General features: G+C 49.2%; 2 protein-coding genes and 1 long non-coding RNA gene across 6 annotated transcripts; 2 read left to right on the top strand and 1 right to left on the bottom strand.

Annotated features, from left to right (window-relative positions):
* Positions 1–21,053: 21,053 nt before the first annotated feature.
* CCR6 (C-C motif chemokine receptor 6) lies at positions 21,054–48,563 on the top strand. 4 transcript variants are annotated; one of them, XM_027600866.2, is made up of 4 exons: positions 21,054–21,277; positions 33,621–33,716; positions 45,843–45,952; positions 46,052–48,563. In XM_027600866.2, exons 3-4 carry the CDS (start codon positions 45,944–45,946, stop codon positions 47,168–47,170), a joined length of 1,128 nt encoding a protein of 375 aa, XP_027456667.1. In that variant the 5' UTR covers positions 21,054–21,277; positions 33,621–33,716; positions 45,843–45,943; the 3' UTR covers positions 47,171–48,563. The 4 variants fall into 4 exon arrangements, with proteins under 4 accessions (XP_027456667.1, XP_035584258.1, XP_027456666.1 ...); XM_035728365.1 differs by lacking the exon at positions 21,054–21,277 and adding an exon at positions 31,336–31,676 and having other exon boundaries at positions 45,843–45,931; XM_027600865.2 differs by lacking the exon at positions 21,054–21,277 and adding an exon at positions 31,336–31,676.
* An 11,032-nt stretch (positions 48,564–59,595) lies between these two features.
* GPR31 (G protein-coupled receptor 31) lies at positions 59,596–62,130 on the bottom strand. Its single transcript, XM_027600966.2, has one exon. It carries the CDS (start codon positions 62,001–62,003, stop codon positions 61,062–61,064), a length of 942 nt encoding a protein of 313 aa, XP_027456767.1. The 5' UTR covers positions 62,004–62,130; the 3' UTR covers positions 59,596–61,061.
* Positions 62,131–62,189: 59 nt separating this feature from the next.
* Positions 62,190–65,495, top strand: LOC113926296. The gene is made up of 4 exons (XR_003521273.1): positions 62,190–63,153; positions 64,784–64,939; positions 65,044–65,110; positions 65,270–65,495. It is a non-coding gene; the product is annotated as an uncharacterized LOC113926296 (long non-coding RNA).
* The last annotated feature ends 5,576 nt before the right edge of the window (positions 65,496–71,071 follow it).

The following is a 71,071-nucleotide window of genomic DNA, read 5'->3' as shown; positions in this document are numbered from 1 at the left end:
GACTCCGCTGTGCGTGATGTTCTCGGAGTCCTCCACGCCGGGGCGTCGCGTGCACTGGGGGGCCGGAGTCGGCGGGCGCGCGCTGTGCATCTCTCCCCAGTCCTGCGTTCGGCGCCGCGGTGTGGGTTGCTTGACCTTGGCCACTGTGGGAGAGTCACGCCTCAGGAACTGGCAAGTGCTATCAGTCAGGCCTTTTCATCTCCTGAAAAGCCGGCTGATAAACATTTAGTGGCCCACCACTGGTCTGGTCTTTGAATATTCCACTTCCTGATCGCGCTTTTGGCCACATTAGCAGAAAGCCCAGCACCTGTTGCTGCTCCTGTCTTTGCAGCCCTACTCAGAGCTGACTGGCCCCCATCTCCCAAGAATCCTGGGAGGATGTCCTTGAGGGGCTTGTCCTGCTTCCCAAGGCACCACTGAGAGAGAAATGAAGACTCTGACCCACCCCTGAGGCTGACTGCATAGGGGCATGTCTTCCATCGCTACTGCTTCTGTCCCATGGTGGTGGGGAGATGAATGGAGCCTTGCTACGGTTTGTCTAGAAACTGTGCAGGCCAGAGGGGTCTTCCCAAGGGAGCTGATGCCACCACTGAGTCAAGGGCATATTCTGCGCTTGCACACGCTCAGTGTTATTCCCTGGTGTGCTCAGCTCCCTGGTGGAGGCAAAGCCTCTGATCAATCTTGTTTGAGAGCTTTGAGTCGCGGTCACCTGTTGGTTCTCCTTTCTTCATGGTGTGTTTCCCCCAGGGCTCTTGATGTTCTTCTGGTCAGTGAACTTCAGTTGAGACCACCGGAATCATCAGAGAAGTTTTAGTAATGCTGAACCTAAAAAGAAAATATCTCTTTTCTTGTAGGGGTGCCTCTGGCCCTGATGTAGATTTACGCCCCTTTTTCCCGGAGCCTTACAGTTTTGCAAACTGAGTCAGAGAGCAGCCCTAGTCGAGCCAGCTACAAAAGTTCTCAGTACAACTTGCCACCATGGCCTACTTGTTCTATGCCTCCATGACTTCTGAGAACCAGGAAGACCCGTTCCAGAGCCTCTGTTTCTCCTGAGACTGGAAGAAGGCTCTCCGCCTCGGTGTGATCCCTGCATCTCCCATGGCACTCCCCACCATGAGTTCCTTGAAGATTTATTAATTTCTTTGTATTTCTAAGGAAACAGAGACAATTCAGTGTGATGCTCCTGAATTCAAACTCTGGGGCTGCTAATGATTTGCTTTGTTTTAGCCCAGGGAAAGCTAAATTATTTCTCTGGGTAAAGGCATGCACGTAATCAGCCACACGAGAAGGATGGATCTTCCACAGTTCAGGGCTGACAGGCGCTGTGTCTGGGTTTGTGGTCTGACTGTGCCGGGAACAGCGGCACCTCACAGATGAGCACCCACAGGCTCTTTCACTTCCAGCTCATCCCCCTGTTCCACGTGAGTGCCAGTCACATAACCATTCTGTACTTTCTCACCCTTTGGTGTAACAAAACAGTGTGCCGGGCACTTAGCAACGTGGGGCTGGTCTTAGGACGCGTTCTCATGCCTGTGGTTGGAGCACTTTGTAAGTCCAGATGGGTCTGTGCACAGAGGGGTGATTAGATGTGTCCCCACAAATTGAACTGCCGCACCTGGGAGACCAGCGTGAAGAGGTAAGGGCTGGAAGTTCCCTGAGCAGGCAGCTCCGTGACCCACCCTGGAGAAGGAGTTCCCTTGGCTCTGCCTCTGCTCAAGTACTTCTAGTCTTAGAGCTCACTGTGGCAGGCGAATTATTTGATAGTAACGAGTCCCTCTCATTTGTTAGAAAGTTCTCCTTTGAATGAACTGATATCTGCTGAAACTTCCCTTATGCTACTAATCTCCTCTTGCAGCACACTTCCTGATGTGTAACAAACCCTCAGAAAATGCTATAGGGGAACTGAGAACAAGGCTGCCTCTTGCCCAGGACAGTTTGATACAATCTTGAAAATAACTCTCACGTTGCTCCCCCATTGTTCTTGTTTGGGGGCTGAACATTACCCAGCTCCTAGGATTCCTTACAAAGGGGCTCGTGGTCCCAGGCTGCTTTCCTCAGTGCAGCTCACATCCCACCTAGGATGTGGTGCCCAGGCCTGGAAGAAACGACCCTTTGTCAGCATGGACACCACCTGAGGCAGATTGGTGGCCCCAGTGGCCTCAGAGAGTGGCCCTACACTCCTGTCCTTGGCAATGTGGTTTCATAGGCCTCCTGTGAGGAGGCAGACTCGTCTACCTGGCTAGCTGGTCTGCCTTCGCCTGAGACTGATCGGGTCAGGGGATGCGGCAAAGGGACGTTGTGCCGATTCTGAGTCTAGCCCCTGAGAGGTTTCTGTCAGAGAATTCCCCTATCCTGAGAGCAGGCTGGGGCTGCTTGGTGAGGATGAGAGAGCACACAGGGCAGAGATGGGCTGTCCCAGCTGAGGCCATGCTAGACCAACCAGCAGGGGTTGACCTAGGAAGACAGGTGCGTCAGTTGGTCCAGTCACCTTGGCTGTCTGGTCCCAGCTTACCTGTAGACTTATGAGCAATAGTAAAGGCTCGTGTCACATGCCACTGAGGTCTTAGGGTTCTTTCTTATGCAGGGTTATTTTGGCAATAGGTAACCTATACACCATACTACCAGTGCCATCCAAGACCGGGTTATCTATCAGAGTGACTTACATCAAACTTGTGATCAATTTACCTTCATCTCAGAATTTTTACATATACCAATATTGTGACCTGTGTTGCCCAACATGGTAACACATGGCCAACATGGTAACCACATATGACAGTGGAGTGTTTGGAATGTGCTTAACTGAACTGAGATGTGCTATAACTATCAAATGCACCTCCGATTTTGAAGACTTCATACAAAAATAAGGTAAAATATCTCTCAGTGATAAATTTTATATTGATTACGTGTTGAAATGATTACAGTTTGTGTATTGAGTTAAAAATGTTCTGAGGATTGGGGTGCCCGGGTGGCGCAGTCGATTGAGCCCCTGACTCTTGGCTTCGGCTCAGATTGTGATTCCAGGGTCATGACATTGACCCTGGCTAGGGCTCTGCACTCAGGGCCGTCTGCGTAAGATTCTCTCTCTCCCTCTGCCTCTGCCCCTCCCACTCGTGTTCTCTCTCTTTCTAAGATAAATAAATGGATCTTTAAAATATTTTGAAGATTAATTTCCTCAGTTTCTTTTGACCTTTTTAAGTGTGACTACTAGAAAATTAAAAATTATACATGTGACTCATGTTAGGCCTCACAACACCATTCAAGGTAGTCTCTTTGCAGCCTATATGTTTATCATTTTCTTTTCTCAGTATCTTAACTGCTTTCAATTCCAACCACGTCAAATAATATGGGCTCCTGAGCATTCTTTTTACTATTAGTTATCCATCACAAATTTTATAATTCAGCAAATTGGATAAGCATCTCCTATTTTCATCAAAGTCATCGATTTAAAATAGTTCTGATGAGCACAAGATCAATATCACAACCCCATAACATTTCCCTAATCAGTTTATTTCACACTGAGAAAATGATTTACCATGCCTGGCTCTACTGTGATTCAATCCATTAAGAATCTGCCTAAGAGCAGTGTGATTCAGCCTACCTTTTACCATTTTATCCAGAAGGATTCAGGAAGAATTTTTGTGAAGTGCTTTGCTACAATCATAATACATTTGTGGGAATCCAGATTTTCAGAACGGGAGGTAAAATTGAGATCTGCTGACAGGGAGGAGCTCCCCCACGCACCAGTGAACTGACACATCGAGAACGGAAACAAGGCATGAGTCAACCAAGATGATGACCTAGGAGGCTCCTGCGTGCCCCTCCCCCCACGGCCACACCAAATTTACAGGTACACATGGAGCAATTCCCTGTAAAAGAGATCCAGAAACTGGCAAAGCGACTCCTACACACGAGACACAGGAACAAATACCCACATCTAATTGTGTAAGAAAGGCTGAGACACACTCACATCTAATTGTGTAAGAAAGGCTGAGACACACTTTTGCCGTAAACTCTACCCGTGGCAGAGTGCCATACAATCTCAGGAGGGCACCGCAGTTCCTAGCTTCCCCCTGAGGAGCAAATGGTTTGGAGCTCATATCTAGAGTCCTACAACTCTTACGACTCCCACCAGAGGGTTGGGGCCCCAAACAACTAGCTCTGAAAGCCAATGGGACGTGTATCCACAAGACTCACAAGACTATGGCAAATAGAGAAGCAATTGTCAGTGGGCAAGCAAGCACTCACCTCGCTACCCCCCAAACTCAGCATAGAGAAAGCAGGCAAAATGACGTATCTCTCAGTCTCTCCCTGAAAGGGTTTTATCTGCATACTCGAAAAATCGCGATCCAGGGGCCACGTTTCTAACCTGGCCAGCATCCAGGTGCTGGCTGAAATAGTCCCCAGAGACCGGGAAGCTGGTAGACACCTTTCATCCCTTCTCCCTCCAGCCTGCTCCAGTAATAAAACCTAGGCACCAGTGTCTCCTTGGAAGGTGCTTGTACACGCATGCACCTCCTCAGCTTTTGCGGTTACAGCTGAAAGGACAGGACCCTGGATCACCTCTCCCCAGTAGCCAAAGGGGCTAGGGCTTATGATTCCCAGGACTGTTGCAAGCAAACAGTTCTTAATGGTCACAGGAGCAACATAGCCTCATCTGTCCCATGCCTCCTGCCAGTGGCTGTACACCCAGGCCCAGCACAGAGGGAGCAGGCAAAAGGGCCCATCTCCAAGCTTCTCCCTAGAAGGACCTTAACTAGGTACTTTCCCAGCTTAATTTATGCACCCAACATCAGCGCACCTAGGTAGATAAAGCAAGTATTAACAGAGCTGAAGGGAGAAATAGCAATACAATAAGAGGAGGGGGCCTCAGTACTCCACTTTCAACAATGGATAGAGCATCCAGACAAAAGATCAATAAAGAAATATGGGACTGCACTACTATTAGACTAGATGGGCCTAACAGATGTAACATCCCATCCAGCAGCTGCCGCAGACACACTCTCCTTGTGCACATGGAACATTCCTCAGGATAGATAATATGTTAGGCCCAAATATGTTGTTTATCCTTAATGAATTTCAGAAGACTGAAATCATATCAAACATCCTTTCTGATCACAAAGGTATGGAATGAGAAATCAATTACAAGAAGAAAACTGAAGTATATACAAATAAGTAGAAATTAAACAACATGGCCCTGAACAGCAAACGGTTCACAGAAGAAATCAAAAAGTATATTGAGATAAGTGAGAATGGATGCACAACATATCCAAACTTATGTGATGCAACAAAAGCAGTTCTAAGAGAGAAGTTTATAGTGATAAACACATACATTAATAAAAAGAAAGATCTCAAATAAACAACCAAATTTTACACTTCAGTGAACTTTACACCTCAGGGAACTTGAAAAAGCAGAACAAACTGGGCCAAAGTTAGTAGAGGGAAGGAAATAACAAAGATCAGAGCAGACATAGAGACTAAAAAGGCAATAGAAAAGATCAATGGAACTAAGAATTGATTTTTTGACACAATAGACAAAATAGACAAACTTTTAGCTAGACTTACCAGGAACAATAAAGGGAGGACTCAAATAAATAAAACTGGAAATAAAATAGGAGACATTACAACTGAACCATAGAAATATGAAGGATCGTTAAGGGCCGCTACAAACAATTACACACAAAAGATTTGATGACCTAGGTGAAATGGATAAATTCCTATAAACATACGACCTACCAAGCCTGAATCATGAAAAGATAGAAAGTCTGAACAGATCCATTACTAGTAAGGAGATTGAATGAGTAATTAAAACCTCCTAACAAACAAAAGCCTAGGACCAGACAACTTCACTGGTGAAATTCTAAGAAACATTTAGAGAAGAATTAATACCAATCCTCTCAAATTCTTCCAAAAAACAAAAGATATGGAAACATTTCCAAACTCATATTATGAGGCCAGCATTACTCCGATACCAAAGCCAGAGTCATTACAAGAAAAGAAAATTACAGGCCAATATCCCTGATGAACGTAGATGAAAAATCTTCAACTAAATATTAGCAAACTGAGTTCAACAATACATTAAAAGGGTTATACAGCGTGGTCCAGTTGGATTTATTCCAGGGATTCAAGGATGGCTCAACATCTGCAAATGAATTAATGTGATATATCACGTTAAGAAAGTGAAGGATAAAAATCATATCATCAACTCAACAGGTGCAGAAAAAGCATTTGACAAAATCCAACATCCTTTCATGATAACAACTCTCAACGAAGTGGGTATAGAGGGAACTTATCTCAAGATAAAAAAGGCCATATATGATGAACCCCCAGCTAACAATATACTCAATGGTGAAACACTGAAAGCTTTATCCCAAAGGTAAGAAATAAGACAAGGATGTCTACTCTAACCACTTTTAGTGACATAGTACTGCAAACCCTAATCAGAGCAATTAGTCAATAAAAAAAAAAATTAAAAGGCATCCGAATAAGAAGGAAGAAGTAAAATTGCCTCTATTTGCAGATGATGTGATATTATATAGAGACCCCGTAACACTTCACCAAAAACTGTTTGAACTAATAACAATTTCAGCACAGTTGCAGGATATGAAATCAATATACAAAAATTAGCTGCATTTCTATACACCAACAAGGAACTATCCCAGAAAAAGAAATTCAGAAAACAACCCCAATTACAATTGCATCAAAAAGAATCAAATTCTTAAGAATAAATTTAACCAAGGAAGTGAAAGATCTGTGAACTGAAAAGTATAAGACATTGATGAAAGAAATTGAAGAAGACATAAATAAATGGAAAGATATTCCATGCTCATGGACTGGAAGAGTTAGTATTGTTAAAATGTCCGTAGTACCCAAAGCCATCTATAGGTTCAATGCCATGCCTATCAAACTCCAATGACATTTTTCACAGAAATAAAACAAGCAGTGTAATATTTGTATAGAACCACAAAAGACTCTAAAGAGCCACGGCAGTCTGAGAAAGAACAAAACTGAAGTTATCACACTTCTTGATTTCAAACTATATTACAGAGCCACAAAAATCACAACAGTGTGGCATTAGCATAAAAACAGACACAGGGATCAATGGAATAGAATAGAGAGCCCAGAAATAACCCCAACATATGCGGTCAGCGAAGTTTCCACAAAGGAGCCAAGAATCTACAATAGGAAAAGAACAGCCTTTTCAATAAACAGTGCTGAGAAAACTGGACAGCTCCATACAAAAGAATGAAACTGGACCCCTGTCTTACTCCGTACACAACAATCGACTCAGAATGGATTAAAAACTTAAACACAGAACCTGAAACCATAAAACTCTTCGAAGAAAACACTTATCAGTCTTGGTGATGCTTTTTTGGATTTGACACCAAAATCAAAGGCAACAAAAGCAATAATAAACAAGTGGGACTACATCAAACCAAAAAGCTCTGCACAGCAAAGGAGACCATCAACAAAATGAAAGGCAACCGATGAATGGTGGAAAATATCTGCAAACCACATATCTGATAAGGAGTTAATATCTAAAATATGCAAGCAACTCATACAACTCAATAGCTGAAAAAAAACCCTCAAAACAAAAAAAACCACCCCAAAATAAACCCAATTGAAAAATGGGCAAAGGACCCAAATAGACATTTTTCCCAAAGAAGATACAGATGGCCAACAGGTATGTGAAGAAATGCTCAACATCACTCATCATAAGGGAAATGCAAAGCGAAACCTCAAAGAGATATCACCTCACACCTGTTAGGATGTCCACGGTCGAAAACAAGAGGATGTGGAGAACAGGAAACTTGTGCACTGTTGGCAGGAGTGGGAACTGGCGCACCCACTCTGGAAATCCGTTTGGAGGTTCCTCAAGTCATTAAATACAGGACTACCCTATATACATATAAAGTAGAATATTATTCATCCTTAAAAAAGAAAGAAATCCTGTCGTTTGCAACAACATGGATGAACCTGGAGGGCATTATAATGCTAAGTGAGACAAGCCAGACAGAGAAAGACAAATGCAGCAAGTATCACATACACGGAATCTAAAAAAAAAAAAGAGGCTGCACTCATAAAAACAGCAGACATGTGGTTGCCTGGGGTCAGGGGTTGGGGGGAAATAGGAGAGGTAGTTTTTACAAGTACCAATTTTCAGGTTTGAGATGAATAAGTTTTGACAATCCGATGCCTAACATGGTGACTGTAGTTGATAATACGACATTGTATAATTGAAATTCGCTGAGAGTGGAACTTGGACGTTCTCACCAAAAAACCTCAGACTGGTTATGTGAGGGGAGACCCCTGAGGGTATAGGTATATCGAATCATCACATTGCATGCTTTCGATATCCTGCCATTTTATCTGAGAAAATAGAGAAAGGAAGCTGCGTCTGGACGGCGTGCTCGGAGCGCTCGCCAGGCTCTTCTCTGAGTCTGTACGCAGCACGCGCTCCAACGCACGTCTGGGGCGTCCCGTGACCACGCGTCTCGAGGGCTTGTTTTCCATCCTTTCGTTTGGGAACTCAGGGCACGTGTCGTCTCCAGCTCCGTGAGCATCGTTCTCCGTGGTCCGATACTCTCGGGCTTGTGGGACATTTGTCATCTGAATTCTGTGGCCGTGCGTTCCCACTGCCCGGGCCGCGTCAGGTGTCAGAGGATGTCGGCCTCTGCCCGAAGCGCACGCAAACTAGGAGGAACCCGAAGGGATCATTGCTGAAACGTCTCGGTCAAGGGAACGCCACAGAGCCACGGGGGCCTCAAACCAGATATAAAGAGTTACCTGCGTGGAGGCAAGCGCAGTGAAAATAATCTCACTGGAAAGTTTGGTCAAGTTCAATACCTTCTCTGATACTCTCTCTTTGACTTTTCTCCTATGAAATATGTTCTTACTTGTAGAAGGACACGCGACAGATTTTCACTGGGCGCGCCCGCACCTGCGCCCTGCGCCCCGCCCCCCGCGCCTCCTCCGCGCACCAGGGTCCCGTGGGGGTCAGGCCAGGAGCAGCTGAGGAGCAACCCCCTGGCCCCGGGGCGTGGCTCGTGCCATTCCCTGGAATGTGTTCTCCCCATTCACCTTCTCAGGGAGGTGGCCGATCCCGTGTCGTCCCCCAGCGCTCCGCTCGAGTGCAGCCCCCCCTCCAGGAGCCTGGAGCCCGGCGCTCGGCAAGCCCCCTCGGCGCTCTCCTGTCTGGCGCCGGCGTGTCACAGGTGCGCAGCCTCGCGGTGACCACCGCGTGCCGGCACTGACTGTGACCTGCCACCTGGGCATCGTGCTCACCCCTCGAGTTGCGGGGTTCGGTAGTCAGTTCTGCTACTTCCTTCAAAACCTTCCCCCACATTTCCGTTTTTCTCTTCCGTTCACTCCAGGACCTGTACAGGGGAGGAAAGATTCTTTCTCCTGCAGCCCGCCGGGGTGCTCCGGCTGGGGCCCCGTACATGGGAGTGACCACTGACCACAGAGGGAGCAGCGAGACAAAAGCAGAGGATTTTAAGGCGGCATTGTGCTTCCGCGCAGGAGCACCGAGACCCCAGTCCCCCGAAGGCTGGTCAGAAGGCGGGCGGGTCTTCCGTCTGGGGCTGAACGCTGGGGGCGGGGCGGCACGTTGTGGGGAGATGACCTGGAAAGGATGGGGCCCAGGGCCGGGAGTCAGGTTCGTTATGCGGATAGGAGCCTGTGTCTTCTGCCCTATTGGAGCTGCGAAGTCCTCCTCCTCCCGGGATGGGAGAGGGGCACGGGTTTCTTTCCAGAAGGAGAACTTAGGCCATGTTTTAGAACTTGTTCCCGCCTCTGCTGGGTCTCGAGGGCTTTAGTTCAAAACAGTGCACAGGCCAAAGAGACATATCTGGGGGTGGTGTGTTCCACTGGCCTAGCCCACATAGTCAGACCACTGCAGGGGCTTACTTAACTCCTCCGCCTGCATCTGTCTCCCAACGCAACTGGCATCCCGCCTCCAGACCACAGACTTGACTATGGAGCAGTGCTCAACCTGCTCACCTGTGCATGACCCTCATGGGTTCCAAAGGCCCCTGGCTTTAAGGGTCAGAGTCTTCCCTCAGGCGGCTCTCACTGTCTTGGACCCACCTGATCTTGCTTCTGTCCGCGGGCCCGGGTGGTACTGACGGGCTGTTTGGCATGGGTGTATGGTTGTTGTCATGTGTGGGGAATTATTCTCAGACGATCACTACAACCCGAGGATGTTGACTTTTCATTCTTTCAGCTTTGCCTGATGATGTAAGTGGTGGGAGCTGTCTCCTGTGCTTGATCCTCTTCAGGTCCCCAGACCCCAGCCCTCCCTGATGCTGCTCAGGGACCGCTGAGGTTCGGGCGAGGCGGAGAGGCGAGGAGGGTGCTGCTGGTTTACAATTTTTACACCTCGGAGTGAGTTTTCTTACATGGGTGAGCACGACGTCCGACACATCACAGTCAGGCTGTAAAAAGCAGAGTCAAAACCTCTTTGTTCTTGTCTCCTCTCCTGGATAGTGCTCATCCTGCCTCCTCACCTCCCTAACCACCTGCGGTGTCCTCGCTCTGCGCCTTTGTTCACGTCCTTCATCCCCAGCCATGTCCTGACTCCACCCCACTTCCCTGCCCCGTCCTCCAGGGGAGAGTGCAGGAGTCTGGCTGCTGACACGGCCTCCTTGTGAGCCTGTCCCCTGCCCTCCTGCTCAGGACTCTGTCCCCGGCTATCTGTACACTTGATCACACCCCCCGGAAGGCTGTGGTTGGGTTTTGTTAGATTTTGTCCTTGTATTGGTTAGCAGTGAGTGGTCTTACACAGACAGAAGATGTAAAACGTGGAGTCTTAAGCAAAAGCTGGAATGGGGCTTTTCTCTCCTAGGCAGTCCTGCTGATACGTGGCCCTGGACGGGTGGTCCTCACGTGGCACAGGGCTCCCTGCGCCTCCATCCCCTGTCCCCAGGGCATGGCCCTCTGCTCACCAAGTAAAGGGGTTGACCAGACAGAGAAGAAGGGAGAAGGGGACACACCAGGGGACCCTTCAACTGCCCTAGAGCCAGAGCTCTGTCATGCTGCCACGCGGGATGCCACGCGGGATGCCACGCGGGATGCCACGTGAAATGCCACATGGGTGCTGCAGGATGCCACGTGAGATGCCACATGGGATGTTGCTGGATGCCACATAAGATGCCATGGGGGATGCCACCAAGGCTGGCGTGCAGACCTAAGTCTTTGTTCCCGTGGCTGTGTGTCCAGGCAGCACTGCCAGCACCGTAGAAGAAGCGGGGCCCAGAAACTGGGAGAGGTTGGTCTCTAGGCCAGCACTCGTCTCTGCAATCTGCACATATTCATGCCTAAACGTGGGCAGGGACCGCTCACACACTTCGGAACTCACCCATGGGGCCACGCGTCGGTCTGAAGACAACGCAAACCATCAGGGAGTTTCTGCTGCTTGTTCCAGGGGTCTTCCTGGCTCAAAGGCGATGCCCTCAGTTACCTGTCTTCCTTGAGCCCCATGTAAGCATGCTGTCTCTATTTTTCCTACAAAAGATGCAGTTTTAACCCGTTCAAAACTCAGAAAACGAGTGTGAAAATGGTTAGAGTCTTGTAGCATCAAAGGAGACAAAGCTGTTATGAGTCTGGCTCTGCCCTACAAACGGGTCAGCAGGGGCGGGACCCAGGAGAGCTGGGCGCTGGGCTGGGCACCTGCTACTTCGGGTCAGGGAAGAGGAAGCTGACCGGGGTGGGGGAGGAGCATCGACAGTGTGTGTGGTGCAGGGGGCCTCCCATCGCCGACGACAACCAACACACACTGGGTTTGTTTGGTTAAAACAAACACCCCCCCCCAGGAAGTGAATGAGGGACTTGCGGAGAAAAATAAGAGACAAAAGCATTTGTGAATGAGAAAAATAGGCTGTTTCCAGGCTGCTTAGAGAATACATGATCGATGACTTCTACCAGCAATAGATAAAAACACTAGTCACGGACAAAAGTCACTTCTGTGTCTTTCGTATATCTAAGGAAATGTCCTAGAGGCCAAAGGCCATGGTCCTGGAAAGCATCTTGATTCTAGAGAATAAATGAAAAGCAAAAGTCTGGACTTGGGAAGATCCTAATTAACCTGAAATCCTAATACATGTTATTGGTAAGTATTGGGCAAGTAAGTGAGAGAAAAATATTTGAGGAAAGTTTTGTTTGTTCGCAAGTTGCATCAGTGGTTGGAGAGAAACAATGTTCATGAGTTTACTCTTACAGACATCTTTTCATAAGTGCTAATATGTTAGTAAATATCTGAAGAAAGTTGAAGAGCCTGGAAAGGAAACTAGGGTCAAAACCTCCACAAACTGTGATTTTCTGGAGTTGTTCAGTGTACATCCTGTGCAACTATGAGCGGCAGCCCTGCTTACAGTTACTCACATGGAAGTTAACGTTCACGTGCCCAGGGGGGCTGTGGCTGTGGACACGTGGTGCAGGTGAAGACACATGGTCCCGAATACAAGTGGATTGAGGAGGTTGATTACGCGGGAGTGTGGATGGCAACCCAGAGTGGGGTATCAGAACCAAGCCAAGGGCAGAGGGCAGCTACCGAGGATGGCGGCAGTGGTGATGGGAGACTGGCTAGACGGAGGGAGGATTGGTCAAATGGGTTACTATCCTGACGATTTTAGAAGCCACGTTTCTCATGGTCAAAGAGGGAAGTTATAAATATGGAAAGAGAGAAGATTAGAATAAATCCTGCAGTGCCACATTAAAATTGGAGATGTTGGTGGGGAGCACTGGTTTCAACATATGTGGGTAGACACAGATACAAGTAGGGAGGTAAATGTGTGTGTGTGTGCGCTCGTGTGTGAGTATGTGTGTATGTGTGTGCGGACAGAAACGCACCCCTGGCTTTTCCACCCCGAGGGCCTGGGAGCAGACACCCCGGTAGCCAAGAACATGCTAGAGCCCAGGGACTCGTTTCTGCATCCCTTTCTCCACGGAACAGAGCCAGGCTTGGAGGAAGGGCAGCTTCCAGGGCTGGGGCTGGGGCAGGGCCCGCTGGGCTTACAGCAGGAGGCAGGAAGAGCTCCAACAGTTGAGAGGGTTGAGTGCTGTTGAGAGGACAGAGTGGCCAGCAACCAGCGGCTCCTCCTGCTGAAATCTGGAGCGACCTCACGTCAAAATAAATAATGATATTGACAGTAATAAAACAACAGTGGGCTAGTCAATAACCCACTGAATTAAATAGGAACCTGTGAGCCTGATTTGGCATCAGTGAATAGGGAAGAGAGGAAGCTTTTAGCAGAATGCAGGCATCTTGACGTGGGAGGGCTGGTGGCTGGACGCTCCTGGTAAGTGAGGCAGGAAGCGCCCAGGTGTGCTGCACCTGGCAGGTGGAAGCTGGATGAGGAAGGGACGCTTACAGAGTATCACAGCTTTTCCTCTTCAAGGACTTCCTCATTCCAAAGTGAGAAAGAACGACCTGACTGGAGTCGGCCAGATGCCCCTTCATCTTCCATCGCTTTAGCACCACCCCCAGGACGATCCCAGCCCTGCAGGATTCCAGCCCGGGGATGATCCCAGCCCCGCACGGTCCCAGCCCCGCACGATCCCAGCCCCGGGATGATCCCAGCCCCGCACAGTCCCAGCCCCACACGATCCCAGCCCCAGGACAATCCCAGCCCCGCACGATCCCAGCCCCGGGATGATCCCAGCCCCGCACGATCCCAGCCCCGGGATGATCCCAGCCCCGGGATGATCCCAGCCCCGGGATGATCCCAGCCCCGCACGGTCCCAGCCCCGCACGATCCCAGCCCCGGGATGATCCCAGCCCCGCACGATCCCAGCCCCGGGATGATCCCAGCCCCGGGATGATCCCAGCCCCAGGATGATCCCAGCCCCGCACGGTCCCAGCCCCGCACGATCCCAGCCCCGGGATGATCCCAGCCCCGCACGATCCCAGCCCCGGGATGATCCCAGCCCCGGGATGATCCCAGCCCCGGGATGATCCCAGCCCCGCACGATCCCAGCCCCGGGATGATCCCAGCCCCGGGATGATCCCAGCCCCGGGATGATCCCAGCCCCGCACGGTCCCAGCCCCGCACGATCCCAGCCCCGGGATGATCCCAGCCCCGCACGATCCCAGCCCCGGGATGATCCCAGCCCCAGGACAATCCCAGCCCCGCACGATCCCAGCCCCGGGATGATCCCAGCCCCGGGATGATCCCAGCCCCGCACGATCCCAGCCCCGGGATGATCCCAGCCCCGCACGATCCCAGCCCCGCACGATCCCAGCCCCGGGATGATCCCAGCCCCGGGATGATCCCAGCCCCGCACAGTCCCAGCCCCGCACGATCCCAGCCCCGGGATGATTCCAGCCCCGCACGATCCCAGCCCTGCACGATCCCAGCCCCGGGATGATCCCAGCCCCGCACGGTCCCAGCCCCGGGATGATCCCAGCCCTGCAGGATCCCAGCCCCGGGATGATCCCAGCCCCGCAAGGTCCCAGCCCCGCACGATCCCAGCCCCAGGACAATCCCAGCCCCGCACGATCCCAGCCCCGCACGATCCCAGCCCCAGGACAATCCCAGCCCCGCACGATCCCAGCCCCGGGATGATCCCAGCCCTGCAGGATCCCAGCCCCGGGATGATCCCAGCCCCGCACGGTCCCAGCCCCGCACGATCCCAGCCCCGGGATGATCCCAGCCCCGCAAGGTCCCAGCCCCGCAAGGTCCCAGCCCCGCACGATCCCAGCCCCAGGACAATCCCAGCCCCGCACGATCCCAGCCCCGCACGATCCCAGCCCCAGGACAATCCCAGCCCCGCACGATCCCAGCCCCAGGATGATCCCAGCCCCGCACGATCCCAGCCCCAGGACGATCCCAGCCCCGCACGATCCCAGCCCCGGGATGATCCCAGCCCCGCACGGTCCCAGCCCCGCACGATCCCAGCCCCAGGACAATCCCAGCCCCGCAAGGTCCCAGCCCCGCACGATCCCAGCCCCAGGACAATCCCAGCCCCGCACGATCCCAGCCCCGGGATGATCCCAGCCCTGCAGGATTCCAGCCCCGGGATGATCCCAGCCCCGCACGGTCCCAGCCCCGCACGATCCCAGCCCCGGGATGATCCCAGCCCCGGGACGGTCCCAGCCCTGCACCACCTGCTAGGACCCGGTGAGAAGAGCACAACATCACTTCTGTGATGTTTCTGCCAGAAAGGCATATCCCGCATCTAGTCATAAGGAAACCCAGCACAAACCCAAATTGAGGAACATCCTCCAATCTGCAGTGTCAGGTGTCAAGGTCATGAGACCTGAGAAAGTCTGATTTTGAAAGAGCCCTTGAGAACGAAGCATACCACGGGAGTGTACCCTGGCCCTTTCTGAATGGTTTTAGTGGGACAACGGCAGGGGCTCAGGGATGGGTCTGTGTGGATTATGAAGCTCCCGGTTCTGGCCTCAGTGTTCTCAGTCGATCCTCCTCTCCCTTCGCTGCAAGATCGCAGAGCAGCCGCACACAGTTTCTTTTACCTGTTCTGCCCACACAGAGCTTTAAGACACGGGGCTGGTGAGAAAGGCGGAACCTTAGCAAAAGCAAGAAATAGGAAGGTGGGTGTGTTTGGTGGTTGGACGGCGCGGACCGGGGAGGCGACATCGCGTTTTCATCACAATGTCCTTGTAGCATCAGACGTAGGGGGACAAAGTTACGTTTTCACTTACTTCTACGAATTAACCTTCTGTTTTATCTGACCCTGTGCTGGTTCCCAGGCGCTACCATAAACAGGTGACACCCCCGAAAAGCTGAATGCCCTCATATGACACGGTTAGAAATTTAATCTTGGGAGGCAGGAAGGTAACACTGGGGAATATAATAACAATGCTCAGCTTATTCAGAATTTAACTAAGACTTCACATTGGCCCCTTTCCTTAGGAGACATTGGGAGGGAAAAGGGGCGGGTGAAAGGTTGAGCCTTTTTGTTCTAATCACTGGAGATTTGCTTTTAGTTAATAATTATGTCAATCCAATATGTAATAATAGGTACCGGTAGGCAACAGTTCTAAATAATGAGATCTCAATGCACATGAAGGGAGGCCATGACCGTGAGGGTTAGAATGACTAGGCTGCATTATTCATGCTCACACCGAATCTCCAAATCCCTGGCGCACAGCCATGCATTCTGTCCTTGAAATGCAAGTGTTACTCATCACTAATGGTCCTTATTTAAAAATAATGGAGTCCTGTGACATTGCTGGGTTTGGCTGGAGGAGGCAGAAATCGGACCCACTTTATTCTTTCGGAATAAACGAATGTTGTGAGCAGCACTGGTCTCCAGAAACGCTAAGGAAGCTGACTGCCGCAGGCCTCGGTTGCTCGCTCTGCCAGAGGCCCATTTGGCATCCTTACAAGTGTGTATTTCAACAAGCCAAAATAAAATGTTTAACTGTAAATATTTTTTGTACATATTGAAAGACAATGTAGGTATCAAAACAATAAAAACATGTTTATCTCAGGGCAATGTTTACAAGTTTGTAAGTTCTTAGTTTGGGATTTTTGCTAGAAGCCGGCCCTGGGTTCGAGGTGGGACTAGCCCCTTTCCGTGGGCTCAGATAAGTAAATTAGTCCAGGTGGTGAAAAGTCAAGTAAGCCATCCCAGTGGAGAAGAACTCAAAATCACCTTCCAGCTTCACGCTCTGGTGTAGTGCGTGGGAAGCTTCTGGTGCAGCATGGGCCGTGGCAGGGCCATCTGGGGGATGCTTTGAGCCGCCACACCCCTGGGTGTGCCCTTGCTTTGCCGACGTCCTCAGGTTTCTAACAGTGCTCTTGGCCCCTGGCCGCAGTGATTTTGGTTTCAGTGCTGAATTCTGAAGACCATTTCTTTTCTTCATTCCCATAGAGCACTTCTAATACATGTCTCATGTAGGCAGCAAGGTTTTCCCTGAGGTTTGGGGATATTAGAGTACTGGCTACATCACAGAAAAGGCCAGGACAACCTCAGATCCAAATATTAGAAATTTCTGCCTCCAAATTCGTCATTTTATCAGAATAAGGTCTCCCAGACCCAGCCCAGATAAGCCTCTGGGCCTACATTTGATGTCTAAAAGCACCCATTAGCAAGCTTTCCATGTCAATAAGGGCAGACAACCCCAAGGTTGCTTATACTATTTACTCTACTAAGATCGAACAAGCAATTTCACGTAGCTCCTTTTGCTTAAGTGGCATTTTTTTACCTTTCTGAAATACATCTGCACTGTAAACAACCTGATGCGGTAATTATTACCATCATTGATACCACTACACTGCACACAGGTTTGCTTGCTAAATATCAGAGTATTGGCATGAATTAGATGCATAAGAAAAGTAAGTTAGGGTTAAAAAAAGTGCTGCTTTTATAGATGATAGCAAAATTCAATAATCAGTTGCCCTGAGAACTGACAGGGTCAAAATCAATAAAAAGTAAAACAAGATTTAAATGTTTTTGTGTTGAAGACCATCATAGATATTTTTTTTAAAGATTTTATTTATTTATTTGAGACAGAGAGAATGAGAGAGAGAGAGCACATGAGAGGGGGGAGGGTCAGAGGGAGAAGCAGACTCCCCGCTGAGCGGGGAGCCCGATGCGGGACTCGATCCAGGGACTCCAGGATCATGACCTGAGCCGAAGGCAGTCGCTTAACCAACTGAGCCACCCAGGCGCCCCATCATAGATATTTTTTAAAGATTTATTTATTTATTTGAGAGATAGAGCACGAGCAGAGGGGAGAGGGAGAAAGAATCTCAAGCCGACTCCGTGCTGAGCGAGGAGCCTGTTGTTGGGGCTCGATCTCGCACCCCGAGATCATGACCTGAGCTGAAACCAAGAGTCGGATACTTAACCAAATGCACCACCCAGGCTCCCCCATCATTGATTTTTAAAGGAGCCAAGAGTTTGGGTTAACCTTGCTGTTAAATCTGTACTTGACAGGACAGTTACACCAGGTCATGCTGTATTCTTTGGTACCAGTGTCAGAGACAAGACTGCGAGTCTGATAGACCCTGTGTCTGAAGCTACAGGGTGATCATTAGTTTCTTTTTCTCAGCTAGTCTACCTTTGGGCCATCACAGGAGTATTCTGGGGGGAGTGGTCTGTCCTTGGGCCATCATCGGAGATTCCGGGGGGAGTATTCTGGGTAGAGTGGGTAGAAGGCGGTATAATAGTGGCACACTCTCTGTCTTACTCAGTTGGCTAAAACCACAGCTCTGCTTGAATTAAACACTCCTCCTACTCCACTCTTGCACCCACATAACCAAATATGTCTAGAAAAAGAGAGCAAACAATGGTAGTCGCTGGTCTCACTTTAAATTTATGGCTGCTTGCCGATTGTGCCTGGCAGTAGAGAATTCTCTATCCCTTCCCCCAAATGGCTTCCTCATTCCTTGATCTCTCTGGTCAAGGCCTGACACCTCTACTTCCATCTTTACTCTCAGGGGAAGACACGGTTTCCTATTCATTGAGAACACAAGAACAATCAGAAAGGAACCTGCATAAGCACCTCTGCACCCCACTTGCACCTGCCTCCTGGCCTCTGCCCGCAGATGCTGCTTCATGGCCCACGACTGCAGGGTGGGAGGGCTGCCCCCCGCCCCAGTCTGGCCGCTCCCCACACTCTCTCCCGGCCACCTTGGTCTAGTCCATGATGGAGAGCAAGCACTTCTCCCTCTCTCTTGCACAGTCAACATTTCTTTCTTCGCTGGCCATTCCCACCAATATGCAAACCCATCCCTTATTGCTTGCATGTTCACAAAATATTTTTGACTCTAGTATCATCTTTAGCTACTGCCTATTTCTCTTTCCCTCATGCAAATTCTCTGAGATAAATGTTTGTATTCTCTCCTATCTTTAACTCTCTTACAGTCAGGTTTTTTTCTCGACACCACTCAACAAAAACCATGGCAAGACTGCAATGATTTGCATGCTGCTAAATGGTCTAGTGGTCCCTTTTTTCAGTTTTGTGTTGCTTGATCTGCCAGCAGCATTGACATGGTTGATTATTCTCTCCTTCTTGAAACATGTTTGCACTTGGCCTCCAAGTCTCAGACCCTGGGCCTCTTGTCTTGGCCACCTGCACCCACTCCCTTGGTGATCTCATAAGCTGATGAGCCCTAAAAGTACCCCTCTAGCCCAGCACTGTCTCTGAACTCCATATTCAAATAAACATCTGTGTACTGGATATATCACCACTGGGATAGTCTCCTTGTTATCTAACTTTTCAAGTCCCCAACCAACCTCCTGATCTTCTCCCTCACCCCCACCCTGCCTTTGCTTCGTGTTTCCCTGCCACGTTGACGAGCTCCATGTCTCCACTGTTGCAAACACCTTGGGTCATCTTTTGTGGTTTCTTGTCTATGCGGTCTGCCAGCGAATCCTGTTGGCTTTATCTCTGCACAGAACCACCGTCTCTTACTGTGGGGAAGAGGGTAGTCGTCCTCACTTCCCCTGGGTCTCCCTAATCTATTTTTAACAGGGCCGCCAGAGCGATCTCCTTACAATGTAAATCAGATGATACCACTCAGAACCTCCCACTAGCCTCCCATCTCACCCTGACAGGAAGGTAAAAGTCGCCACCATGGACTGCCGGGCTCCATGACCTGGATCCTACCACCGCTTTGCCTCTTTGACTCCAACTGCCCGTGCCCTCTCCCGGCTCCCTCCAGCCATACTGGCTTTGAACATTTCCGGTAAATGTCTGCATCAGGGACACTGCCCTCGCTGTTCCTTCACCCCGAAATGCTCCCTCCCCAGGTAAACACATGGCTCCCTCCCATCCCTCCCTCCGGGCTCTACTTGAGTGTTGCCTTATCCGTGAAACTTTTGCTGTTTATTCTACTTCCAATTGCCTCAGGGACCCTCATCTGACCTCCATGGCACTTATCACCATCTACCATACTATATATCTTTTTATTTATTTTGTTTATTGTCCAGCTCTCATGCCTGGAGTGTGAATCCCATGAGGTCAAGGACTTCGTCTGTTTTATTCACTGCCGTAACCCTTTTGCCTAGAAAAGTGCCAAGCACACAGTAGGTGTCAGTAAGTATTTGCTGAAGGAAAAAAGGAATTGTAGTATCGTGTCAGGAGGACTTAGAAGACCTAGGTCTTAACATTTTGAATCCACTGTTTCTGATGTATATACTCTGAGGCAAATCACTTAACATTTCTACGTGCTAGCTTCTTCCCATCTGTAAAACATTTCTGTTTGTAAAATACTTTACCAAAATTGTTGGTCTGGATTAAATGAAATGATAAATGTGAAAAATACCTTCTAATTTGTATTACACAAATGTTAATTAACATGAACAATACTATTTATAATCACATGAAAAAGAAAGGAAATGGACAGACCAGAGATGTATATTCTTACTTTTGCCCAACAGAGTCTTGTGTTTTGTATCAAGGGCCAATTTGGGACATTTCCTGGGGCATTTATAGCTTGAATACTGCTTATTTTAGATAAGTGAGGAAGGTAACTCAGGTTACCCCTCAAACAAGAAGGCTGTTCCCAAACTAAATTTTGACAGTTGTTCTGGGGCTGTGGAAACTCAGGTTTCTGCTGTTCCTAAATAGGTCAAGTTATGGTATATAATGGCCACATGCTGTGGAAAAGGTTAGTGAAACAACATGGGTGGGATTTCTCCTTTGCAACTGGGTTAATGCCTTCTCTCAGAGACGGTCACAGACCTGTGATATTTGTGACACGCTGGTTCTCTAGTCATTATATTTTTACCATAAAAACATTAGTCATATTTTTTTCAGGCTTTTTATTCTCTTAAGAATAAGAGCATGGGTAGTCGATTGTAAAGTTCGTTCAGTACTGTGTGGAGCTTTTCAGAGAACTTTATAATCATTCTAATTAATTTGGAATTTCCAAGAAAAATAAAAAAAATATTTCCCAGACTAACAATTCTGAAACAACAAGAATTTATATGTAAAATTGAAATGATCAAGTGACCTACTTACATACACTTGTCTTCCTTCCTCCACTTTATTTGTTACCTTTATATGATCTGAAGTATGTGCTGGAGGAATAAAATTTGTGGTGAGGCCGTTCACCACACTGCCCAGCCTGTGGGCAAAGAGTGAGAGAGTAGTGTCTTGAGAAGTTTGCTGAGCACCGAGCACAAGGACGTCCAGAGTGTGGAGCCCTTGGGGTGGCACAGCGTCCACACCGTCTTACACAGCAAGGGGAGGGCCAGGCTGTTTCCACCAGTGAAGAGAAATCTGAAGATTTAAGAAATCTGAAATTGAAGGGAAAAACTCAGTGGTGGCTCACTTGTAGAATAAAAAGCTACTTCTTCAGTGGTAAGTTTCTGCTTTGTTTTGGAATTTAGAAAGTACTGTATCTGTGTTGTCTTAATAAAACTGTTTCATGCCTTGAAGGCAAAAAAAAAATATTGCAACGTTCATCTTAGGGAGTCAGGTGTTGACCGAAAGCTTATTTGGGCAACTTTGGTTGTGCCTTGGGGAGAGAGAAGGACGCTAAATTTTGTTGGGTCTATTAGGAGCTACACACTGTTGTAGAGACTTCACATTTATTTCAGGTAGTTCTGATGGCAGTCCTGGGAGGCAGGTGTGATTCAGGTGTTAGACAAAGTCACAGGATCAGTGTGTGGCCGTGGAGGGATTTGAGTCCAGGTTCTTCCGATTCCAGAGTCGGTGCACTCTCTATTTCACGAAGATGTTAAGTATGACCTTCAGGTGCTTGTGACCTGACACATGGTGGCTTGTACCTTGAAAAGCCTGTAGCATTTGCAAGGAGCCCAGTTTTGAAAGGGCGATCATCTGTATGAATCATAACTATAAGGAAGACATGCGGATTCTGTAAACCCAAGCCAAACAGTCTCCCTGACTTACTGCACATGACATGGGCTCTGGGCTGTGTTACAAGACAGCATGCTAGTGCATCTACACATGGATGGCATACAGAGGAGGTGAGAGGCTGAGGGAGGGAGGGACAGCCATGGAAGAGCAGGGCAGGGTGAGGGGACAAGGCAGGAGCAAGTGCCATGTGGATGGAGAAGAGAGATGGGCCAGCACGGCTGATGGTGGTAGGAGGGGTGGGCGAGCCTGGAGCCAGCTCAGCCGAGGGTGTGAGGCTGTTTGTGAGCATGCACCCATATGTGTCTGCACTCCTGGGTCTGGTTCAAGAGAACGCACCAGGCTCTAATTCATGGGAAGATGTTCTTGTGATAACATCGTCTTCCAAGTGAAAGTGACAAATGGGTGGCAATGAGTTTCACTGTGTTGTGGGTTAATGCGTTTATGCCATTAAATACTGTTACTGCATTTACATGACAATATGGGAGACGTCTGCTTTAGTCGTGCATTCTGCTTTCTCTTACTAAATGTCTTAAACCTTCTGAGACTTCCTTTATCTGGAGGTCACTTATCCAATAATACAAACCCTCTAAGACAAACTGAGAACAAGGAAATGAACCCCAAAAGAGACTGCAACCAAAATAAAAATTATAAAGCCCATACCCAGAACCTTGTGAGTGCTTCTCCCAGGGGAGACACTAAGGTGCACACTCAGAGGTACTGGCTCTTATTTTAGGTGCGGTTCTGATAAGTGGGGTGGCTTGGTTTCCCAGCCCAGAGCTTATTGGAAGCAGAAAGGTCACCTGCTCGTGTCAGATGCTGAGAGCAGTGGGCTGATAGACTGGTTGCCATCAGAAGTTGGGATGGAAGAATCCCAAACTTGATAGGACAGCTCAACATACTTAACCTGGGCTCATTTTTTTTTTTTTTAGATTGCACATATAATTTTAATAATATAGAGAAAATATATTTTGTATTTGTGAATCAAAATACAAGGCTTTTTTTAAGTTATGTTAATCACCATACATTACATCATTAGTTTTTGATGGAGTTCCATGATTCATTGTTTGTGCATAACACCCAGTGCTCCATGCAGAACCTAGGCTCATTTAATGTAGACAAGCAAAGGGTCCCAAGTATTTGAGCAATCTCAGCGTGCAATTTGGGGCACTGCTGCAGAGGAGAGAACCTTGCATCCATGGTGGGGGCTACAAAAGGCATCGGAGGCAGGGCTGGACGATGGCGATTTGACCGGAAGACCTGTTTGAGTAGAAATTTCATGGATCAGGTCTCAAATCTTAAAATATAGATCTGTACATGATCAACCTTAGTTGGCAGTTAACGTAGGATAACTTTCCCCAAGAACAAGAGCAGGCAGAGTGGGCATCGCCGCGTTGCTGTGTGGAGTGGGCTCAGCAGTGGGTGCCTTATCCCGTGCTCAGGGGACATGATGGCCACACACAGGTGTCACGATCTGAAAAGGCTTCCATACCAGAGGGCGCTGAGGGTTTCCTAAAGAAGTACATGCCTTTTTATCTTCCCGACTTTGTCTGTTTTGGAAGTAGAATGAGGAGATGGAACTAGGAAGAGAGAGAAAACTGCACGAGGAGAGAATGCAGGTGTAGAAGACAAGGGCAGGCTGGGAAGGGGGGCAAGAGATGCAAGGAAGAAATGCGACATGACCCGCAGAGGCTGTAAAGGGGGGGCACGGGGCCCAGGAGCAGGGTGGGGCCAGCGGCACCTCGACAGTGGCCCTGGTGCCCTAGGGCCTCATCCAGCAGTGAAGGGTCCTGACGCCAAGCCCACACGTGGGTGTGGGGTGTCTCGGGTGTGGGGTGGATGTGGCCTCTGGGTCCCTCTGCTCAGGACCCTGCTTCTTTGATGGGTTTCCAGGTTGTAAGCCCTCCACGCTGCCCCCAGCCCCGGGTGCTCCCCTCCTCCTCACCGTCTGAAGTTCTAGGGGCAAGTGGACGGTGAGATTCGTGAACCTCAACCTCCGAGCCCTTAGCTGAGGCCCTGAGACTCTTCCTGCTCAAGTGCGGGGTTAGCAGGATCCCAGGCCCCGGCCAGCCTGCCCGTTCAGAATCTGCATTTTCAGCCCCAGAGTTTCACAGGCCAAGTGCAGGAGCCTCATCTGCGGGGAGTGGGGGCTGTTGGTCACACTGTAAACACGGGGCAGAGATGAGCAAGCCCCTTGTCCCGGCCCAAAGCGCTGAAGCAGCTGTGTGCTGTGCTTCGGAACGGGGTTGGGGTGTGCTTGTGTGGGGTGTGTGTGTGTGTGTGTGTGTGTGTGTGTGTATGTGTGTGTGTGTAAGGTGTATGCACGTGGGTGTGCATGTGTGTGGATGTGTGTGTTGGGGGGTGTATGCATGTGTGGTGTGTCTATGTGGGGGGTGTCTTGTGAGGTGTGTGTGTGTAAGGTGTATGCACGTGGATGTGGTGGGGTACGCACGTGGATGTGTGGGTGTGGGTGTATGTGTGCAGGGTGTATGCATGTGGGGTGTGTGTATATGATGTGTGTGTGGAGTGTATATGGGGGTGTCTGTGTAAGGTATGTGTGTGTGGGGGGTGTATATGGCGGGTGTCTTGTGAAGTGTGTGTGGGGGTTTGTGGGAAGCAGCCTGTGACCATCTGTCCTGAAGTCACCCTTTCTCATTTCTGTAGCACCTTTATAAATCAGCCTGACTTGTTCCCCTCAGGAAGAAAATGCAGGCCCTGAATCTGGGTCACCGGGGAACACAATGAATCAGTGGGGTTCCCGGGCCCTGTGCTTAGCAGCCGTCCCCTGTGATGCACAGTGAGCACCAGGAGGAACTGAGGCACCGATGTCTGTACAGGTTCAAGGAAGGAAACTTGAGATTTTATTGTGGGTTCATCTAACATCAAAATCATTTGATTATAGAGGTCCAGTTTTCTTTCCCAGACTTCTTTCTGGTAGATAAACATGTTTTAGTAAGCCACTATTCACTGTTTTGTGTGTATAATTAAATGAAAATATGATAAATTAAGTCTTCTTTGGTCTTTTTGTCAATTTGGGCTTTTTCCGATCTTGTGAGCCCAGCTGCAGTGATTCACCTCCCCCCTCCCCCCATGCCCTTCTGAAACCGTGGCGAGCACCTGGTCACCGAATCTCCTCTCCAGACGTGCGGGGTGGTTCTCAAGGTCAAACGCCAGGCCACGGTGTCCTTTGAGCTCCTGATCTGGTGGGACAGGTGCTAAGGAGGCACTTCTGTCACCCTCGTTCTGTATTCTGGTGAAATCCACTGTGCCCTCCTTGAAAAGTTTTGTGATTTTTAAAAAAGATTTTATTTATTTATTTGTCAGAGAGCAAGCGAGCAAGAGAGCACAAGCAGGGGAGGAGCAGAGGAAGAGGGAGAAGCAGACTCCTTGCTGAGCAGGGGGCCTGACGTGAGGCTCCATCCCAGGACCCCGGGATCATGACCTGAGCCAAAGGCAGACGCTTAACCAACTGAGCCCCCATGTGCCCCAAGTTTTGTGATAGTTTTAAGTCTGAGAGAGACCAGTCCCATTGGAAGTCAGTTTTAGAGCTTCTTAGACCTATTTTATTGATTGTCTCATTTGGTCAAAAATACGATGTTCTCAAGCTTTCCTGTTTTGAGCCATGGTGGGTGTCCAACATTCCGATACATTTCCTGCTTCTCACTTGAAGCAAAATTGCATGTTCACCATTCTGGAAACTGACAAAGAAATTGCAATTACAGGAACACTCAGACAGTGAAGATAGTCAGGAAATATCCAGAAGTGTGATTTTTCCAGCAGTGATATCTGTAATAGTTGCTGTAATAGAGATTTCCTTGCTAGAAATTGTTTCCTTACGCAAACAATGTAACTCATTGTTAAATGTGTGGGAAGCACAGAGTCACAGAAACAAAATGATATTTCTTCTCTTTCTAACTCCCAGGCAACCACTACCATCATTTTAATGCATTTCATCCCAGACTATATTCTGATCGCAGTCTTGTCATAGTTTCTCACTTATACTTATAAAAACTCATCATTTATCACACTTCCTGTGTCTAGAATGTTGTGGTCAGAGTTAGAACTTTAAATTTGGGGCCTCGAACAAAATTTTGTAAAGAGACAGCTACTGTCATGAGGCCAACTCAACATTTTGAAAACCTCTCTCTCTCCTCCATTCCAAAGATCCCGGGCATTATATAAAGAATGGTATTCGTTCAGTTGAACTCATCTTTAAAACAGTGGCTGTGCCTGGCATGGGACACGCACAGAATGTCACGTGTGAGGGGTCGCACGTCCCCATTGCTGAGGAGCTGGGCAGCCACCTGCCACAAAGTGTCAGGAACACAGAATTTCAAACGTGCATCTCTCGAGGACGCGGGGAGGCTGCATCTGTAGGGATCCTATAGGAGCTGCCTCCCTTGCGTGCCTAATTCTCCTGGATCTCTTGACTGGGCAGCCTGATTTCCTCAGAACTCCTCCTTTCCATATCTTTTGGCCCAAGTGTTCCTTGGTGTACCCCTGAGAATGAGGCCAGTGAGCATTCGTCCCGTGTGGGGGGCAGCCCTCTCCCCCGTGGCCCCGCCTCTGGTCCAACCAGCCTCTCTCTTCCTTTCTTAGGGTCCTGCTTTCAGGCCCAGTCCTGCTCCAGAGGGAGGCACCCAGCCCGTCCTAACCATGCAGAAGGGTTCCTTCACCCCGATCCTTGCTGCCAGGACTTCAGTGACACCCAGGGTGACCAGGACTGTGTGGCTCTCAGCACAGAAATTTCCACCCCCTGGCAAACCAGGGTGGTTGGCCACCCTGAGCCTGGCAGCCCCATAAGGAGAACCGGGAGGTCAGTGCTGGTGTGAAAGGCTGAGCCCCATCCCTGTGGGCTCAGGGGTCCCCTGCTGGTCCACGGGGGCCAGGATCTCCTCTGCCCTGGTGGGCTGTGCCTGAGGGCTGAGCAGAAAACAACTTGAGTCAGAGGACCCGAGCTTTGGGTGCTGGAGAGGGGGACTGCACAGAGGTCAGTGTCTGCCCCTAGTGCTGCCACTGGACCCAGGAGTGGGTCCCGGGGGTCCCGTGTGGGGGTCAGAGGTGCTGCCTGCTTACCCCTAGGGTGAATAATGAAACATTTTTAAAAGATTTATTTATTTATTTGAGATAGAGAGAAAGAGCAGTGGAGGAGGGGCAGAGGGAGAGAAAGAATCTCAAGGCAGACTCTGCACTAAGCCTGATGTGGGGCTCGATCCCACGACCCTGAGATCATGACCCGCGCTGAAATCAAGAGTCGGCCGCTTAGACCAGCTGAGCCCCCCAGGCGCTCTTGAATCATGGAAATGTCACCTGTGTCCGCGGCTCTCCATAGTCCGTTCTGTTGCTGTGAGTCTCACCGCTGATCTTTTAGCTACACGTTCGCTACGGCTGTAGCCTCCACTCCCGCGGTGCCGTCTCTCTGAGGTCCTTGTGACCAGCCCTCACTTGGACATTCATACTGAAAGCTGGTCTTCAAAGAGCACTGTAAACACTGGTGATCACACACACACACACACACACACACACACACGCACGCACACACACACACACACACACGCACACACACACACACCAGGTTTCAGTCCTCACTTCCTTTTCTGGGCACTTCCTGCTTCGCCAGCCTCAAGAATGCCGTGTTCTTTTTTTTTTTTTTTAAGATTTACTTATTTATTTGAGAAAGAGAGAGAGAGAGAGAGAGAAAATCTCAAGCAGACTCCCTGCTGAGCCCAGGGCTTGATCCCAGAACCCTGAGGTCATGACTTGAGCTGAAATCAAGAGTTGGATGTTTAACCGACTGCTCCACCCAGACACCCCAGGAATACTGAGTGGTTTATCCTTCTGGCCACTTCTTTCCTGTCTTTTTTCCTCACTTCAATTTGTCCTGCTCCTAAGCACAAGGACAAGCTCCCGGACTTCTGTCCACACCTCGGAGCTCAGTTACAACCTCTCTGTGTGGAACTATTCCTGCATCTCTGCTATAGCCCCTCATTTAGGACCCAACACCATTATCACCATCATCACCACCATCACCATCATCATCACCACCACCACCATCATCATCACCACGATCACCATGATCACCACCATCATCACCATCATCATCACCACCATAACCACCACCACCACCACCATCACCACCACCATCACCATGATCACCACCACCATCACCATCATCATCACCACCACCATCATCACCACCATCACCACCATCATCATCACCATTGTAACCACCACCACCACCATTACCACCATCATCGCTACCACCACCACCACCATCACCACCATCACCACCATCATCATGACTATCATCATCATGACTATCATCACCATCAGTACCATCAGCACCATCACCACCATCACTACCATCACATCATGGCCATCACCATGATCACCCTCAGCTATTATTATGGGCCAAATACTGTAGGTGATATGCACCTTATGTGTCTGAAGCTCACATTAATCTTTTGTAAATCTTTAATCTTTATCTATCAATGAGGAGACAGACCCCAGAGATTGACTGACTTGAAAAACAACTAATATGTGGCTGAGATGGATCTAAAGTCATGTCAAAAATCTCCAGTTACACAGACCTTCATTTCCTCACATTCTGTGTACCTTAGGTGAAACTCATTTCCTTCCTCTCAGACCAGTCTCTGTAACTTCACAGGAATATGTTAGAAACTTAGAAATAACTTTTCGGTTCTTAGCTCTCTGTCCTGTTGAGATGAAAAAATTGGCATCATTTTAATTCCTTCTTTGTCTTGTTTCTTAACTAATTTTTCCAAAATATCTCCTAAATATGTATGAACTTTGGGATCAGATGACATGATTTGAGCCTTAGCTTTTCAACTTACTAAGTGTATGAATTTTAGGAAGTTGCTTTATTTCTCTGAGTTTCAGTTTGACAACACCAACACTATCTTGTTCTGAGGATTAATGACATAGAATAAGGGACAAGTCAAGGAAGGAACCCAAAGCACCTCGGTGCCTGTCTTTAGACTACCAGCTATTCTTCCTTCCCCTCGATGACTCCCGCACGGTATCACTTCTTCTCCAGTCAGTTCCGTGAAGTTGCTCCCTGTCACTCCATGACTCACAAAGCTCTCCTGCTGTCCCATCCCTCTCTCTGTCCTCATGTGCCAGTCCATCTTTGCGCTTTCCTTGCCGGTGCTGTTTGCCTGCCTGCCCCCTCCTACCTGGCTAGATATTCCTCATCCCTCATGGTTGAGCGCCAGCCCTTCTTTTTTCACAAAGACTCTTCGGACCAGTGTCGTGGCTAGAAGAACACGCTCCCTCCCTGCTCTGAACTCTCCACCTCTCAATACCGTCTTCTCAGTGATGAAGCACATGCTGCCTTGCCACACACAGCAGTGGTGCTAACACCAGGGATGTGTCTCTGCTTTCCAACTGTGAAAATTTCTTAAAGGAGGGAAAGAAATTGCATCACATATCTGTACATAGTAGCATGCATGTGGTAGTTATCTGAAAATATGAACTTATAAGAGGTGGATTAGGTTGGAGTGGCTTTTATGAGTAAGGTTTTCAGGCCAGATACTTTAGGGCGTAGAGTAACAGCGTGTCAAAACCCTACAGGCCCAAAGCTAGAGCAGGGAGTGAACATGAAGGATACATAGCTTGAAATCTTTGTAAATTCTAAAATTGGAGATGTCAGCAAAACTGGTAATTCCCACTGCAAAATATACTTTTATCCTAATGGGAATTTGCTGACATAATTTGATGAGTAGCATTTTCTTAATTCTATATGGAAGAAAAGAGGTAGATCCAAACAGCATGGCACAGATGTAAACCACTGCTGGGTTTGATACCCTGTTTTCAATGTAACCACACCTACCTTCCCAACCACGTCACTGCTTTGGATTTCTCATCCCCCCCCCCTCCATCCCCCCCACTTCCAGCACCTGTTCTAACTGCCTCTTTTCTTGGGAATGGTGGCCTTTCTTTCTTTCTCTTTTTCTTTCTTTCTTCTTTTCTTTCTCTTTATCTTTCTCTCTTCCTTCTTTCCTTAAAGAAGTATGTTTTGTTTTGATTTTTAAACATTTTTCATACATCTTTATGATTTCAGAGGAGGTCTAGTGTGCATGATGAAAAGTAGAGAACCATTCCAGTTATCTATGTAGCTGGCAAACCACCTGCAGTTGTGGCTCAAAACAATGATTTATTATTATTATTATTATTATTATTATTATTATTATTATCTCTTGTGGCTCTGGGGGTTGATTTGGCTCAGCTGAGTGGTTCTTGAGCAGTTTCAGTCAGAGGGAAGCTCATACCTGAGTCATCTGAAGGCTCTAGTGGGCAGGTTGGTGTCCCACCAGGCTGGCTGGTGTCAGGGATCCCAGCAGACTGTCTACATCCAACCTCTCCTTGCATGGTTTCTGCTGGGTTCCAAAAGGAAGCATGCATCCCAGGAGGCCCAGTAGGGAGCTGCATTTCTGTGACCCAGCCTTAGAAATCCCAGATTACTACTTCTACTCTATCCTATTGGCCAAGCAAGTCACCAGGTCCAATCTAGATTCAAGAAGATGGAAATTAGATTTTACTCTTGACATGTGAGCAGCACACTATATTGGGAGTAGAGGAATGGAAAGTGGCCATTTCTTACCTGTCACTATCACAAGAGGAACACAGAGCACCAAGGTCAGCTAGGTTTCCGCCATTCCGGCACACTGTCCTCTGGAACAAGACTCAGGCATGTTTCTCAGAAACATTGCACATGACTAGGTTATGCACCTGCACAGTGGCTAGTGGGAATTGTTAAGGCAGTAAGGGCCAAGGGCCTACCAGACTGTTGAAGGGGCATCGATGTGCAGCCACATGTTCCTCAGCAGACACTGATCATCTGTGTGTGAATCATCTTTTGAAAGTACCCACAAAGTCAAAAGCATGTTGAATTCTCTGCCTTCCTTTAAGGAAACACTCAAGACAAGCCATGAGGAAGTCAATTTGACTAAAAAGCTATCTTTACACAATTGTTGCTTGAAATCATTTACATTTTTATGATTTTATAATGTTTATAATTTAAGAAATTTGTTTATTCATAATAATACACATTTCCCAAGTACCTGTTTTTCCTTCTAATTTTTTCCTTCCTAAGAGGGCCAGTGTGGATTCTCCGCTGGGTCTGCATGGCCAGATTCTCATTTCCTGCTGCATTTTAGTGGGTCCTGCAGCTGAGAGATGCCCCAGTGGTGAAACCCAGCAGTTAGAACAAATAGTCACTGGTAAGCTCGGACCTGCACATAACACCCTCACACTAAAGCAAACAGACTCCCCACGGTCTGAAGCAATTCCTTATGGACAGGGTATTCATTTACCAAACTGCAATTGGACTTCGTTCTGAATCAAATTTGCCATGTGCTGTCAAACTTTCAGACTGTAAAATTGTTTATATAAAATGCATAACTGCATACTGTATTTCTTGCTTTTTACATAGCTCACAATGTCTATGCAAATGAGCAGCACAATTTTAAATTTGAGGAAGATCTCCTAAGGGTGAGACCTCATGGGCTTTTTGATATAGGCCAGTTTCTAGAGACAAGAAGACAAAATGGGTCTGAGCTTCCTAAGGATGACCTATAATTTGGATTTGCTTTGAAACACAGAAGGGATATTGGAGCAAAGATCACAGTGAGCACCGGGCAGCTGGTGCGTCCTGGAGTAGTGGCCTCAGAGATGGAACGGTTGAACGGGAAGGCTGCTCGGCGGCCACGTCTAATGCTCTGTTGACCCATCTCTCCCTGGGGGCAGAAGAGGAGCGCCAGGGAGGAGGTCAGGCCTAGGGAGGTTCTCCCACCTTCTGCCTCCCTGAGCTCCACTTCTGAAAGGGGGTCTGCATCCTGCCACAGGTCTCAGTGTTGTCCAGGTAAGGAGCTGTGACTGAGCCTCTACACCACGGGTTTCTCCATGTGTCTGCATGATGTTCCTTTCCTCAACGTGCCACTTTCCTAGTTTCTGTTTTTTGGGGGCAGTTTCTTAGCAAGAGCAGATCTGTTTTTCCTTTCTTTTTCTTTTCTTTTCTTTTTTTTAGGCAGACCAAGTCCAGGGCTGTAATTGCTATGAAAGGGCTGACTTCTCCACCTGCCTGCCGAACAAGGCCATCAAAGGGGATGTTAGTGGGGCTGGGTAGAGAGTGCAGGATGCATGCATTCCCCAATTCCCCAGGGGAGCTGTGTCTTCCTCTGTGAGGGGTTTGAGGCCCCTAGCAGGCAGGTCTTCCAGGAGCTTCCACGCACAGCAAGAAGCAGAACCTCAGAGGTTGGGGGAGGTGGTGAAGGGGGAAGATGATGAGGTAAAGGAGGGAGGAAGAGCAAGGTGCTCCCTTTTGTCTCCAGCAACCAGCAGCCTGCTGCGGGGCAGGGACGAAGAGGGAAGTCACACAGAGGGGTTCCTCTCACACAGAAGAGGGGATAGGGCACCCTGCATAGACGGACATCTCAAGCTCTGTCAAAGAGCAACACCTCGGGACTTAGTATGGAGAGATTTTTATTCAAAAGGACTCTTGTCAGGCAGGGACAATGGCAGTGGGTCTCCCTGTGACCATAAGGTCTGTGAGTGGCTCAGAATCAAACAGAAGAAGGCTTTGCTTCTACAGGGTCAGGGGAAGAAACAGGAGAAGCAGACTGTTGGGGAGGGGGGACAGCTGGACAAAGGGAATGACCTGTTCTGCCAGGAAAAACGACCTGCTGTGGTCAGCCAGTTCCCAAGAGAAGCTGACAAGGGGACATGCTCACTCGGGGTCAGGGACAAGCAGGGTTCAGGAGTCTATGGGAAGGCGTGAAGGCTGACTAGCCTCCGAGCCCGATATGCAGGGTGAGCCCCCGAGCGATTGTGGGCGCCCAGTGAGCTCAGGGAGGAAGCAGAGATGCTCGGCTCTGTGGGCCTGGCAGCCCCAGCTGGTCCGGTCCTGGCTTGCATTGATCTCTGTGTCCCTTTGCTGTAAAACATTTGGTATTTCCTGAGACTCGATTCACAGCAGCACACTTTATGATGACCAACACCTTTATGATTCCAGAACTCTTTCTCCTTCTTCCTTTCCTTTTTTTTTTTTTTTTGCATTTTTTAAATCACTCACACCTAAAAATGAGTTCCCCAAGCAAATCATCGGTTGCTACCTCTAACGCAAGGCACTCAGATCTGTTACCTGCCATCTCATAAAGATCACGCGCCCAGCTGTTAGGGACTTGTATTTACGGCCTAAATCACACAACAATAGCTCACATTCGTTGAGAGCCTGCTCTGGGTGAGCGCCATTCTCCCTGCTTCCCAAGGATCCACTCCGTATTTCTCAGGACACTCTGAGGCAAGAGCCACTCGGCCGTTAATCTGACAGAAGAAGGAACTGTGGGGTCCCCACAGGGTCAGGAGCCTACCTGCGGGTGCACAGATTTTGGGGGAAATCCAGGCACAGGGGCTCCAGGGGCTGCCCTAACCACAGTCTCATGTACCCGTTCCCAAACACGTCTACGCCTTCCCAGGCAGTTTGCAAAGTGTCCTTCCTTGCTCATGGGAAATAATTAGGCACAGGAGTGAGAAGGTCTGAGCACACACCGTTGCCACAAGTGGAGAAGCAGCTCGAAGTCACTGTGAGGAGCACCGCCACCCAGGTCCTGAACCTCTCCTCAGCTCCTCCTCAGGCGTGACTTGGCTTCCAGGGAGTCATATGATTATTTTATACCCCACAGGTTATACATGGTTAATCTTCTGCATTTGGGCAAATAGGCGTTACTTTTAAGTAGGAAGTGGTAGTTCAGCAATTTGCTTTTGGCCAATTCTGGTCTCTCACTACTTTTTTCTTAATGGCTATTAGAAATTGCACCTCGTCAAGAGAATCACAGTGGTGACGTGAAGCATCACCAGGAGGGGTGTAACAGGACAATTCCCGTTGGATCACGGCGTTTCTAAGGTGAGCACGGCCAAGCCCCTCGCTTCTTTCAAACCGCATTCATTTCTTTGATACCCTTGCCTGAGGGGCATCAGGAGTTCCAGAACACTGGCCTGGTGAGTGTGTTGCCCTTGATAAAGCAGTCTTGCTTTTGCAAAGACATTGTCTTTCTGGCTTTAGGAACAGGATCGTGCTTCCAAAAATCTCCCTTTTCCTTCAAGTGTGCAGTGAGCGATTTTATCATAATTGCCTTGCCCTGGAGCGTCAGGGATGGTTTGGGCATTGATTCTTCCTATAGTTAAATACCCGCAGGGCAGCGGTCTTGAGTGAAATGCAGTCATTTATTTAACACAAGAAGTTTGAAGAGCTAAAGACTAAGCTAAGAAATGTTTTGAAACCAATGCAAAATGTGATCTGTGCAATGCAAGATAGTGAGTGGGCATTTTGAGTAGCTGGGGATTGAGTGGGAAGGAGCTTATAAGGTGTTGTTTAGGAGAAATTGATAGGGTGGAAATTTTTATGAGACTCGGGGCAATACAGAAAAAGCTCTGATAATGTCTGCAAATGCCATAATGATTAGGAAGTCAGTGTCTCATGACCACAGGAGAAAGCATAATGATCTTTGAGAGAGTCTGCCATAGATTCCCTCCAAAGCCTATACAGTAGCAGAAACAGATTGTGGAGATCAACACTGCAAAGAGATAAATGCAAGGTCTGCATTAAATCTATTCTTGCAATGATTAAAAGTATGATTTCTGCAAATAAAAAAGCAAATATAAAAGTGAGCTTCCAAAGAAGTGAAAAAAACCAAAAGAAAAAAAATTTACAAACCTATATACAAATCACTGGAAAAAACCTTCTGGCTTCTCTCTTAACCGCTCTTATTCGAAAGCAGAAGGAAGCCAGCCTAGAGTTTCAGCTTGGCTGATGTTTATCTAAAAAAGGATAAAACACTGTGTGCCCATGATTCAAATGAACTGAGAAAACATACATTTATTGAATACCTGTAGTTGCAGTATAAGAGATTCTGGTATCAATTAAAAGGTTTGAAAATATATGTATTATCTAAGATCTTGTGAGAATTTAGTCCTTCAGGAAGACCCTGTGGAGACAAAGTGAATTAGAGTGTTAAGAGTGAACAGTCCTCTAGTCTCCCATCTGAAAAATGGGTATAGTGTCTACCTTAAAGGGTTTTTGTTAAAAGAGATAATAGATGTAAAGCAGTGATCCCAGTGTCCAGTATGCAATGATAACTTAATTTATAGCACACCCCCAGAGTGATCTCACACACATGCATGTATGCACACATATGTGCACACACCAGTATACAAACATGCACGCACACAACATATGCACACCCACATAAACACATGTATGCACACGCATGCACACAACACACACATGCGTGCATATACACACATGACCTATCTACACTCATACTCTTATGCACACGTGTATATGCACACACATACACACTCTTATTTAGTTCTTGTTCTGTATCTTGTGGGCCATCACTATTTATGAAAGTAAGTACAGATTTAAAATCTGCTTTCATTTAATTTTTAACTGTTAAACTTGTTATAAACTAAGTTAAAATTTTAGCAGTTTTCCTTGCTGATAATATTTTGATGTCTTATTAATGTTTTCCCCACACTTAGTTTTCTTGGGTAGAGTCTGCCCTTGGCCAAAGGACAAGCAGTGGAAGTTGGTGTGTTAGCTGCCCCTTCTGCTTTTCCAGACCTCGTTTCTTCTCTAGGGGCTCCTACTTCCCGTTTGCGGCCCCTCTGCCTGCACCCACTCCTGGTCCCAACAGAGAGTGACCAGCCTGAGCGTGTGTCAGTTAGCGGGTCCCAGCTAGGACCCTTGCTGCTAAGAACTTGCAATGTTTCCTACCTGCCCCTGGTCAGGTGACTGAAGAACTCCCAGAGCTCTCAGAGTTCAGGGAACAGAGGTGCGGCGGGATTCCTCTGCTCGCGGGGGGCGCGCTTGTGTTGAGGGGGGATGGACTGGTGCCCGGCTTCTCCTCAGCTGTAGTGGGTGCGCTGGTACCCTTTCCTTGGCTTCCTGGGCTGGCTCTGGTTTTTAGGTCATGTAGTATCAGAGTTTCTTTTCTTTTCTTTTTTTTTAAGATTTATTTAATTATTTGAGCGAGAGAGACAGTGGGGGAGGAGGAAGGATGGGAGAGGGAGAGAGAGAGAGAGAGAATCTCAAGCAGACTCTGTGCTGAGTGTGGAGCTTGACATGGGGCTCGATCCCATGACCCTGAGATCACGGCCTGAGCCAAAACCGAGAGTTGGACGCCCAACTGACTGAGCCCTCAGGCGCCCCTGTTCATTTCATTCCTGCATGACTTAATTAGCTGTTAGTTTCTGAGACTCTTTGCATGTGGTATCTGACAAAAATTGTACAGGAAGTCACACTCTCTTATTGCAATAAAAATATAAGTTAACATTTTAAATGCTATTTTTAAAATGTTACTCTAAGTAACATTGAATTTTTCTTAAAGTAACACTTTCTTTTTATGGGCAGTAACAAAGTCTTTGAAATTTTAAAGACCGAAAAGCAGGGACTAAATGATCATTGACCACATGCATACATGTAATGTTGGGGTTGAGCACACTTGCTTTCCATTTAGAAGGGTGATATGTTCATATGGCTTCAAACTTTAAATACAAAAGTCTCATGAGATTTAACTTAGCGCTATGTGTCTCTAAAACAGGAAGGGGAGACCCATGAAGGCCTATCTTTTAATGAAAGTTCGGTTCTGAGCATGCTCACTGTGAGAAGGGAGTCACTCAGGGGTTACTTCGAGCCTCTAATTCCGAGGGTGAGTGGGTCTGGGAAGTTGTAATTGCTCAAGCAAGCAGGGCTCTGAAGAGCCATTGATGAGAAACTGCTGTGTCAGTATCCAAGAGGAGGTTGCGGTTAGTGGCGTTTCCCAAACTTATGAACCACAGAGCCGTCTCCCCGCCAATCTCCCTCCCTTCTTCCCACCCAGAGCCTTCCTGGGAACCACTTTCAAAAGCTGGTCTATCCCAGTGCTCTGGTCCCTTGAAGCTGGGACTCCCTCGGGAGCAGCAGTTCCCACACATGAATATGGGGGAGAGTAATGTGGACAGCGTGTGGGACCCAAGAGCTGAGTGGTCAAAGCAGACATCCACAGGACCTACAGCTCTCGCCCGACATCAAATTTTCCGCAGGCACCAGGTGCTCTGAAGCACCAGGCACATTCCCGGAGGAGCCCCAGACCCTTAGACAGAGCTCACCAGAAACGGGTTTCAGTAACAAATCCACATGAAGTGTTATGGAGAGTGTGTGTGAAAACATTGTCACAAAGGGCCCCAGTTTATACCCACTCATCATGCAAACAGGAGATCCCTGGGTGCGTGATTCCCGTCCTCCCATGGACAGTGCCCCTCGTCCATAAAATCCAGTTTGCATGCAGTCAGGGGTGTAGGTATACAAGTATAGTCTGCTTAGAAGCATGTCTAGACATTTAGATAGGGACGCCCAGGTCTCCGTCCCTTGGCAAAGGCCATTGGTGTATTTCCAAGGAGGGCTGGTCCAGGTTCACGGTCACTGGAGCCCCAGCTGAAAGGCGGGAGATGCAGCCTACTGGTCAGCCTGCCTTTCCAAAGGGCTGCATCTCCAGAAATTCTGATTCAGTGGGTCCGATCCACCTCCCAGCCTCCTCATTTTCCGTAAAGACTCACCCACCTGTGCTTGACAGAGAAGCATCTCCTGAGGGGCCCGTGCCGTTCTTGCTAAATGGTCCAACTGTTCTTCTGATGCTAGGTCACAGTCTGTCTGTGTAACCTCCACTCGTGGGAGTGTAAGGCTAGACCCTCTTTCACATGACGACCTTGCAGGTTAGTTGATGACTTCATTCCTACCCGACCTGTCATTGTCTTGAGGCTAGGCAACTGGCACTTGCAGGCGTGGTGACTGGTTGCTTCTCGTTGGCCTGGCCGTTGGGCCTCACCTGATTCTGGCTGCTCACGTTTCCTGTAGCACCATCAGAATTACCGTGGAAGTCTGACCAGAGCAGAGTCACCGGAACTATTACCTACCTCATTCTAAACCCTAGAGTTTTACTGATTTGACCTAAAAAAACAAATTAATTTTAACAGGATGCATTTAGCGAGCACTGTTTTTAGTTTTCTATTGCTGTCGTAACAAAATCAGCAGCTTCAGCCACACAGACCGCGTCCGTTACAGCTCTGTAGGTCAGGGTCCAGGGCAGGTCTGACCAGGCTAGAGTGGAGCTGTTGGCAGGGGTGTTCCTCTTCGAGTTTCTCAAAAAAGGATCTGTCTCCTTGCTCAATCAAACCGTGGCCAGAAATCTGCTCTTTGTGGCCGTAGGACTGACATCCCCATTCTTCATGTTGGCTGTCGGGGGGGCCGGTCCCAGCTCGCAGAGCCTACCCACCTGCTTGGTCCTCAAAGCAACGATGGACCGAGCCCTCCCATGCTTCGAGTCTCTTCTCTTCCCTCTTCCATCTCAGCTGGGAGAGATCCCACTTTTAAGGACTCAAGAAGCGGCATGGGACCCACCTGGATAACCCAGGGTCATCTCCCCACCTCAGGGTTCAAACGCTTAGTCCTTTTGGCATGGAAAGACATGTTTCCCCAGGTTCTGGGGACTAGGGCACGGGCATCTCTTGGGCCCTGCTTCTGCTAACCACACACACTGACCCTGTCTATCAGAACAGTGTGTCTGTGAGTAAGTGTGCAAGCAGCATGTGATCGGGGTGGGAAAATACGACGTAGATGCAGGTAACCTTCCGTTAGACGCTCGGTTAGCTGATGCTGTATCTGCTGTATAGATTCAGTCATCTCTCAGTGAAATTGCTATCAGATAAAACTCTTAACATTGATCCTGCTGCTAAGCTTTCATTTTCTATCCGTGTAATTGACTATTCAAATCCAAGCCACAGAACCTCCTATTTTCCCCACTGAATTTTATCCTATGACTTTCGACCCATTGTTTGATTCCGTCCAGGGTTTTATCACGTTGGTTCTGTCACATCCAATATAATGATTCTAGTCTTAGGCGTCTCGTCATCTTCAGACCTGATGGGCTTGCCTCCTCTATTTTTGGCCCTCACAGTCATAAAAATAGCGGGTAGCACAGGACAGAGCCCAGCATGGTGCCAGTAAGGGTCTTGCACTGGGCAGTCACCCAGCCCATAGCCACTCATTGTCTTTCACCTAGATCATACTTCCACATCTTGAGGACTTACAAATTTCAGACTTAATCTTAGATTTGCAGTGTCTACAATGCCTCCTTGCTCTGCAAGCTGGTGACCATGACAAGCAGGCTTGGAGTGTGGGCCCACCCGCCTGAGCACTTGGCGCTTCCATCCCGGGCTGCCCCGGAGCCCTTCCTAACACACGTCAGCATCCTGCCTGGCATCTGCACCAGGGCGTTGATCTTCTCTGTCTCTGCAAACGAGCTTTGAGAGTTCTTACACAGTCTGTTCTCTGGTGGGACTCCACGGGCATCAGTCACCGGATCTGGGCCTCCCGGTTCCCGCGTCTCACCCGGTGCCATGCCACAGTGGGCCGGACGTGAGACCCCAGGGGCCCGAGGCGGCGGGAGCCTGTGAGGGGCTGAGGCTCAGGCAGGTGGTGATAGTGGGTGCCTGAGCCAGCAACAGTCGGCACTTTGCTCAAAGCAGTGGAGTACCAGGCAAGAAGGCTCCTCACTGCAAAACCAGGTTTGAACAGAGTAGTGTTTCTAAGCGTGTCATCATGATTTCCCCTCAGAAGCCTCAAAATTTCCTCCCAAGGACAATTCAGAACAGTTGGTCCCACAGATTCTCTTCATACCAACTGGTTCTGGGGAAGTGTTCGTATTCCCGGCTGTGGGACAGACAGTGACTTAGGAAATACTCGAATTTCAAAGATAAGCAAATTACATTTTAAGAATTGGTTGAGCCGGTGCCTTTAGATGTGATCTTCAAAATAAGACCTGGCAAGAATGGTGGTGATGACAGGGATATGCTAGGGAGAGAGAGAGAGAGAGAGAGAGGAGAGAGAGAGAGAGATGAGCTTTAAAAACAAGCTGGGGCAAGCCTTCTGCATCCGGAAACTTCGAGACTGTGGGTTTGTCAGCTCAGTGAAGAACAGACGTGTCCTCTGTGGCGGCCGCCAACCCCCAGTAGATTAGACAGTACACACTCCCTCCCACCCCATTCAGTGAAGAAGGTCTTCAAAAATGTCTTCATGGCTTTACCATCTCAATGTTTGGAACAAAGAAGTCCAGAACTTGTTGTTTCTCCAAAAAGGTAACATTTGCTACCCAAGATCTGAGGTAATTTACTTACGCCAAACATGTATAGGCTTCCTTATGGGTCGTGGTGGCCCAGATGCCAATCTGTCACCAATACAATTTCCTTAACACAATTCGCATGATTTTTGTGGTGATGATGGTGGTCTGGGGCAGACTGAATCATTTCCAATCACGGTGAGTGACTGGCATCCCTGTAAATGTGACAACAGTGTTTTTTATTGAGAACACTGATTCTTAACCACAACAGCATTGAATTCACCGCTGTCCAGATTTGTAGATTGTTCATACTGAGCAGGGGCAAACACCCCATGCCCCCCAACCTGGCCTGAGCACCCCGTCCCCCCCGGGGCCGCCCACCCAGCTCCTCGGGTGGACACCCTCTAGGAAGGCCCTCTGGACGCTGGCCTTTTCTTCGCCGAGAGCCGTCCACTTGTTTTTCTCGGCCTCGCAGGATTTTGCTGCGAGTGTTGCGTCGGTTTACCCGACAGCTGCTTGGAGCTGGAGCTGACCTGTGACTCATCCTCATATATCCCCAGTGTCATCCTCAACAGAGAGCTCCTAAGCGTTTGTTGAACGGAATTGAATTTGAATTCAGAAGACACTATAGGTCGTGGTGTGGTTAAAGAAACCATTTCTCTGAAGCGGGGTTCCAGCTGGGGTTCCAGCTGGGCACCGAGTCCGCAGTGCAGGGGGACGTCCCCTTTTCACAGGCGCTCTGCTGCCCGCTCCGTCATCAGCCACCAGCCTCCGCGTGACCCGAACGTCGCCGTGCCCCACCCCAGCGACCCCACCGCACTGGGGGCCCGTACAGCCCCCAGGCTTGCCGTGCGGTCCGTCCCCTGGGTCCCTCTGGCGGCCCCGTGGCCCCCGTGCTGTGTCTGCCCCGCCTCCCTTCACGTGTCCCCCACAGCCCCCAGTCTGTGTTTTCCCTCCTTCAGGGGCTGCCTCAAGTCCTGCCTTGCTCACGGACCTGCACACGCCCCTCCGTCCTTGGGGAGGACTCCGACCTACGGCACCTGTTGTCTTAACCAGCGCGTTTGTATGGACCTGTGTGCAGTTATTTTATTCACTCTCTTGGGGTATAACTTACACACAGTGAATGTCACCAACTGGAAGTACCTGAGTCAATGGGTGTTGACAAGTGCCCATCAACATCACAATCCTGATAGGGAACATTTCCGTCAAGCCGGAAAGGTCCCCGTGCCCCCTTCAGCCAATCTCTTCTCATCCCTGACCTATGACAGTCAGGACTGGATTTCCATCACTCCTGTTTTGCTTTCTCTAGAATTTCACGTAAATGGAATAATGCCGTGCCTGGTCCTAGATGTCTGGATTCTTTACCCAGCAAAATGCCTTTGCGACTCCCCCCCATGGAGCGGACCTCAGGACTTTGTTCCTTTTGGTTGGTGGGCAGTGTTCTGTGATATGGAGTTGGTACGACTTACTTGTCTGTTCACCTGCTGATGGAAGCTTTGGTTCTTTATGATCCAGGACTGTTACGTATAAACCTGCCATGAACATTCAAGTACTAGTCTTTCATTTTCATTTCTCTTGGCTAAATATGTAAGAGTCAGTTGCTGGTTCACATGGTAAGTGCATGTTTAATGTTACACGACATTGCCCCATGGTCTTCTCAAAGTGGCCGTGTGACTTCGCATTCACACTGCCGGGGCTGAGCACTGGCCAGCTCCCATGTCTCCATCCGTGCCTCCTGTCTCGTCCGTCTCTGACTTTCAACAGTCGAGTGGGTGACAAATGGTGTCTCATTGCATTTTTAATTTGCATTTCTCTAATGACTCATCCACTGAAAAAGTTTTCTGTGCATAATTGCCACCCATGTATTTCCTTTGGTGAACTCACTTCACATTTTTTGCCTGTTTCTTATCGAGTTGTGTCTTCTTGACATTGAATTGTAAGAGTTCTTTGTATATTCTGGATACAATTCATGATCAGATACAAGTTTACAAAAATTTTTTCCCATTCCATGGTCTGTTTTTATTTTTCTTAAGTGTCTTTCAAAAAGCAGAAGTTCTAAATTCTGATCAAGTACACATTTTTTAAAAAAATTTTGTTGTGTTATGTTAGTCACCATACAATACATCATTAGTTTCTGATGTGGTGATCCACGATCCATTGTTTTTGTATAACAAATTTTTTTTAAAGATTTTATTTATTTATTTGTCAGAGAGAGATAGAGAGAACATGAGCACAAGTAGCGGGGAGGGGCAGAGGGAGAAGCAGATGCCCTGCTGAGCAGGGAGCCCAACGTGGGGCTCGATCCCAGGACCCTGAGATCGGGACCCGAGCTGAAGCAGATGCTTCACTGACTGAGCCACCCAGGAGCCCCTTAAATTCTGATGAGTTACAATTTATCAATTTTTATTTATTTATTTATTTTTTACAGTTCATGCCTTTTGCAACTTAGATAAGGAATCTCTACCATTCCCAAGGGCACAAAGATTTTCTTTTCTGTTTTCCTCAGACGTTTTATGGTTTTGGTTCTCACATTTAGATCTATAATTCGTTTTGAGTTATTTTTTTGTTTGTAGCGTGAGGTAAGAGAAACGATCAACCTCTTATGCATGAACATCCAGTTGTCCTAGCACCATTTGTTGAAAAGACTGTTATTTCCCTCTCGAATTTCCTTGGCATCTTGTTAAGAATCAGTTGGTTGTGGGTGTGTGGGTCTATTTCTGGACTCTATCCTGGGCCATTGATTTCTGTATCTACCCCTTCACCAATACCATGTTGTCATGATTCCTGTGTCTTCATAGTATGTCTTGAAATCAGGTAGTATGACTCTTACAACTCTGTGCTCTTTTTCAAAATGGTTTTGGCTCTTCTAAATCCCTTGGATTTCGATATAAATTTCAGGATCAGGCTGCCAGTTTCTTCCAAAAATCCTGCCACCATTTTGATTTGGATCGTGTTGTATCTGTAGATCATTTTGGAGAGAACCAACATCTTAATATTGGATTGTTTAATCCGGAACCTGATACACTTCTCCTTTAACTTAGATCTTAATTTCTTTCAGCAGTGTTTTATAGTTTTCAACATGGAAATCTCGTATCAATTTTTAAGATGTAGTCATATAAGTATTTTATTTCATGTTTTTTGATGCTATTATAATTTTTTTCCAGTCTCAATTGCCAAATACTCCAAATATTGGAGGGCATAGAATTACAATTGATTTGTGTATATTAATCCTCATCAGTGTATTTTTCATTTTATGTGTTCTGTATTTCATCTATAGAACATTTATTTGGGTCTTTTTTATACTTTTTGTCATTTTCTTGATCGTACGGGTGCTTACCTCTACCTTCTTGAGCTTCTGGAGCATACTGATAGTAATTATCAGAGCAGGTTTTTCTGTCGTCTCTGTCATTCTTGTTTCTTCATGTCATTATGGGCCATATTTTCCTGTTTCTTCAAAAGTCTGTGTCATGGTCAGTGTGAGAGGCTGTAGCAGATGTCCACAGGCAGGGTAGGTTGAACAGGACACATTTGTTTCTCACGGTTCTGGAGGCTGGGAAGTCCAAGGTCCAGGTGCCAGCAGACCCAGTGTCTGGTGAGGACCCCCTGGTTCAGTCTTCTTGTCCTCCGGAGGCAGGGAGCAGAGAGGAAGCAAGCTCTCTGTGACTCTTCTTATGAGGACACTAATCCCATTCATGAGGGGAGGTGCCACCTCTAAATGCCACCCCCTTGGGGATTAGGCTTCAGCGTATGAATTTTGGGGAGACACAGACATTCAGCCTCCAATGGTCTAGACATTTTTGTTTGGATGCCTGACATGAATTTTACATGGCTGAAGGCTGGAATTCGTTGCGTGCCTTTAAATGATTTGGGGCTTTGTTCTCGGATGTAGTTATGTTATTAGAATCAGGTGGGTCACCTGAGACTGTCCTTCAAGCTTTGTTGTGGCAGGCCCAGAGTAGTGTTTAAAGTAGGATTCCTCAAACGGTATTGTTCTGAGGATGCTGTCCCATGCCTTGTGACTTAGAAGGTGCTGCTACACCTTCTGTGGGAAAGAACTATTTTAGCCCGTGAGGGATCTGAGGATTTCTCTGCCTCTCCCTTCTTGAAACGTTCTTGCATTACTTCCTTTCAAGGACGCCTCTCTGCAGTTCTCCTTTCTCCGTGTGTAGCTCCCTCCTCTCCCATATACCTTGTCTTGCCCCGACCTTCCAGAACCCTGATCCCTGTGTCCTCAGTGAGGTCCCCATCCCCTGCTCAGGATGTCCCCATGCTCTGCAGTTGGAAACTGCTTCCTTGGAAACTGGGGGCTTCCCAGAGCTCAGGTCATAGCTCACTTCACCTGTTCTCTTCTGGTCAGGGACCTTACTCTTGTGACGTCTGTTAACATATTTTATAGGTTTTTCTGGTTGTTTAATGCAGTAAAGTACATTTGGTTTCTGTGAATCCATCATGGCTGGAACCATAAATCTTGTAGTCTTGTTTGATTGACATGTTTCATTTGATAATTGGATTGATATGTTTATCTCCTCATATGCTTTTGCAACACCAAGTCTTTATGTTGTGGCTTTTCTGCATGCCCTAAAGCCCTCAGTGAGAACGCACAGCTGCAGGTCACTGCAGAAGTGCACAGGTGACACCTCCCCCCCCCCGCCCCCAGTGTCATGTCCAGAGCAATCGCTGAGAGGCAGCAAAGGCTCGCTCTCCAAGTGATGGCTCCAGGCATTAGGGAGGAAATGGGGTTGGGGCCACCTGATCTGTGACTGTGTAAGCAACACAACGAGAATCAAGTGATATGAGAAGTACGTTCAGAAAATCCTCAGGGTGAGCTTTGTTTAATACTGACTTCCTCCCCAAAATGTCGGGTATCAATATTGACCGTGTAGGTGAGGACTGATGAATTTCTTGAGCCTGGCTCCGTGCATCATCCCTTGGGCATTCCCAGCACATCACCTGCTCCGTGCAGCTTGGTTGGTAACAGTCACCTTGAACCAGAGGGTTCGGCCACCCTGCTGCTGCACAGGTCAGTACTCTCTATTCTTTTCCACCTGCTCGCCTTCTCTGCCATCCCTTTGCCTGCCTCACGCCCATTCTCCAAGGACCGAGGGGGCCTGTCCAACGAGCCATCCTGAACCACTCTAACCTTGACCTTTCTTCCCCCAGCCTGGTTTCGGATGATTATGATGTGTCTGCCCCAGCAGATTGGTGCCTGTTAACTCTAGTGCACGCTGACAATATCTGCGTCTTGTGGGAAATACATATATACGTTCCTAACGCCTTTCAAGCCAGAGAAACTTATTCAGCATATCTCGAGAATGACTCCCACGCTCAAACTTTAAAAAATTCTACAAGAGATTCTCACATGCCCAGCTGGGTGAAAAAAAGTGAATCATACTGTAAGCTATAAATCATAAGTATTCTAGACACACCTGCAGTTCTGTGGATTTTGTTCAGTGGAACGCTGTTGAGTGTCATTAAATTGCATTTTGCACCAAGATTTCTGCACAGATCAGAATCTGTGGTTTTGCTGGTATCTCCCTTCTTTATACCATAGATCAGGGATTGACAAATTGTAGCCATGGCAACCAAGTCTGGCGGAGCCCATTCATGTGTGAAGTTGTCTCCTGTTGGTCTCAAGCTGCCAGGGCAGATTCCAGTTGTTGGGACAGAGACTATAGGACCTGCAGAACCTAAAATACTTACTGTCTGGTCTTTTGCAGAAAGAGCCTGCAGACCCTTGTTCTAAATGAATATTTTCCTGCAAAATAGCACTCCGTGCACCCTTTGTGTCCAGGTGAAATGGAATGCTAGTAACGTAATTCTCGGGCTCCGGAATACTTGTCTCAATCACAGTGTGTCTTGCTTTCTTTCCTCCTTAGATTCACTTCCCCCCTGTTATCTCTGCTGGTGAACCAGAGTGGTTGAACTTCCACCCCCTTCTATACCAGGCCCGCCTTTTCTGCCAAGAGTAAGCACCACAATGAGTGGGGTGAGCATCTCTCTTACTGTGGTTAGCAGTGTAATTTCGGTCAGCTGTGGCTACCTGCACATTGCGCTACAGTTAACTCTACCTTTGTTCACTTTCCAGGAAGCAATGAATTTCAGCACCGTCTTCAACTTCAATGAGGACTATTTTGGGTCGGGTAATATTTCGGATTATTCATTTGATGATGACACCTTACTGTGTTCCTTGCAAGAGGTCAGGAAATTCTCTGGGCTCTTTGTGCCCATGGCTTACTCCCTGATATGTGTCTTTGGCCTTCTGGGCAACATTTTGGTGGTGGTCACCTTTGCTTTTTATAAGAAGGCCAAGTCCATGACAGACGTTTATCTCTTGAATATGGCCATTGCTGACATTCTGTTCGTTCTCACCCTCCCGTTCTGGGCTGTTAGCCACGCCACGGGTGAGTGGATTTTCAGCAATGCCCTATGCAAGCTGATGAAGGGCATCTACGCCGTCAACTTCAACTGTGGGATGCTGCTCCTGGCCTGCATCAGCATGGACCGCTACATCGCCATCGTGCAGGCCACCAAGTCGTTCCGGCTGCGGTCCAGAACCCTGGCGCACCACAGGATGATCTGCTTGGTGGTGTGGGTGGTGTCAGTGCTCATCTCCAGCTGGACGTTCGTGTTCAACCAGAAGTACAGTGTGCAGGGCAGCGACGTGTGCGAGCCCCGCTACCACGAGGGCTCCGACCCCATCAAGTGGAAGCTGCTGATGCTGGGGCTTCAGCTCCTCTTTGGCTTCTTCATCCCCCTGGTGTTTATGATCTTCTGCTACATGTTCATCGTCAAAACCCTAGTGCAGGCTCAGAACTCCAAGAGGCACAAGGCTATCCGCGTCATTATCGCCGTGGTGCTGGTGTTTCTGGCTTGCCAGATCCCCCACAACATGGTGCTCCTGGTGACAGCCGTGCAGCTGGGCAGGATGAACCGCTCCTGCCATGGCCAGAAGCTGCTGGGCTACAGCACCAACGTCACCGAGGTCCTAGCCTTCCTGCACTGCTGTCTCAACCCCGTGCTCTATGCCTTCATTGGGCAGAAGTTTAGGAGCTACTTTCTGAAGATCGTGAAGGATCTGTGGTGTGTGCGACGGAGGCAGAAGGCGCCGGGCTTCTCCTGCTCCAGGCTGTACTCAGAAACCTTCACCTCCAGGCAGAACAGTGAGACCGTGGACAACGAAAACGCGTCGTCCTTCACCATGTGACCGGCCCGGAGCGGGCGGTGCCCGGGGGCTCGGGGATGGTAGACGTGCACTCAGGAGCACTGTCCTCCTGCAGCCCCGAGCCCCCAGGGTACCCTACAGCTGGCCTTCCCCAAAGCAGGCCCCGGGGAATGCGGAATTGGAGCCAACTGTGCACAAGCGTGGATGTTTTCAGGAATATTCGTGAAGAAGCTCTAGAGCACAGTTTCTCCTGATCACAGCAAAATGCACAGGGTTTGGAAAACCAAGACAGAAAAAAATCACTTAAGAGCCCTCGCACAACTCATTTCAGGCAGAAGGTGAAACACTTCACCCAAGCTGGGAAAGTGGCGTGGGGAGATGGACAGTGGCTGGATATGCACTGGTGTTGATTGTCACCACGGATAAGGCAGATCAGGTGGTAACAGGCCATCGGGAAAGTGTATGTTTGCTTTATTTCCCCAAGAAAATGTTCTCTGCAGTCGGTAATTCTCCCAAAATCTGGTAGAGGTCCATGAAGCCACATAGGAACAGCATACATTCAGCACACAGAGGGGCTCAGTAACTATTTGTTACATAAATCGGAGTGGAAGTGGGGACCGTTTAAAGTGTAAGGTGTCTAAATTACCTTCTTTTAAAAAAAGTGCAAGGAAGCTTCCTTGAGACAACACAGAAAGAGCTTTTGTTCCACGCCCAGAAGCGGAAGCAGCACAGAGAGGACCCTTGTGCCAAGGGCTTCGGGGTCGGCAAGGAGCTGGGATCCTTCACTTCTGCTGCTGACTTTAAGGTGGTTTTACCCAAAGTCTGAGGTTGATCATGGAATCCAATTTCTAGCTTCTAGAAAGTTCTTAGAACTCAAGCTTTGAGAATGCTTTGTAAACAGATGAACACAAGTAGAACAAAAAACCACATTACAAAATGCAGGCATGTATTAGAAGGTACTGATGTGAATTACAAAGATACTGACATGTATAATCCTGAGAAATCTGTTCTTGAAACTTTCTATTGTTCTTGTAAGCTTGACCTGCATCTCTATATGAAATTCAAAGTGATAGCTTAGGATTCAAAGTCTGTATGTTTCAAACATAGTTTTGGCTTCGCAAAATAAAGCTGCATCAGTGTTCTGACTCAGAGACAGAGGTGTTCAGAGGTCGCGCATCCTTCCAGACTGTGACCGTTGGACTCCAGCGCTCAAAGCACAGGGGCTGTTACTTAGATGCTCCTTGTAGGATAGCTGATGGGCCGAGAGAATCTATGGAGATAAATTTGTGTTTCTAAGCAGGCATGGAAACCGTTCCCTTATTGTGGCACAGCTGGAAATCAGCTCTTCTGTATAATTTGAATTTTCAGATAAGTGAAGCTTACTTCTTTATGCAATAACCCATTTAATTTCAGCCATACTGAATAAAAGTGTTTCCAAAATACAATACATAACTTCATTTTGTTCAGTATCATCATTGTTTCTTGCTGCCTGGAGCATCAGAACAGGCACATCCGTACTGTTTGGTGCAGCAATGCATCGATGACCTCGGGAGACACAGAACCGCATGGATTTTGACCCTTTATTAAGGAGCTCTGGATTGTTCTTTAATAGTTCTGGTATCTTTTTTTCACTGGTTTCCCCAAATCTCCTCCCACTGTCAGGCTCTGGCTGGACCTTACATGTGTCTGCCGTTAACCATCCTCTGCCGCTTTGCAAACACCATTCTACTATGGTTGAGGAACCAGCTCTCTGCTCCGGTCAGAGCTGTCTTCCTAGGGGCAGTGACTTAGGACTTGCCAGTTTGTTATTATTAAATTACTTGTATACATGTGCTTACATTTATTACATACTCATGTGTGTGTTTACATATGATCACAACTATTTGTGCTGACCAGAAGACAATTTCTCTTGGTTCCTGTTACAATGTAGTTGATCAATTATTTCTAGATAAATGAGATTTTATTATACTTTGTAAATCTCAAACGAAGATGAAAATTCAGGCACTGTATCACCTTGCAAATGACAAACCTACATGATAGGTGTTTAAGTATCACATTGCAGACTGCATTCTTTTTTCCTTCTGAACAAATAAGCTAGTTTTAAAACGAGGCCAGAAAAGTACAATATTTTCAAATCCCTTTAAGATTTTTGAGAATGTGTGCAAATAACAGGGACTCTGGAGGTGTAGGTACAGAGAATCCGGTCTAAATGACTACGGAGTTTATGCTAATAGTATACCAGTGCGTTATTTGGGAAGGCGCCGTAACAAGATATCCCAGACCCAGCAGCTTGCACCATAGACATTCACTGTCTCGCAGTCCCGGAGGCTGGAAGTCTGAGGTCCAGGTGTGGGCAGGTGTGGGCAGGTGTGGCTCTCTCCCAGGTGTGCAGACATCCACCTCTGCCTGTGCCTCACTGGGTCTTCCCTCTCAGGAAAGGCCCCTTCTCCAAATACAGTCCCAGGCTGAGGAACTGAAGGCCAGGACACCAGCATGTGAATTTGGGGGGCATGATCCAGCCCATAACCATGTTTTCTGCAGGTGGAGCAACTTTTCATATTAAAGTTAATTTCAAATACTTGAGAGTTCTTTTCCAGGTAGTTTCCTCCTTTCTAATAAAGTGTGTTCCAAATAGCCATTTCCACCCCAGACTCTCAGATTTTCAGATGCGCATCCCCACAGAACGAAGGTGAGAAAAGACAGTGGCCGTCTGGGGTCAGGTCACACCTGCCATCGAATCTGTGCGGTAACTGAGCCCCAACACCCACCCACCCACTGGGGCAACACTTCCTCTGAGGAAGGCTCGGCGCCATGATTCTTGAGGCCAGTCAACCGCCCTGGGTCCCAGCCTCGGGCTCCGCAGCAGTGCGGTGTGAATTTCCCCAAGCCCACCTCCTCCGGGCACGCGGCGTGGGGGGGCAGCTGTGGTAGCAGAAGGTGGCGGCGGCGGTGCCGTGGGACCCTATTCTGCCCCCCCCCCCCCCGTGTGTTTAAGCAGGGCGCTCCTGCTGCTGGGGTCAGGTGGCCTCTGCTGTGCTGCCCCGGTTCTGGGAGCACCTCACATCCTCCCTCACGACGCTGGGAAGAGTGACGATGTTCCACGTTTAAGGTTAGACTAGTGGGTTGTCCTGCCCCCCAAAGTCCAACTGCTGTGACTAGTCTACACTCTGCTCATGGCCCTACAGGGACCCTGACACGCGTGCTGTCTTCGTGCTCAGAGATTTCACAGCCCGGAGGCTGCAGCACGCCCAGCTCAGGACACTCTGCTGTGACTGGCTTTCCCATTTCAGGATTCAGTACATACACACGTGACTCGGCTGCCGGCTGCCAGCTTGCATTCTTACGTTTCCCTTGGTCTGCATTTGCTGATATAATACTTTCTCTGATGTTTTATTGAGGGGATTCCATAAGATGGCTGGAGGCAAGAGCTGTATCTTCCTAACCCCTTGGTTGATTTCTCTTTTGACTCCAGGTAGACAGTCCAAGATGATCAGTACGGTGCTACTGTCCTCAACTCCAGGCCATCCTCTTGGTGCAAGAGAGCTGCTCTAGCTCCCTCCATCACATTTCCATCCCAGCCAACAGAAAGAGGAAAAGGGGAAAGCAGGTGTCAGGTGGTCTGGTCTTTAACGGGACAACCTGTAAGTTGTGGAAATCGCTTCTTCCAACCTATTGGCCTTTGCTTGGCTATGGGGTTACAAGCAGCTGGAAGAAAGCTGGGGAAAGTCCTAAAGTCCTCCACTGGCCGACCCCGTATCCACTTCCCTATACAAACAGTGACCACACAGTACTTCTGTCACTATGTGAAACAGGAGCAGGGGTGTGGGGAAAAGGACCTTCAAGGGGAGCAAGGACAACTGGACCGGATGGGTCCCTTTTGAAAAAGGAAGGAACAGAGGCCGTGCCTCTTAAGGAAACAGGTGGAGCCACGGCAGGAGTCTGAGCGCAGGGAGAGGCGGGGTCTCAGCTGGGGCCCCAGCGGAGGGTGGTGGAGGCGGCTGGGACGCCCAGCCCAGCAGCTTCCCCCATCACATCCCACGGAGGAGCTGCCGGGGAATCCGCGCTGCTCAGTCCACAGTTTCAGAGCACCGGGTTTGGGAAGAGCGTTACCGTTTTAATAAGGAATTTTCATTCCTCTGCCTCCTTTTGAGAGATTACCTGGGCTCTTGAGTTCAACGTGACACTTCGCGATCCTTTTCCTGAGCCGGGCCTGCAGGCAGGTGCACCTGCGGCACACAAAGGCGCCAGGGCCATGGCAGGGCTCGGGCCCGCTCCTCGGCGGGGCGCTGCCGCCCCCTGGTGCCCGCATGCGGCGCCTGCAGGTTTGGGAACGTCCGCAGGGGTTTCAGGCAGGGGCCGCGAGCCTGCGTGATGGAAGCGCTTTAAAGTTTAGGCGCAAAAACAAATGTACGAAGTGGAAAAAAAAAAGGAACTGCCCCAACTGTGATCTGTTGGCACTGAGATGCTTCTGATTTCAGAGTGGTGTATTTTCTATTTGTACTCTATCTTACATATCACTATAACAATACAATATTTGATTTATATTGTGTATATATGTGGACACATATTAGCACTTGCTGAATAATTGTTTTGTTTTGTGTTTTGATGGATGATGTTGGAAACAAGGTGGACACTGAAGGACGTTCTCCGGTGAAAGGTCCTGACTCCGTAAGGCACATGCGCATTGGGAACCCGCCCCCCACCTTGCTTGCACCCAAAGTAACAAAGTAGCTTTGAGATATGTGAGAGGATGTAAAGCTTTAACAAAACAGGGGGATATACTTTCTGGTTTAGGGAATAAACAAAAGGAAAAGTAACAAAATGGGCAATGAAGAATCTATGAGTGAAAATGTCAGTTCTAACAGGATAGAGGCATATAATAAAAAAGGAGATTCTAGATAACCTAATGTCACCTTCTGAATGGAGAGATACAAAAATAAACTAAGTGCCTTCAGATTTTGTATTTTTAATGGGAGAAAGTTTATTTGTAATGAATAAATCTATTTTACAGAAAAAATCAAATATACAATATGAATAGAATCTTCTACTATTTCCTCCAGAATCGGTAGAAAACCCTTATAATAATTACTAAGTTTAAATCTGATTGCAGTATTGCTGCCATTCATTTTTTAAATTTCCTTTACTATTCATGTAATAGTAGATTGACTCTTTTTATTTTTTTGCTATGTGACTACCTATATTTTGGTTTTCAGGTTTCTCCTTGTTTGTTTTGGTCATAGTGTATGCATATGTATTTATAAATGTGTATGTTTTATGAATGATTTAGAAAATATATTATCTATATATACGTTAAATTATATATTTTAGGACACTTTTAGGGTATTCTAAAGTAATAAGAATAGGTTTTTTTTTAAAAGAAGAGATATAATTTCCTACTCACCAGAAATTTATTCTAAAATTCTAAAACCAAACACTCATTTTGTTAGCTTTCTAAATTCTGCGTATACCTGGTTTGTTTCCCCCTAATTATTAGGACAAGGAGTAGCGTGGTATTTGGCTGAGTCAGCATGCATGGAGGATCACCGCGGCTTCTGGTCTGTGCAGTGTGATGGGAGATGTATGGGGGTCCTCCCTGGAGACCCCACGTCAAAGTGCCAAGGTGGGGGACTCAGGAGCCTAGCCTCACTTTTAGGAAGAGCCTCTTAGCAGAGCCGTTCCTCAGTCATGTGGGAAAGGTCACGCAGGGGCCACCACTGGATCTGGGAGCAGGGGCTCTGGGGTCCCAACTATGGAAATGTGCATGACCTTGGTAGCTATGTCATCAGCTCTTGGTCCCTTCACATCGAAGTTCTCGGCTGGCTACAGGTGATCTATCACTGTGGCACAGACACCGCACACAACACTGCCTTCAGCCAGGTGTCTGTTCTAGCCAGTGACGCTGGGTACCAGGGTGTGCGTCATCCTGGGTGACCTGGGAGCTAGCAGAATTCCCACTGGTCAGTCCACTCTCTGGCGCTCCAGTGTGAACTAGACATTAACTATGCTGGAGCCAACCTGCCTTTTATTGTTACTATTACAGAGCTGAGCCCGTCCAAGCAGCGCATCGCCTGGGCCTGGTGGTCTTCCTCCTGCAAAGGATGCATCCCACCCCACAGGCTCCACCTTCCTCCCAGGCTCTCCTCCATGCTCTCCTCCCCCACCAGCCTTGGTTGGCAGTGCCCCGAGGGGCTTGCCAGCAGAGAGAGCCCTGCCATCTTCCACAAACGTGGCAAAGGTGTCTGCAGCAGGTTGATTAGTGGTCTGAGAGTTTCTCCCCTGTATCCCATAGCTTGGATCCCATGGCTGTCCCTGGCCACGGCCCCTCGTGGGTCGAGCACGCCCCTGACCCCCTGGGTTTTGAGCCATGGTTAATAATAATAAGCTGAGCACAGACGTGGGAAAACTGTTCTGAATGCCACGTTTCACAGAGAAGCAAACTCAGAACGAGGCTTTGTAGGTTTGATGTGGATCCTAGTGGGAGGTCACGGCTGTGGCTTCCTGCTCCTCCCTGGGAATGCCCATACCCTGTGCACCCACCCCGGGTTGTTAAGGAATCCGTCGTATCTGCCAACTGAAGGAGACACTCAGGCCAGCCACTCACCAGGCAGCTCCAGCACCTCAGGCTTCGCCAAGCTGTTGACCGTTACCATGGTTCCCAAGGCAGTCCGCAGCTCTCCAAGGGATCCGGAGGGAGGTGGGAGAGACCGGGAGGGGCGCATCTGCTGGTGCAAGGCCTTCAGTGCCTGGGAAGCCCCCTCCCACCAGGAGATGCGAAGCTGCAGTCTGCATGGGATCCGGGGCCCTGGTTGTACGAGGATGGCAGACTCTGTTTCCCTCTCTGCCAATGACCTTGTCTGTTTTCATCGTCCCCTACCCCCCAACCCGTTAAATGTCAGGTGGGGAATTTAATTTTCAAGTAATGTGATTACTAAGTTACCACGGCTTCCAGTGAATTGCACTACACCATTTTTATAGTTCCCTTCCTTTATTTCCAGAGTGTTTACTTTTGTATTAATAGAAGAAATAAGCAGTGCATTTTTCTGGGCAGCTAGCTCTTAAATTGTCTTATGCTGGTGTTTGAAGTCAAAGATACGCCATGTTTTAGAATAAGAAAAAAGCTCTAATTGCTTGTTGTGGGTAAAATAATATCACAGGAGTGTTCCAGGATTATTAATTATACTAACAGGTTTCTAATTATGCAACTGATTGGAGTCTTCAACCTCCGAAGTGTGATCGCACCTGAGTTCTAGTAAAAATGAGAACAATGATTCATTAAAGGGTTGGGAGTTTCTTCTACCTGAGAGCAACGTGCGAGCTAAAAACCAGAGCCCCACATCTCACGTCCTCCACCTGAGCCGCGTTCTTGGCGGCCTCGAGGAGTCGCTTCCCAGAAACGTAGTTATTTTCTCTAGAATGTGCACTGCGTTTGCACCCCAGCTTCCTGCTCAGGCTCAGAGATGGTTTCTTTTGCCTGTGTTTTTTAAGTTGAGAAATATTTCTAATTATTAAATATGCCTTTGGTGTGTTTTAACTGAAAAAAGCACTTAGCCCAGAATTGGTGATTCTATTTCATGCAAGTGTGAAATGCGGGTAGGTTTGCAGGGAGGCTTGGCTCTTTTTTTTCTGGCCAAATCTAAAAAGTGTCATACAAATGTGTTGATCACAGAGCCCTGTGAGCTTTGGCCCAGAGGTCGAAAACAAACCCACGTCTGTGCTGAATTTCCGTGTTTAGCAGTGCTGGACGAGCGGTGGCCTGACCCAGTGCAGTGTGATGGGGGCATGAGGACCACTGGCCGGATGACGAACAGAAACCAAATGATGAGCCTTGGGGACCTGGGACCGTCCTCGAGCTGGTACAGGAATACTGACGTCAGGGGGGAGCTGGAGGCGACCGCAGCTGGAACGAGGGGACAGAGTGAACCCGAAACTCTGCGCTGACAGGTGTCCCTGAGGATGGTGGCTCTGCTCCGTGGGAGCGTGGGGCAGCAGGGCCGAGAGTTGCCGTCCTTCTGTCCCCCGGGGTGTGGGAGGGGAGGAAAAGGAGGGACAGACAGACAGAAGGAAGGAGGGAAATTCGTAACCGTGACGCTAAGGACACCGGGAACCCAACCTCTTTCCCCAGTTCCTGCTGTGCCGTATTCGGTCAGTTTAACTCAGTAGGACTACCGCTTGGGCCAACTATTCCTGTTGCCACCTTCGACTAGAACAGGGAAAACTGTTCCATGTTACGGTGTACTTTGGGAATAAAAACATAAAAGGGGAGCCGTGCAGCAGTTTTTGGTAAATGTCTCTGGCATTTGTAAGTTTGCACTTAATATTCTCAGTTCCCCTCCCGGAGATGTGCTGCCGGCTCCATCACGGGAAGGGGGAAGGAGCTGACCGGCTGTGGGCACGGACACCAGGGTTCCCAGGAGGCGTGAGCGGGGAGCCCGTGGGCATTCGGAGGAGGAAGGGGCCACTTCGTTGGGTGCCCAGGAGACGGTCCTCCCGTCTGGGGGCATGGGGGCCGCTCCGGGCTGTTAGTGACGAGCCGCAAGGGGAGGAGTTGGGATTTTATCTTGAGTGTCCGGCTCCCTCAGGCACCGTGTACGGAGCGCGTCCCTTTCTGTTCCTTAGAAATCCAGGGGCTTGCCTCCCGTTGTCCTCTAGTTACCACAGCTTAGCCCTCAGAGCCTCTCCCTAAGTTTCTTCCCGGTGCCTGGATCTGGCCGGCCTTCGGGAGCCTTTACCAAAAGCTTTCATTGCGGACACCTCTGCGGGTTCCCACGGGGTGCCCACAAAGCTTTGTCCACGACAAGCGGGTGTGCGGGGCTCCTGCGGGCCCAGGACCACAGCGTCTACTTGCTCCGTGCGCACCTGCAGGGAATTCTGTGCGCACCTTTGTGCATCTGGGCCCTGCCTGCGGGGGACACCTGGGGATGGTAGAGGACCGCAGTTCGCAGGGACCGACACCAGACATGAGGGGTTACAGCGGTGCCACGCTGGCGACTCAGCGTGGAATGTTCTGGAATCGGTGAGCCTGCCATGGTGGGCACGAACCCCGCCCCCGCAGTGCTTAGAAAACGCCACATCTTTTCTCCCAGATGGCCAGTTACTGGTATGCCACTGGATATGAGGAAAACCAAAATATAAGTAAGCAGTGAAAACCCAAGAGAAAGGCACAAGGCCGAGAGCGTCCTGGAGAGACCCTGAGTGGTTCGGCCCGGGCCCGCGTCACCGTCTTGCCACCGGTGTGACCTGCGGCCCCCACCATACCCCTGACCCTGCAGAGCGCCAGCTTGTTCAGCTGCAAAGGGGGAAATAGTATCTTCCTTGCTTACCCCACAGGTTTTGCAAACGAAAATGACTTCCTATTGAGACTCCATTGGTGCATCTACTGTTTTGGGCTGCGGTGTGTTATGGAAGCACAGCACACACTGTGTGGAGTGTAGACCGTCTACACCCTCACACCACCTGTATGAAGGAAGGGGGGAGCGGACAGGGTTGTGCAGGAGGGGCTGCAGCCTCTGGGAGAAGTGCATCCCTGGGGCCCGGCCTGGGAGGGCAGGAGATGGATGCCCCACGGGCAGGGGGACAGGTGTGGGGGACGGGAGAGGTAAGCCAGCTGCAGAAGTACAGACACTGCACAACCCACTCGCATGAGGTCCCTGCGGCTGTCCCATCCCCAGAGACAGAAACAGCCGGGTGTGCAGCACGGCCGGGGCAGGGGTGGGGCTTAGTGTTGGACGGGTCAGAGCTCCAGTTGGGGAAGATGGAAGGTTCTAGAGATGGACGGTGGTGATGGCTGCACCACAGGAACGTACTTCCTGCCGCTGGACTGTGCAGGAAACACGGTTAAGATGGCAAATCTTACGTGATGTGTATTTTACCACAATGTAAGAAGGGAGACGTTCCGAGGATGGCAGTGCTTGGGGGGTCCATGAACACTAGCGGCGTGTTCTGGAAGCCTCTGAGAGTCGCTGACGCCCTTCACGGCCCCTGACCCAGCCCACAGGCCGATACGCAGTCGGTTCATTATCCTGACCCCTCAATAAATCAACATTGTTGACTCGATTAGTGGCAGAAGAGACTGTGAAAATACGGAGGAAAAGCTTTCTCCGATAAATATGAAAGATTATCATATTTTCATTTGTATTCTTATCTTCCTAGGAAAGTATGATAATATGATAACAAGGAATAGCATGGAGGACATTAGGAGAAGGAAGGGAAAATGAAGGGGGAGAAATCAGAGGGGAAGACGGACCATGAGAGACGATGGACTCTGAGAAACAAACTGAGGGTTCTAGAGTGTTCTAGAGGGTGGGGGATGGGTTAGCCCGGTGATGGGTATTGAGGAGGGCACGTTCTACGTGGAGCACTGGGTGTTATGCACGAACAATGAATCATGGAACACTACATCAAAAACTAATGATGTATTGTATGGTGACTAACATAACATAATAAAATAAAATAAAATGAGGGGAAAAAAAGATATTTTAACTTTGCCTCTGGATCCAGAATTTCAAAGTATATTTTTAAAAAACCTATTATGTGATTAATAAAGTTAATTGGCTAACTTTAAATCAGATTAATTTGTTTATGTATTTATTATTGATTCCACAAATGTAGTCCATGTCTGCTGTGTGCCAGGCCCTGTGCGTCCGTGTCTGCTGTGTGCCAGGCCCTGTGCACAGCACTGGGGACACAAAGATCCATGGACACTTTCCAAGCTTCAGGGAGGGGACGCAGAGGAGAAAGCAGGTGTGAGCACCAAGAGGGTGGCCTGCAGGGCGGGGGGAGTGTGTTGGGGTGCTGGGGGGTGTTGTCAGGGGGCTTTATGAAGGGTCTGGTCTCAGGGGCTAGACCAGAAAGGGTGGGTAGGAAGTTATGAGACAGAGATTCGAATGTTCTGTGCACGATGCCCAGCACTTGGAGGATTTAGATTTAGCCAAGGAGGAATCAGGGGCCTACTGGATTTGGGGGGAAAAAATGACAACATTAACAGAATTTAAAAACACTGACAGTCTCCTCTGAATAGGGAAAGAAATTCGTCACTTAGATTGAAATTCAGGCTCTCGACTGTCCTTCCAGACAACGCTGAGATTTGCAAGACGGGCAGATGAGACCGTGCACCTGCTGCATTATAAGAAGCGAGTCAAAGGAGAAAAGAAAGTAAAACTTGCTACTGACAGCAAAGTCGCTGTGGTTCTGAGGCCCATCCTTTGCTGCCTGCCCACACTTTCTTTCTGACTCATTTCCTTACTCAGAGAAAATAGTTTGGAGAAGGACAAGAACCCCCTTCCTCCCCGGTATGTCTTCAAAGAAGACGACCGTCTGGTGCAGAACGCGCAGGGCTTCTGTGATGGGAGTGTGATGGGACACAATATGCCGGAGAAGTGTCCTCAGAGGCTAGGGTTCCCTGGACCCGGGACCTGCCGACTACAGAAACGGTGTCCCTTTCCACAGGTGTGCAGAATGAAGCTCGAGGCTGACAGAATGCTCATAGAAGATCTGGAAAGTATTTCCTGGCAAGAAAGAATCCTAGCAAACCTTTGAGTCAGCAGAATGTTGCGACCTCCAGTTCACTGACCGCCTGTCCCGCCCCCGGCCCCGTGTTGGGGGTACACGGGTAAACCGCCGTGAACCCCTGAAGGGCGCACAGTCTGCTCGGGGATGGAAACAAAGTGGGTGGAAAAGACCGACCACCTGAGAACAGGAGAGTAATACCTACTAGGTGCTGATGTTGTGCCAGGCTCCGTGCTCAACATCTCATGTATTATTTTCCCTAAACCGTGCAATAATCCCACAGTGGGGTCTGTTACCCCCATTTCACCAGACGAGGGAAGTTCAGAGGAGTTGGGTGGTTTGTCCCGGGTCACAAAGCTAGGAAGTGACAGAGCAGGAAGCTGACCCAAGGGCCCTGACCGTGGCCACTCACCCTGGGCAGAGAGCTCTGGCTGCGCATTCACAGGATTAAAAAGGGGGCTTCAAAAACCCTGATGCCCTGGGACCCCCCCCAAGATGACCAAGTCAGAACATCGGGCTTGGCCAAGGCATCAGGGTGTTCTGAAAGATCCTGGGTCGCCCACCTGCCGGGCAGCAGGAGCAGAGAGGAGGGCCGGGTCTCTGCTGGGATGAGACCCCCGGCTGCCAGGCTAACGGGCAGGGATCGGTGGGAAGTGCGGCCAGCTGCTGAGCTCCTGGACAAGGCTGGCTCACCCAGCAAGGAGCCCCGAGACAGCCCTGCTGGGAAGGTTCCGCAGAGCCCGGAGCCGGGCTGGAGCCCGTTCGGGCGGCTGGTGTGGGCCGGCTTCCCAGGCCTGAGGTCTGTTGAGGGGCTGTGTGACTTCACAGCCCGATTTACCTGTGGGGATGGCTGCAGAGCTCAGTGTCCAGCCTCAGGGAAATGGTTAAGAAACATCTGGACAGATTATTGAGGGATCAAGTAAAGAAAGACTGTGGAGAGTTTATCATGAGGTGGAAAATGTTAGGTTTAATTGAGTTTATGTTAAATGTCCGATTTTTTAAAAGCAGCATCGTGTGCAATGGCACGTGCAGTGAGCCCACGGCAAGAAGACAGGCGCGGTGTAGACTGTGTCCAGGGCAGAGAATTTTATTCGGACCTCCCGCATTATTGTCTGGTCACAGCTCTGTACCAGCCGCCTGAAATTCCACTCCCTCCAGAGGGCACGAAACCTGCTAACGGCGGCCTAGGATCGCTGAGTGCATTTGCCATCCTCTGGGAGCCGTGTGAGGCAGAGCACAGGAACGGGAACACACTCACATTTTAAACTTGGGTCCGAGAAGGAGCCTACCTGGTAGGCGAACGATCCAGAAGGTAGGATTGCTGTTCCCTCTGGCCTAAGGTCACCACTTTTCACCCTGAATATTACCGAGATCATGGGACGCGGCCCGGGGAAGAGCAGTGGTCTGTCCGTGTGGACAAGGCAGGTGCATCTCCAGGCCACAGGTGTGGGCCTCCTCACAGACTAGACCCTGTGCCTCCTCTACACATTTTGGGGAGTCCCTTTTGGGGACCATAGCACCAGGTTTGAAGAGAACAAGACAGAGCAGTCAGGTAGGAAACCTCCAAACTATGTTGTCACCGTCGTGAGCTCCAGACGTGGGGCATAGTTTAAGAGCATGACATGAGACCATCGGGCTGTTGCAGGAGCACTGGGGGCTGGGCTCAGGTGGGCCCACCGGCTCTGTGTGGCCTCCCGGGGCATTAACTACAGTGACTTCTCAGAGCAGGGAAGCAGAGTGAGTTTCAAAAGCATTTAGACATTCAAACTCAAGAGAGAAGTTCTGGTGGCAATTTTGAGAAATTTAGTAGGAACGTGTTTCTTATAATGAACGAGGGAACAGTGTTGTCTTTGACATCATGTACCATCCATGCAAATCAAGCAAAATGTTATAAACTGGAAACACTATGTGCCAGGCAGAGCTGAGCATGGAACTCAGTAAGGTACGCCCCCCGAAACGTGGCCTTGCCGTCCCGCATGCCACTTCCCAGGGCCAGTCATCACAAGCGTGTGCAGCAGGTGGGGAGAGCAGAGTCTCCGGAGAGTGAAAGCAGATGACTCACCAAGACCGGACGCAGCAAGAGTGCTGCCTCTCCCTGCCTTCCTCCTGCCATGACGGACCCCTGAGAACACATTCCATGAGAGCGCAGTAGCTGCCGGCTTCCAGGTCAGCTGCTCAGTCGGCCTCGTCGTGGGTGGAAGGGAGACTCTGGCGCGTGCTAATCTGCTCCGGCCGATGGTGCAGAACAGCTGAAGGAAACCCCGAAGACCGCGTGTGTAAGAGCATTGGCCGCAGGTGTGCCGACGTGGGGGTCCCGATCCTTGCGGCGCAGCCCCAGCGTGTCCTCTCCCTGCACCCCTCAGGGGTGGTCTTTCGCGCTCAGACCGCTGCCTTTCCTGTGCCCCGGGGCCCGGCGGGCTGGCCGGCCTCAAGAGTAGGAGTCTTTGACGTCCCCCGGGGCCTCGGTTTCCTTCCCTCGGCCTCTGAGGGTGTTGAAGACCTTGCGGTAGGAGTATCTGAAAGCAGGGCTGGAGAAGCAGTACACCACCGGGTTCAGCACGCTCTGCAGGTAGGTGAGGCCGTTGGTCACGTCACACACATGCACCATCGCTCCCAGGAGCCCGCAGCTGCCCGCCCTGCGGAAGGCGGCCACCAAGATCCGGGCCAGGAAGCTGGGCAGAAAGCACACTGCAAACAGGACCACGACCACCGTCACCAGTGCCCGGGCCCTCTGCAGCTTGGGCTGTTTGTCCGGGTCTCGGAGTCGCCTCTGGAGGGTCCTGATGATCCTGGCATTGCAGAACAGGATGAGGCCAAAGGGAAGGACAAACTGCAGGAAGAACAGTGCTTCCTGCCAAACGATGCTGAAGGAGACTTCTCCCGCGGGCTCCAGACCTGGGCATGTGGCCTCCGAGACGAACAGGCTCTGGTGGGTGAGGCCGAGCAGCAGTAACCACACGAAGCCGGACACCCCCCAGGCCGCCCGGAGGGACGTGAGGCTGACCTTCAGCCGAGGGTGGACCACTCGGAAGTAACGGTCTAAAGCCACGGCCGTGAGGAAGGCAACGCCCACCCCGCGGCTGAGGACCTGCAGGAAGAACAGGCTTTGGCAAGACGCATGTCCAAGGCTCCACGTCTTGTGTTTCAGGTAGAAAGCGGCATGGAAGGGCAGGCAGAAGGTCAGCAGGAGGTCAGCCACAACCAGGTTGAGCAGGTAGACGGCGTAGGGTTTCCACACCTGCAGGCGGAAGAAGAAGGTCCACAGTGCCACGGCGTTGCCCAGAAGGCCCAGGCCGCCCTCCAGCAGGAGCAGGGTGGCCACGGACATCTCCACCACGACGCTGGGCGCCGAGCAGTTGGCGGGGGCCATGTCGCCGATCCTGCCAGACTCCACTTTAAAGTAGCAGAGCGCAGAGAGCCGGGGCTTCGGGGGATGCTCCTTCCCACAAAGTGAAAGACACGGGCTTTTTCCTGCCACAGGATCTGTGAGTTCTGCATTTTCTCAGTAAGAAAAACTACTGAACCAGCATCAGAATAAAGTCAAAAGCAAACTAAAATTTGTCTGGGGAAAGAGGATCAGGGGGAAGGGAAAAATCCCTGGCAGTTTTGTTCTCTTTTGTTTTGCCCTAAAAAGGGGAAACTGTGTTTCACTTCACATCATCTAGCTTTTCGGTGGAACGACCATGTCCTGAATGTCTGGGTGGGCGCAGGTGCGCGTCCATGGCCACTGGCCACGGAGCCTGAGCGGCTTCATCACACCAGGACGTCTTGTCTTTACACAGTTAAAATAATGACGCAACCCGAAGTCTTCTCTAGTTTGAGTTTGCCTCGTGGGGAAGCGCTCCTCTTCTGGAGGAAGGACACTTACTGAGCCTCCCCTGCCCGGGGCTCCATTTCACACACGGGCCCTCAGATCTGATCCCTGACATCACAGAGGACGCTCTGGTGGCCCAGTCATCTCCCTCACGGTTGACCATTTTCGATTGTCCTCTTATTTTGTCAAATTTTATTTTCTACCGAGGAGCCTCCCCCTCCCTCCTACACGACCTGGATTAGGATCTAGACCTGTGGGCCTCCGTTGGCCCTGAGAACAAAATAAAATTGATGGCTGTTCAAGATGCATAGATTCCACCAGAAAGTCAAGGTCATGAGATATTAAATGCATCCAGTCATCCCTTCCCATTGTGGACCATGCTTGACCTTGGTTCTGGCCCATTCTCGACCTTGACTCACCTGGGTCCTGACCCACTGTTGAGCCTCACTCACCTGGGTCTTGACCTACTGTTGAGCCTCACTCACCTGGGTCCTCACTCACTGTTGAGCCTCACTTATCTCGGTTCTGTTTACTGTGGTTTGAGCTCTGGAGTCAAATATATTTTCATTCTAACTCTGGTTTCTCCACTTAGCAGCAGTGTGATTTGGGGGAGGCAAAGGAACATCTGTGTACCAGCCTGTTGAGTGAGAAATGAAGATGAGAGCACCTCCTTGCAGGGTCATGATGAGTGCCGGGGGTCCTACAGGTAAAGTCCTTCCCACCACAGCTGGGGCACCATGGGTGCCGGATCCATTTGCAGTTGTCATTGTTCATCTCCATGTGATTTCAGCAAAATTCCTTTCGCTCCTAACATAGTGCTTCGCTGTTGTGCCAATCATCAGTCCTAGGATGCTCTGATGCCTTCCCTTCTGAGACCTGACTTTAGACCTAGAAATGTCTCAGCAGTAATAGCCCCTAAGGTTTGCTGCGTGTTTGTCTGGTGTCCAGCACCACCACGCGCTCACCCATGTTATCACGGTGAACCACGCAGCAATGAAATGAGGTAGGTACAATTTTAAGCTCTGTTATGGATGAAGAAGAGCAGGCCCAGAGAGGTTCGGTCATTTGCTCAAGGTCACAGGCCAGGAAATGGCAGAAGCAGTACCCTCCCAGCCCAGATTCCAACCAGTGCCCGGGTCGTGACCACATTGTTCTGCTGCCTCCCGATTGGCCACAGTTCACTCCTGCGTCAGAAAAGGCCCGCGTCTCTAGAAGCCCACCAGGGCCATTGATTTACCTGATATTTCAGGTGATTTGACTCAGGGTTTTCCCTTCCAGCTGGACCGCCAACCCACGTATCACCCATCTCTGCGTCAGGCAGGTTCACCTGTCTATTTGTTTCCTAAGAAGGGACCTTTGGAGAGTCTTCCAAGCCTCCAGACTGTGGGAATGTCCCAGTGGGTACCCCCAGAGTGATGCCTTCTATGGACGAGGACTTGCCAGTGTAGCCTCCCTGTGGCTGGCTCCTCGGGCGCACGGTACGGCCGGCTCCAGGTGAGGGCCACCTGGAGGCCGCCTGCCTCATTCCTGTGACCGCTGTCGGCACACGGGGACACGCAGAAAAGCTGGCAACTAACTCCTCAGGGATGCAAGCTGCTCAAATGTGTTTCTCACGACACACTGAGGACTTTTGACAGACTTTCAAAGCTACCCTGTAACTGCAGATTTCAGCTTATACCAAAAACTGTCTAAATAATAGATATCCTAACTCGATAGATAACACAAACATTAATAACTATATGTTTTCCTTTATAAATATAGGAAATAAAAATAACAGAACTTAAAATTCTGCTTCTTTTTCTTTGTACACACTTATCTTCCTTATTTCTAAAACACTGAATTGTTCTTTACTTCCTGTCTTTTAAAGTTATAATATTTGAGCTTCTCCCTCAGGGATCTTGTCTCATTAAATCTTATTAACCCCAGAAACTCTATTTTCAATCACTATTACTATTTCTTCAATGCTCTTCCCATTAAGGAAGCTTCTCTGTTCTCACAGAGAAGTTTTTATGGTGTATGCTTTATTTACAAGCCTATTCCTAAATTTAAGGATTTTATTTTTTTTAAAGATTGTTATTTAACTATTTGACAGAGAGAGACACAGTGAGAGCAGGAACACAAGCAGGGGGAGTGGGAGAGGGAGAAGCAGGCTTCCTGCTGAGCAGGGAGCCCGATGCGGGGCTCGATCCCAGGACCCCAGGATCACGACCTGAGCCGAAGGGAGATGCTTAACCAACCGAGCCACCCAGGCGCCCAAGACTATTCCTAAATTTAAATGAAAACCGAATGAAAGCTTCAAACCAACACACCAATTTAATTCTACTTTTCCTTTCCAGTTTTTCTTCTATGTCTGAGGATAACCAGATGGAAGACTTTGTAAAGACTGAATGATTACTCTGAATTAGATTTTCCTATCACTTGCTTCGAGGTTAGCCAACGGTGGGGTTTGGAGCGACAGTCCCCACAAGACCACTTCCTCTCAGACACCAGCTGTAAGTCAGGGGTCTCCAAGACCACCCCCCAGTTTTGATAATTCTCTAGAAGGACCCGAGAACTCACTGAATATTGTTTTGTTCATAGTTTCATTTTATTACAGGAAAAGAACACAGATTGGGATCCACGGAGGGAGCGAGCAGGTGTAGGGGACAGAGTCCAGGAAAGTAGTAAGTGTGGAGCTTCCTTTGTCCTCCCCATGGATTTGGGATGGGGTGACTTTCCCCATATCCCCTTGTCAGCTGGGGGAGCCCCCAGCCTTGATGTCCAGAGGCCTCGTTGAGGGCCATCACGTCAGGGTGGCTGAACTTCTGTATGGCCAATTTCAGGCTCCTTGCCTCTGGAGGTCCAGCTGATGTGTGTGGCCCAAAGCCCCTGCCCCTCAACACAGCATTACCATCTGGCCGGCTCAAAGCCCCCGGGGAAAACATATCTCTATCAAGCATGACCTTCCAAGGGCTGAGAGATGACCTCCCAGCAGCTGAGGCCAAAGGTCAACACTTCTTTTTGGGCAAAGCTAAATACTTTACTACACACTTATTTATTAAAAAAAAATTTTAGAACATATTAAGTGTTGTTCCTTTTGTGCTGGGGATACAAATACTTACCATGTTCATAATACTTCCTAACTTTAAGGACTTATATTTCAGCAGGGAAGGCCAAGAAATACACACAGGATTGTAAGAAACGCATGATAAAATTCAATAATAGCTACAACTGAAATGGGGTGGGGATAGAGTCTTCAGGGATGCCGGGGCGAGGCGGTAGCGCAGCTGGGGGGCCAGGCCCACGGCTGGGGGGTGCAGGGTCCCAGCACAGCAACTGCACGTTTTCTCAACCTTGGCTAGTAGCTGTCTTAGAGACTCTCAAAAGTTCACTGCGTCTTACTTTCTCTTCTTGCTGCCATACCCAATGGCCAGTCCCCACAACCCTGCTTCTCCGCCTCCTGAGGAATTCCTACTTCACCCCAGCGGGGCAGGACTCCCGGTCTAAGATCCGGTGACTCTTCACTTCTCTTATTTTCACCTCCAACCCCAGGGAGGGTGAGCCTTGGGGGAAAGGAGCAATGGTCATTTCTAAGAAAAATGGTTAATGTTTTAGAAAAAGGAGCTGGGAGTACCGCTTCAGAGGGTGGAAGTCACATGAATGTGGCCGAGTCCTGTGATGATCCGGAGCATGCGTCTGAATTTAGGGTTTGGGTACAAGAATTTCAGCAACCTCAGAATATCCCTACAATACAAATACCCGCAAAGGAGTGAATGACGAATGTAATCAGTGTTTCAGGCATAGGAAATCACTATGAACATTAAGTTATTATTGTAGGAAAATGTTAATCCTACAAAAATAAAATTGTGAATGATTATACTCAAACTCCAACACAGGTCAAGTGCAGAATTGTGCTACCTAGCAGAAAACAAAAACAAAAACAAAACCCAAAACCAAACCAAAACAAAAAAACACAACAACTTTCTTTTTCATTATTTTTTGGGCACATGTTACAATGAAACAGTTTCAAGTTCAGAATGATGGAAAACCCCTAACTCTTCCGAAGTGGATGCGGAAGAGGAAGATGTGGACAAAAGCAGAACGGACAGCAGTCTTGGTGAACGGGCCCAGGTTTTCAGAGCTTTTGTCTCCCTGCTGCTGGAGAAATGGATTGAACAGAGCCACAAGTGGTGTTTTAAAATAGACTCTTGTGAAACTGGTCATTTTAAGTACGCTATTCATTAGTTTGTTCATTCAATAAACCTGTGGCCCACTGAGCACGGTCCAGTCCCATTTATGACCCCTGAAGCATCCTTACAGAACAACTTGGATGTTATCTGATTGCACATGTGATATATTCTCAATGCATGAAAATGGAGAACACGGAAATGCACAATGAAAAGGGAAAAGACAGGGACTGTGACACCCCCAGCGGAGACACACATGTATTTTTAAACATAAATGGTGTCAGGGCACCTGGGTGTCTCCTTTGGTCAAGCGTCCGACTCCTGGTTTTAGTTCAGGTCGTGATCTCAGGGTCGTGACATCGAGCCCCAAGTTGGGTTGCAAGCTCAGCACGGAGTCTGCTTGGGATTCTCTCTCTTTCCCGCTGCCCCTGGCTCACAGGGGCTTTCTCTCTCTCTCTCAAATAAATAAATCTTAAAAAAAAATAAATAAACGATGCCAAACGTAGCTATGGCTTGTGCTTCTTCCCTATTCCTGACCCGTGCCTTTCCCAGATCAGGGCGGGGACCCCAGGGGGGTTGATGGCAGTGCCCCCTTCCCCCATGCGGCTCTTCCTCTCTTTTCCGGTCTTCTTTCCCCTGATGTCCCGCCATTTCTGTAGCTGCAAGACCTGTCGGAAGGAGTCTTTAAATTCTCGTTTTCACGAGGCCAGTGGCAAAGTGCTAATCGCACCAACGTCCTCTCTCGGGAATGTCGTCTGTGCATCACCTGCAGGCCCCGACCTTCGTCTGGGACTGGTTCTCCCCAGCACAACGCAGACTCACAACCTAATAATTTAATTCTTAAATTTGTGATTATTTTCAGATTACAGAAGTGATCTCTTCTATGTAGAAAATATGGGCAGCTATAGGGTCAAATAGGAAAAACATCATTTTTAATCCTGCCACGCAGAGAATTTCCTTCCAGGATTTCATGCGAACAAGATAGATTCAGTGCTGGGGGACGCAGCTTACCATGTGGCTTTTCCCTCCATTCAGTCTGCAATTTTTACTTATTTACTTATTTATTCATATTTTAGAGAGAGACCAGGCGGCTCCTCCGGCGGATTTTCCCCTCAGGGATGGGTTATCCTACCAAACGCTTGGGCCTCATGCTTTGTCAGCAAGCTGAGGAGCTGACACAGGAATGGGGGTGTTTTTAATTCTGATTAAAATGCACCTCTCAGGGGCCCCTGGGGGGCTCAGTCGTTAAGCGTCTGCCTTCGGCTCAGGTCGTGATCCCAGGGTCCTGGGACGGAGCCCCGCGTCGGGCTCCCTGCTCCGCGGGGAGCCTGCTTCTCCCTCTGCCCCTCCCCCGCACTCGTGCTCGCTCTTTCTTTCTCCTTCTCTCTCACAAAAATAAATAAAATCTTTAAAAAAATAAATAAAAATGCACTTCCCAGAACCCGATCCTCGATAAACACCACCCCCTTTCTCTTCTTCTCTGTGTCCTCGCACTCTGGCTACTGAGGTTCGAGTTTTGGGGAGAAGCCCTCATTTTCCTGTTTCTCAGGCTTGAGACCATGACAAGCCTAACAGTTCCCAGCTGAGCTGCCAGATGAGCCGTCCTCCTGTGGGTGAGTGCTGATCCCCAAAGGGCTTGGAGGCAAGAGAATCCTTAGAGAATCACATTTTATCAACCAAGTATCTTTCTCCCTTTATTACCATCAAACAAAAACTGAAACCACATTCACACTGGAGTCCTCCCAGTTTTGGGGAACCGAGGGGGCAAAAGCCCTTTGACCTGATACTCAGAAGGCAGAGAGGGGGACTTCCAGGGGATGAGGGATCTGCCCACACAGGGAGAGAAGAGGAGCTGATGTTCACAGTGGACCCCATTCAGGACCAGCTGAGCTTCTCAGCCTGGGGCATTCAGTGGAATGGGGGAGACAGTTATGCCCCAAACTAAGACATCTTGGCTACAGTTAATTAGGCATTTTTTAGTATTTGAAGAACACTATAATCTGGTTAATCTAATTGTTCTTACTCAGGGATCCCCTTAGGCATAGTTACTGGTGTATTTTCAAACTGTTTCCTCAGTGGGCATCATCAGCTACCAATGATCTTTCCGGTAAATCATAAAATCACAACATTTTTTAGAGCAAGTGAGCTCTTAGAAATCAACCCCAATTTCTCATTTTGCAGATGCGGAAACTGGACCCCCCAGAGATTTATTGCCTTGACCTGGACCAAGTCCCCCCAGTTGACACCTTCGTCCTCCCTGCACGTGCCCAGCCGCAGCCGACACCGTGGACAGTGCACTTCCCACGGCGTCTGGGCCCCGGGAGCCTGCGTCCCCGGTTCTCTTGTCCTCCTGCTGTCTTCCTGGCCAGCTCTTCTCCCTGCTCCTTCCCTGGTCTGCAGTCCTGGGGGCAGAGCCGGCCCTGGCCTTGCCTCTGCTCTCCTCGAGCCTCCGGCAGCCTGGTCCCGTTTCTTCCACTCTTGGTCTGTGGGTGCAGTGACCCCTCCGGGGCTCAGCAGGGGGCCTCCTGCCTTTGGGCATCTGGTCGACCGCACTGCAGAGCCCCACACCTGAGACTCTGTGACTCCTAGCGGTGCCAGCCCTGCTCACTCTCCCGCGTCCGCAGGAGAACACTATTGCTCCTTCACCCGCTGGAGATCAGAGCGCCGGCCACCCAGCTGCTCCTCCCTTACCCGAACCTCCTTACTGTGTCGCCGCGTTCTAGCCTTCATGCAGGTGGAGTGCTTGGTGTTCTTCGTTTTGATCACTTTCCAGCTTCTGTGGGTAAGGCCTAGACAGGCACCGTCCTCTCGCTTTTCCCGTTTGTTTCCCGGGGTTGCTGCAACACCATCACCACAGACTTCGTGGCTCCAACCGACACCCACAATTCTCATGGAGTCAGAGGCCAGAAGTCCAGCCTGTGACTCTTGGGACTAAGACCCGGGTTTCTGCAGGCCTGCGTTCCTCCGGAGGCTCCGGGGAGGACCCACTTTCTTGTCTTGTCCAGCTTCCAGAGGCACCTGTGTTCCTTGGCACGTGGCCCCTCCTCCGTCTTCAAAGGGGAGTGCCGCCCTCTCAAGGCTCCCCCTCTCCCTCCTGCTCTGGTGGTGACGTCCTCTCCCAGGCTCTGACCTTAAAGGACAGGAGTGATTATGCGGGGCCCACCCAGATGGTCCAGGATAACCTCCCATCTCAAGAGCCCTGACTAACTTAATCAATTTAAAGTCACTCTGCCTGGTGAGGTGACATATTCAGGGGTTTCGGGACTCAGCTTGTGGGTGTCCCTGAGGGCCATTACTCTGCTGATGACAATTTTTATGCACAATGAAAATGTAAAACACAGTGGCGTAGACTTTGCTGTGTCTACACAGCAACCCAATTAAACCTATTAATTGGGTTACTAATGCTTTCTTAAATGGCCTCTCCCTCTCCCAGGGCATTGATATGCTTCCGCCAGAATCAGCTTCTGCAACCCACGAGTTCTGTCGCGGTAAACGTGGACAGTTCCTCTTGTTGAGCGCACCAAGTCCAACCAAGTCTGAGTGTCTGAGCCTACCCCCTACATTCAGCCTCATCCCACACACTCCTGGAGACACGGGCTGCCCTCCACACAGCTCCCCTGCTTGGCAGTTCCCTTTGGAAATGTCCTTTCTCTCACTCTGCGGGAGCATGCCTCAGCTCGCACTTCAGCTCACGGCCTCCTCGGCGGTGTCTCCTCCCCGAGGAAGTACCCTGGTCAGCACCGTGCCGTCCGCATGCTGATGGTCCCTTTGTCTCTGAGACTCTATAGCCCGGGTGTGCCCGAGGTTCCTAGAGACTGGGGACTGTGCCTCCCATCTGTCCTCGGCCCTCAGGGGCCTGCTCAGTACCAGCCCGTGAGATTGCTGATCCGTATCCAAGGGGTTAGAAAATTGGTCTTCATCCAACTGAAAATTTCAAGACCAACCTTGGTTCTTATTTGTTTGCAACTATGTAGAAAGTTCTGGTTGGCAGAATTCTGATTCAATAATGACCAGGTGATGAAATGTTTACTATGGCTTTACATAATGCAGTAAACATCTGTGTCTTACATGAAGATTTTTAGTTAAAAAAATAATGAGATTTTGCCGAGAAGTATCTGAAAGATGCACTGTTAGCGGCTTGTCATCTCTAATAGGACTGTTCGATGCTGGATGACACCTGTGGTCCCCTGGTGGGTCCCCTGGGGCCGGCAAGCAAGGGAGTCCTGAGACCCTGGCTGGCGGATTCGTGAAAGAGTAGTGGGTGTTGGACTATGTCTCACCGTGGCCTCCACCACTGTGTCACAGACTGGGGCCCTCTCTGAGAATTTAGACCTAAAAGGGGAAATAAAAACTGAGTTCAAATCCTATGTAATATGGACTTGCCCCAGATCAAATAATTCTGTGAAGGGGGCCAGCTCAGATGGGGATTTCTTCTGTGCTGTACTTTCTTGAAGGTGG

The sequence above is a fragment of the Zalophus californianus genome, chromosome 7, assembly GCF_009762305.2.
Source record: "Zalophus californianus isolate mZalCal1 chromosome 7, mZalCal1.pri.v2, whole genome shotgun sequence".
NCBI classification, from domain to species: Eukaryota; Metazoa; Chordata; class Mammalia; order Carnivora; family Otariidae; genus Zalophus; species Zalophus californianus.
Note: the sequence above shows the minus strand (reverse complement) of the source record. Positions and strands in the feature narration are given on the sequence as shown.

Excerpts from the sequence above, each read along its gene's own strand:
- GPR31 (XM_027600966.2), bottom strand. The coding sequence starts at position 62,003 with ATGGCCCCCGCCAACTGCTCGGCGCCCAGCGTCGTGGTGGAGATGTCC.